We start from the raw sequence: 69,677 nt of genomic DNA on the forward strand, positions 1-69,677 counted from the left end.
AGTGCTTTGATGGGGGAAGTGCTCCAATGGAGGCAGTGCTGTGTTGGTGCTCTGTTGGGGGCAGTGATCTGATGCGGACAGTGCTCTGATGGGGGCAGTGCTGTGTTGGTTCTCTGTTGGGGGCAGTGCTGTGTTGGTGCTCTGATGGGAGCAGTGCTCTGATGGAAACAGTGGTCTGGTGGAAGCAGTGCTCTGATGGGAGCAGTGCTCTGATGGGAGCAGTGCTCTGGTGGGGACAGTGCTCTGATGGCAACAGTGCTCTGGTGGAAGCAGTGCTCTGATGGGGGCAGTGCGCTGATGGGGGCAGTGCTCTGATGGGAGCAGTGCTCTGGTGGAAGCAGTGATCTGGTGCAAGCAGTGCTCTGGTGGAGGCAGTGCCAAGATGGGTCAGTGCTCTGATGGAGGCATTGCTCTGATGGGGGCAGTGCTCTGATGGGGGCAGTGCTACGATGGGGCAGTGCTACAATGGGGCAATGCTTTGATGGAGGCAGTGCTCTGATGGGAGCAGTGATCTGGTGGAGTCAGTGCTCTGGTGGAAGCAGTGCTCTGATGGGAGCAGTGCTACAATGGGACAGTGCTCTGATGGGGGCAGTGCTCTGGTGGAAGCAGTGCTCTGATGGGAGCAGTGCTTCGATGGGGACAGGGCTCAGATGGGGGCAGTGCTCTAGTGGGGGCAATGCTCTGATGGGGACAGTGCTCTGGTGGAAGCAGTGCTCTGGTGGAAGCAGTGCTCTAATGGGGGCAGTGCTCTGGTGGGGTCAGTGCTCTGATGGGGATAGTGCTCTGATGGGGGCAGTGCTCTTATGGGGACAATGCTCTGATGGGAGCAGTGCTCTGGTGGAAGCAGTGCTCTGATGGGCGCAGTGCTCTGGTGGAAGCAGTGTTCTGTTGGGGGCAGTGCTCTGAGAGTGCTCTGATAGTGCTCTGTTGGGGGCCGTGCTCTGATGGGAGCAGTGCTGTGTTGGTGCTCTGAAGGTTGCAGTGCTACGTTGGGGCAGTGCTCTGGTGGAAGCAGTGCTCTGATGGGGGCAGTGCTCTGATGGGGACAGTGCTCTGATGGGAGTAGTGTTCTGATGGGAGCAGTGCTTCGATGGGGCAGTGCTCTGATGGGGATAGTGCTCTGATGGGAGCAGTGCTGTGAAGTGGACAGTGCTCTGATGGGAGCAGTGCTCTGGTGGGGACAGTGCTCAGATGGGAGGCGTGCTGTGAAGGGGACAGTGCTCTGATGGGTCAATGCTCTGATGGGGGCAGAGCTCTAATGGGGACAATGCTCTGATGGGAGCAGTGCTACGATGGGGCAGTGATCTGATGGGGACAGTGCTCTGATGGTGCTCTGATGGAGGCAGTGTTCTGATGGAGACAGTGCTCTGATGGAGGCAGTGCTCTGATGGGGTCAGTGCTCTGATGGGGGCAGTGCTCTGATGGGGGCAGTGCTACGATGGGGCAGTGCTACAATGGGGCAATGCTTTGATGGAGGCAGTGCTCTGATGGGAGCAGTGCTCTGGTGGAAGCAGTGCTCTGATGGGAGCAGTGCTACAATGGGACAGTGCTCTGATGGGGGCAGTGCTCTGGTGGGGTCAGTGCTCTGATGGGAGCAGTGCTGCGATGGGGACAGTGCTCTGATGGGAGCAGTGCTCTGGTGGAAGCAGTGCTCTGCTGGGAGAAGTGCTAAAATGGGGCAGTGCTCTGATGGGGGCAGTGCTCTGGTGGGGACAGTGCTCTGATGGGGACAGTGCTCTGATGGGGGCAGTGCTCTGATGGGAGCAGTGCTCTGGTGGGGACAGTGCTCTGATGGGAGCAGTGCTCTGATGGAAACAGTGCTCTGGTGGAAGCAGTGCTCTGATGGGGACAGTGCGCTGATAGGGGCAGTGCTCTGATGGGAGCAGTGCTCTGGTGGAAGCAGTGCTCTGATGGGGGCAGTGCTCTGATGGGGGCAGTGCTACGATGGGGCAGTGCTACAATGGGGCAATGCTTTGATGGAGGCAGTGCTCTGATGGGAGCAGTGCTCTGGAGGAGTCAGTGCTCTGGTGGAAGCAGTGCTCTGATGGGAGCAGTGCTACAATGGGACAGTGCTCTGATGGGGGCAGTGCTCTGGTGGAAGGAGTGCTCTGATGGGAGCAGTGCTTCGATGGGGACAGGGCTCAGATGGGGGCAGTGCTCTAGTGAGGGCAATGCTCTGATGGGGACAGTGCTCTGGTGGAAGCAGTGCTCTGGTGAAAGCAGTGCTCTGATGGGCGCAGTGCTCTGGTGGAAGCAGTGTTCTGTTGGGGGCAGTGCTCTGAGAGTGCTCTGATAGTGCTCTGTTGGGGGCCGTGCTCTGATGGGAGCAGTGCTGTGTTGGTGCTCTGAAGGTTGCAGTGCTACTTTGGGGCAGTGCTCTGGTGGAAGCAGTGCTCTGATGGGGGCAGTGCTCTGATGGGGACAGTGCTCTGATGGGAGTAGTGTTCTGATGGGAGTAGTGCTTCGATGGGGCAGTGCTCTGATGGGGACAGTGCTCTGATGGGAGCAGTGCTGTGAAGTGGACAGTGCACTGATGGGAGCAGTGCTCTGGTGGGGACAGTTCTCTGATGGGTCAATGCTCTGATGGGGGCAGAGCTCTAATGGGGACAATGCTCTGATGGGAGCAGTGCTACGATGGGGCAGTGATCTGATGGTTACAGTGCTCTGATGGGGGCAGTGCTCTGACGGAGGCAGTGCTCTGATGGGGACAGTGCTCTGATGGGGACAGTGCTCTGATGGTGCTCTGATGGAGGCAGTGTTCTGATGGAGACAGTGCTCTGATGGAGACAGTGCTCTGATGGGGACAGTGCTTTGATGGAGGCAGTGCTCTGATGGGGGCAGTGCGCTGATGGGTCAGTGCTCTGATGGGGGCAGTGCTTTGATGGGGGCAGTGCTCTGATGCGGGCAGTGCTCTGATGGGGACAATGCTCTGATGGGAGCAGTGCTCTGGTGAAAGCTGTGCTCTGATGGGCGCAGTGCTCTGGTGGAAGCAGTGTTCTGTTGGGGGAAGTGCTCTGAGAGTGCTCTGATAGTGCTCTGTTGGGGGCCGTGCTCTGATGGGAGCAGTGCTGTGTTGGTGCTCTGAAGGTTGCAGTGCTACGTTGGGGCAGTGCTCTGGTGGAAGTAGTGCTCTGATGGGGGCAGTGCTCTGATGGGGACAGTGCTCTGATGGGAGTAGTGTTCTGATGGGAGTAGTGCTTCGATGGGGCAGTGCTCTGATGGGGACAGTGCTCTGATGGGAGCAGTGCTGTGAAGTGGACAGTGCACTGATGGGAGCAGTGCTTCGATGGGGCAGTGCTTTGATGGGGGCAGTGCTCTGATAGGGGCAGTGCTACGATGGGGCAGTGCTACAATGGGGCAATGCTTTGATGGAGGCAGTGCTCTGATGGAAGCAGTGCTTTGGTGGAAGCAGTGCTCTGATGGGAGCAGTGCTACAATGGGACAGTGCTCTGATGGGGGCAGTGCTCTGGTGGGGTCAGTGCTCTGATGGGAGCAGTGCTACGATGGGGCAATGCTCTGATGGGGACAGTGTTCTGATGCGGGCAGTGCTCTGATGGAGGCTGTGCTCTGATGGGAGCTGTGCTCTGAAGGGTGAAATGCTACGATGGGGCAGTGCTCTGATGGGGCAGTGCTCTGATGGGGGCAGTGCTACATTGGGGTAGTGCTCTGATGCGGGCAGTGCTCTGGTGGGGACAGTGTTCTGATGGGGGCAGTGCTCTGACGGGGGCAGTGCTCTGATGGGAGCAGTGCTCTGAAGGAAACAGTGCTTTGTTGAAAGCAGTGCTCTGATGGAGGAAGTGAGCTGATGGGTGCAGTGCTCTGGTGGAAGCAGTGCTCTGGTGGGGTCAGTACTCTGATGGCAGCAGTGCTGTGATGGGGACAGTGCTCTGATGCGGACAGTGATCTGATGGGGGCAGTGCTCTAATGGGGACAGTGCTCGGATGGGAGCAGTGCAACGATGAGGCAGTGCTCTGATGGGCTCAATGTTCTGATGGGGGCAGTGCTCTGATGGAGGCAATGCTACGATGGGGCAGTGCTTTGGTGGAAGCAGTGCTCTGATGGGAGCAGTGCTTCGATGGGGCAGTGCTACAATGTGGCAATGCTCTGATGGAGGCAGTGCTCTGATGGGAGCAGTGCTCTGATGGTGACAGTGCTCTGATTGGGACAGTGTTCTGATGCGGGCAGTGCTCTGATGGGAGCTGTGCTCTGAAGGGAGCAATGCTACGATGGGGCAGTTCTCTGATGGGGCAGTGCTCTGATGGGGGCAGTGCTACATTGGGGCAGTGATCTGATGCGGGCAGTGCTCGGGTGGGAACAGTGTTGTGATGGGGGCGGTGCTCTAATGGAGACAGTGCTCTGGTGGAAGCAGTGCTCTGGTGGGAGCAGTGCTGAGATGGGAACAGTGCTCTGGTGGAATCAGTGCTACAATGGGGCATTGCTCTGGTGGAATCAGTGCTCTGATGGGGACAGAGCTCTGATGGGAGTAGTGTTCTGATGGGAGCTGTGCTTCGATGGGGCAGTGCTCTGATGGGGACAGTGCTCTGATGGAGGCAGTGCTCTGATGGGGACAGTGCTCTGATGGGAGTCGTGTTCTGATGGGAGCAGTGCTCTGATGGGGACAGTGCTGTAATGGGGACAGTGCTCTGATGGGAGCTGTGCTCTGGTGGAAGCAGTGCTCTGATGGGAGCAGTGCTTCGATGGGGACAGGGCTCTGATGGGGACAGGGCTCTGATGGGGACAGTGCTCTGATGGGAGCACTGCTGTGATGGGGACAGTGCTCTGATGGGAGCAGTGCTGTGATGGGGATAGTGCTCTGATGGGAGCAGTGCCCTGGTGGAAGCAGTGCTCTGATGGGAACAGTGCTCTGATGGGGGCAGTGCTCTGGTGGGGAAGTGCTCTGATGGGGACAGTGCACTGATGGGGGCATTGCTCTAATGGGGACAATGCTCTGATGGGAGCAGTGCTACGATGGGGACAGTGCTCAGATGGGGACAGTGTTTTGATGGGGGCAGTGCTCTGACGGGGGCAGTGCTGTGATGGTGCTCTGGTGGAGGCAGTGCTCCAATGGAGGCAGTGCTCTGATGGAGGCAGTGCTCTGATGGAGGCAATGCCATGATGGGGCAGTTCTCTGATGGAGGTATTGCTGTGTTGGTGCTCTGTTGGGGGCAGTGCTCTGATGGGGACAGTGCTCTGATGGGGGCAGTGCTGTGTTGGTTCGCTGTTGGGGGCAGTGCTGTGTTGGTGCTCTGATGGGAGCAGTGCTCTGATGGAAACAGTGCTCTGATGGGAGCAGTGCTCTGGTGGGGACAGTGCTCTGATGGGAGCAGTGCTCTGATGGAAACAGTGCTCTGGTGGAAGCAGTGCACTGATGGGGGCAGTGCTCTGATGGAAACAGTGCTCTGGTGGAAGCAGTGCTCTGATGGGGGCAGTGCACTGATGGAGGCAGTGCTCTGATGGAAACAGTGCTCTGGTGGAAGCAGTGCTCTGATGGGGGTTGTGCTCTGTTGGAGGCAGTGCTCTGATGGGGCACTGCTCTGATGGGGCAGTGCTCTGATGGGGACAGTGCTCTGATGGGGGCAGTGTTCTGAAGGAGGCAGTTCTCTTATGGTGCTCTGATGGAGGCATTGCTCTGTTGGGAGCAGTGCTTTGGTGGAAGCAGTGCACTGATGGGGGCATTGCTCTGGTGGAAGCAGTGCTCTGTTGGTGGAAGTGAGCTGATGGGGCCAGTGCTCTGGTGGAAGCTGTGCTCTGGAGGAAGCAGTGCTCTGATGGGAGCAGTGCTTCGATGGGGTCAGGGCTCTGATGGGGGCAGTGCTCTGGTGGGAGCAGTGCTCTGGTGGGGTCAGTGCTCTGATGGCAGCAGTGCTGTGATGGGGACAGTGCTCTGATGGGGACAGTGCTCGGATGGGAGCAGTGCTACGATGGGGGCAGTGCTCTAATGGGGACAGTGCTCAGATGGGAGCACTGATACGATGAGGCAGTGCTCTGATGGGGTCAATGTTCTGATGGGGTCAATGTTCTGATGGGGGCAGTGCTCTGATGGAGGCAGTGCTACGATGGGGCAGTGCTCTGATGGGCGCAGTGCTTCGATGGGGCAGTGCTACAATGCGGCAATGCTCTGATGGAGGCAGAGATCTGATGGGAGCAGTGCTCTGATGGGGCCATTGCTCTGATGGGGCCATTGCTCTGATGGGAGCATTGCTCTGATGGGGACAGTGCTCTGATGGGGACAGTGTTCTGATGCGGGCAGTGCTCTGAAGGGAGCTGTGCTCTGAAGGGAGCAATGCTCTGATGGGGCAGTGCTCTGATGGGGGCAGTGCTACATTGGGGCAGTGATCTGATGCGGGCAGTGCTATGGTGGGGACAGTGTTGTGATGGGGGCGGTGCTCTAATGGAGACAGTGCTCTGGTGGAAGCAGTGCTATGGTGGGAGCAGTGCTGAGATGGGAACAGTGCTCTGGTGGAATCAGTGCTACAATGGGGCATTGCTCTGGTGGAATCAGTGCTCTGATGGGGACAGAGCTCTGATGGGAGTAGTGTTCTGATGGGAGCAGTGCTTCGATGGGGCAGTGCTCTGATGGGGACAGTGCTCTGATGGAGGCAGTGCTCTGATGGGGACAGTGCTCTGATGGGAGTAGTGTTCTGATGGGAGCAGTGCTCTGATGGGGACAGTGCTCTGATGGAGGTAGTGCTCTGACGGAGGCAGTGCTCTGGTGGAAGCAGTGCTCTGGTGGGAGCAGTGCTCAGATGGGAACAGTGCTCTGTTGGAAGCTGTGCTACGATGGGGCATTGCTCTGGTGGAAGCAGTGCTCTGTTGAGGGCAGTGCTCTGACAGTGCTCTGATAGTGCTCTGATGGGGACAGTGCTCTGATCTGATGAAGGCAGTGCTCTCATACTGCTCTGTTGGGGTCAGTGCTCTGATGGGGGCAGTGCTGTGTTGGTGCTCTTTTGGAGGCAGTGCTCTGATGGGGGCAGTGCTGTGTTGGTGCTCTGATGGGAGCCGTGCTCTGATGGGAGCAGCGCTTCGAAGGGGCAGTGCTACAATGCGGCAATGCTCTGATGGAGGCCGTGCTCTGATGGGAGCAGTGCTCTGGTGGGGACAGTGCTCTGATGGGAGCAGTGCTCTGGTGGGGACAGTGCTCTGATGGGAGCAGTGCTCTGATGGAAACAGTGCTCTGTTGAAAACAGTGCTCTGAAGGGGGCAGTGCTCTGGTGGAAGCAGTGCCAAGATGGGGCAGTGCTCTGATGGAGGCATTGCTCTGATGGGGGCAGTGCTCTGATGGGGGCCGTGCTCTGATGGGGGCAGTGCTACGATGGGGCAGTGCTGTGATGGGGACAGTGCTCTGATGGGAGCAGTGCTCTGGTGGAAGCAGCGCTCTGATGGGAGCAGTGCTACAATGGGGCAGTGCTCTGATGGGGGCAGTGCTCTGGTGGAGCCAGTGCTCTGATGGGAGCAGTGCTGTGATGGGGACAGTGCTCTGATGGGAGCATTGCTACAATGGGGTAGTTCTCTGATGGGCGCAGTGCTCTAATGGGGACAGTGCTCTGATGGGAGCAGTGCTGTGATGTGGATAGTGCTCTGATGGGTGCAGTGCTCTGGTGGAAGCAGTGCTCTGATGGGAGCAGCACTACAATGGGGCAGTGCTCTGATGGGGGCAGTGCTCTGGTGGGGACAGTCCTCTGATGGAGACAATGCTCTGATGGGAGCAGTGCTACGATGGGGCAGTGCTCTGATGGGGACAGTGTTCTGATGTGGTCAGTGCTCTAATGGAGGCAGGGCTACAATGGGGCAATGCTTTGGTGGAAGCAGTGCTCTGATGGGACCAGTGCTCTGATGGGAGCAGTGCTCTGGTTAGGACAGTGCTCTGATGGGAGCAGTGCTACATTGGGGCAGTGCTCTGATGGGGGCAGTGCTCTTCTGGGGACAGTGCTGTGATGGGAGCAGTGCTCTGATAGGAGCAGTGCGCTGATGGAGGCAGTGCTCTGATGGGGCAGTGCTCTGATGGGGACAGAGCTCTGATGGGGGCAGTGCTCTGATGGGAGCAGTGCTTCGATGGGGAGAGTGCTCTGATGGTGGCAGTGTTCTGATGGGAGCAGTGCTCTGATGGGGGCAGTGCTCTGATGGGGACAGTGCTCTGATGGGGACAGTGCTCTGATGGGAGCAGTGCTGTGATGGGGACAGTGCTCTGATGGGAGCAGTGCTCTGGTGGAAGCAGTGCTCTGATGGGAGCAGTGCTTCGATGGGGACAGGGCTCTGATGGGGACAGGGCTCTGATGGGGAGAGTGCTCTGATGGGAGCACTGCTGTGATGGGGACAGTGCTCTGATGGGAGCAGTGCTGTGATGGGGACAGTGCTCTGATGGGAGCAGTGCCCTGGTGGAAGCAGTGCTCTGATGGGAGCAGTGCTCTGATGGGGGCAGTGCTCTGATGGGGACAGTGCTCTGATGGGGACAGTGCACTGATGGGGGCATTGCTCTAATGGGGACAATGCTCTGATGGGAGCAGTGCTACGATGGGGCCATGCTCTGATGGGGACAGTGTTTTGATGGGGGCAGTGCTCTGACGGGGGCAGTGCTCTGATGGTGCTCTGGTGGGGGCAGTGCTGTGTTGGTGCTCTGATGGTAGCAGTGCTCTGATGGAAACAGTGCTCTGATGGGTGCAGTGCTCTGGTGAGGGCAGTGCTCTGATGGGAGCAGTGCTCTGATGGAAACAGTGCTCTGGTGGAAGCAGTGCACTGATGGGGGCAGTGCACTGATGGAGGCAGTGCTCTGATGGAAACAGTGCTCTGGTGGAAGCAGTGCTCTGATGGGGGCAGTGGTCTGATTAGAGCAGTGCTCTGGTGGGGACAGTGATCTGATGGGGACAGTGCTCTGATGGGGACAGTGTTCTGATGCGGGCAGTGCACTGATGGGAGCTGTGCTCTGAAGGGAGCAATGCTACGATGGGGCAATGCTCTGATGGGGACAGTGCTCTGATGGGGGCAGTGCTGTGTTGGTTCTCTGTTGGACGCAGTGCTGTGTTGGTGCTCTGATGGGAGCAGTGCTCTGATGGGAACAGTGCTCTGATGTGAGCAGTGCTCTGGTGGGGACAGTGCTCTGATGGGAGCAGTGCTCTGATGGGAGCAGTGCTGTGATGGGGGCATTGCTCTGGTGGAAGCAGTGCTACAATGGGGCAGTGCTCTGATGGGGGCAGTGCTCTGGTGGAGACAGTGCTCTGATGGGAGCAGTGCTGTGATGGGGACAGTGCTCTGATGGGAGCAGTGCTACAATGGGGTAGTGCTCTGATGGGCGCAGTGCTCTAATGGGGACAGTGCTCTGATGGGAGCAGTGCTGTGATGGGGACAGTGCTCTGATGGGAGCAGTGCTCTGGTGGAATCAGTGCTCTGATGGGAGCAGCACTACAATGGGGCAGTGCTCTGATGGTGGCAGTGCTCTGGTGGGGACAGTCCTCTGATGGAGACAATGCTCTGATGGGAGCAGTGATACGATGGGGCAGTGCTCTGATGGGGACAGTGTTCTGATGTGGTCAGTGTTCTGATGGAGGCAGGGCTACAATGGGGCAATGCTTTGGTGGAGGCAGTGCTCTGATGGGACCAGTGCTTCGATGGGGCAGTGCTACAATGCGGCAATGCTCTGATGGTGGCAGTGCTCTGATGGGGACAGTGTTCTGTTGGGGCAGTGCTCTGATGGGAGCAGTGCTCTGGTTAGGACAGTGCTCTGATGGGATCAGTGCTACATTGGGGCAGTGCTCTGATGGGGGCAGTGCTCTTCTGGGGACAGTGCTGTGATGGGAGCAGTGCTCTGATAGGAGCAGTGCTCTGATGGAGGCAGTGCTCTGATGGGGCAGTGCTCTGATGGGGACAGAGCTCTGATGGGGGCAGTGCTCTGGTGGGAGCAGTGCTTTGATGGGGAGAGGGCTCTGATGGTGGCAGTGTTCTGATGGGAGCAGTGCTCTGATGGGGGCAGTGCTCTGATGGGGACAGTGCTCTGATGGGGACAGTGCTCTGATGGGAGCAGTGCTGTGATGGGGACAGTGCTCTGATGGGAGCAGTGCTCTGGTGGAAGCAGTGCTCTGATGGGAGCAGTGCTTCGATGGGGACAGGGCTCTGATGGGGACAGGGCTCTGATGGGGACAGTGCTCTGATGGAGGTAGTGCTCTGACGGAGGCAGTGCTCTGGTGGAAGCAGTGCTCTGGTGGGAGCAGTGCTCAGATGGGAACAGTGCTCTGTTGGAAGCTGTGCTACGCTGGGGCATTGCTCTGGTGGAAGCAGTGCTCTGTTGAGGGCAGTGCTCTGACAGTGCTCTGATAGTGCTCTGATGGGGACAGTGCTCTGATCTGATGAAGGCAGTGCTCTCATAGTGCTCTGTTGGGGTCAGTGCTCTGATGGAGGCAGTGCTGTGTTGGTGCTCTTTTGGAGGCAGTGCTCTGATGGGGGCAGTGCTGTGTTGGTGCTCTGATGGGAGCCGTGCTCTGATGGGAGCAGCGCTTCGAAGGGGCAGTGCTACAATGCGGCAATGCTCTGATGGAGGCAGTGCTCTGATGGGAGCAGTGCTCTGGTGTGGACAGTGCTCTGATGGGAGCAGTGCTCTGGTGGGGACAGTGCTCTGATGGGAGCAGTGCTCTGATAGAAACAGTGCTCTGTTGAAAACAGTGCTCTGATGGGGGCCGTGCTCTGATGGGGGCAGTGCTACGATGGGGCAGTGCTACAATGGGGCAATGCTTTGATGGAGGCAGTGCTCTGGTGGAAGCAGTGCTTCGATGTGGACAGGGGTCTGATGGGGGCAGTGCTCTGGTGGGGGCAGTGCTGTGATGGGGACAGTGCTCTGATGGGAGCAGTGCTCTGGTGGAAGCAGCGCTCTGATGGGAGCAGTGCTACAATGGGGCAGTGCTCTGATGGGGGCAGTGCTCTGGTGGAGACAGTGCTCTGATGGGAGCAGTGCTGTGATGGGGACAGTGCTCTGATGGGAGCAGTGCTCTGATGGGGGCAGTGCTCTGGTGGAAGCAGTGCTCTGATGGGAGCAGCACTACAATGAGGCAGTGCTCTGATGGGGGCAGTGCTCTGGTGGGGACAGTCCTCTGATGGAGACAATGCTCTGATGGGAGCAGTGCTACGATGGGGCAGTGCTCTGATGGGGACAGTGTTCTGATGTGGTCAGTGCTCTAATGGAGGCAGGGCTACAATGGGGCAATGCTTTGGTGGAAGCAGTGCTCTGATGGGACCAGTGCTTCGATGGGGCAGTGCTACAATGCGGCAATGCTCTGATGGAGGCAGTGCTCTGATGGGGACAGTGTTCTGTTGGGGCAGTGCTCTGATGGGAGCAGTGCTCTGATGGGAGCAGTGCACTGGTTAGGACAGTGCTCTGATGGGAGCAGTGCTACATTGGGGCAGTGCTCTGATGGGGGCAGTGCTCTTCTGGGGACAGTGCTGTGATGGGAGCAGTGCTCTGATAGGAGCAGTGCGCTGATGGAGGCAGTGCTCTGATGGGGCAGTGCTCTGATGGGGACAGAGCTCTGATGGGGGCAGTGCTCTGATGGGAGCAGTGCTTCGATGGGGAGAGTGCTCTGATGGTGGCAGTGTTCTGATGGGAGCAGTGCTCTGATGGGGGCAGTGCTCTGATGGGGACAGTGCTCTGATGGGGACAGTGCTCTGATGGGAGCAGTGCTTCGATGGGGACAGGGCTCTGATGGGGACAGTGCTCTGATGGGGACAGTGCTTTGATGGGAGCAGTGCTGTGATGGGGACAGTGCTCTGATGGGAGCAGTGCTACGATGGGGCCATGCTCTGATGGGGACAGTGTTTTGATGGGGGCAGTGCTCTGACGGGGGCAGTGCTCTGATGGTGCTCTGGTGGGGGCAGTGCTGTGTTGGTGCTCTGATGGGAGCAGTGCTCTGATGGAAACAGTGCTCTGATGGGTGCAGTGCTCTGGTGAGGGCAGTGCTCTGATGGGAGCAGTGCTCTGATGGAAACAGTGCTCTGGTGGAAGCAGTGCACTGATGGGGGCAGTGCACTGATGGAGGCAGTGCTCTGATGGAAACAGTGCTCTGGTGGAAGCAGTGCTCTGATGGGGGCAGTGGTCTGATTAGAGCAGTGCTCTGGTGGGGACAGTGATCTGATGGGGACAGTGCTCTGATGGGGACAGTGTTCTGATGCGGGCAGTGCACTGATGGGAGCTGTGCTCTGAAGGGAGCAATGCTACGATGGGGCAATGCTCTGATGGGGACAGTGCTCTGATGGGGGCAGTGCTCTGGTGGAAGCAGTGCTCTGATGGGAGCAGCACTACAATGGGGCAGTGCTCTGATGGGGGCAGTGCTCTGGTGGGGACAGCCCTCTGATGGAGACAATGCTCTGATGGGAGCAGTGCTACGATGGGGCAGTGCTCTGATGGGGACAGTGTTCTGATGTGGTCAGTGCTCTGATGGAGGCAGGGCTACAATGGGGCAATGCTTTGGTGGAAGCAGTGCTCTGATGGGACCAGTGCTTCGATGGGGCAGTGCTACAATGCGGCAATGCTCTGATGGAGGCAGTGCTCTGATGGGGACAGTGTTCTGTTGGGGCAGTGCTCTGATGGGAGCAGTGCTCTGATGAGGAGAGTGCTCTGATGGGAGCAGTGCTACATTGGGGCAGTGCTCTGATGGGGGCAGTGCTCTTCTGGGGACAGTGCTTCTGATGGGGCAGTGCTCTGATGGGGACAGATCTCTGATGGGGGCAGTGCTCTGATGGGAGCAGTGCTTCGATGAGGAGAGGGCTCTGATGGGGGCAGTGCTCTGATGGGAGCAGTGCTTCGATGGGGAGAGTGCTCTGATGGTGGCAGTGTTCTGATGGGAGCAGTGCTCTGATGGGGGCAGTGCTCTGATGGGGACAGTGCTCTGATGGGGACAGTGCTCTGATGGGAGCAGTGCTTCGATGGGGACAGGGCTCTGATGGGGACAGGGCTCTGATGGGGACAGTGCTTTGATGGGAGCAGTGCTGTGATGGGGACAGTGCTCTGATGGGAGCAGTGCTACGATGGGGCCATGCTCTGATGGGGACAGTGTTTTGATGGGGGCAGTGCTCTGACGGGGGCAGTGCTCTGATGGTGCTCTGATGGGGGCAGTGCTGTGTTGGTGCTCTGATGGGAGCAGTGCTCTGATGGAAACAGTGCTCTGATGGGTGCAGTGCTCTGGTGAGGGCAGTGCTCTGATGGGAGCAGTGCTCTGATGGAAACAGTGCTCTGGTGGAAGCAGTGCACTGATGGGGGCAGTGCACTGATGGAGGCAGTGCTCTGATGGAAACAGTGCTCTGGTGGAAGCAGTGCTCTGATGGGGGCAGTGGTCTGATTAGAGCAGTGCTCTGGTAGGGACAGTGATCTGATGGGGACAGTGCTCTGATGGGGACAGTGTTCTGATGCGGGCAGTGCACTGATGGGAGCTGTGCTCTGAAGGGAGCAATGCTACGATGGGGCAATGCTCTGATGGGGACAGTGCTCTGATGGGGGCAGTGCTCTGGTGGAAGCAGTGCTCTGATGGGAGCAGCACTACAATGGGGCAGTGCTCTGATGGGGGCAGTGCTCTGGTGGGGACAGCCCTCTGATGGAGACAATGCTCTGATGGGAGCAGTGCTACGATGGGGCAGTGCTCTGATGGGGACAGTGTTCTGATGTGGTCAGTGCTCTGATGGAGGCAGGGCTACAATGGGGCAATGCTTTGGTGGAAGCAGTGCTCTGATGGGACCAGTGCTTCGATGGGGCAGTGCTACAATGCGGCAATGCTCTGATGGAGGCAGTGCTCTGATGGGGACAGTGTTCTGTTGGGGCAGTGCTCTGATGGGAGCAGTGCTCTGATGAGGAGAGTGCTCTGATGGGAGCAGTGCTACATTGGGGCAGTGCTCTGATGGGGGCAGTGCTCTTTTGGGGACAGTGCTGTGATGGGAGCAGTGCTCTGATAGGAGTAGTGCTCTGATGGAGGCAGTGCTCTGATGGGGCAGTGCTCTGATGGGGACAGAAATCTGATGGGGGCAGTGCTCTGGTGGGAGCTCTGCTTCGATGGGGAGAGGGCTCTGATGGTGGCAGTGCTCTGGTGGAAGCAGTGCTCTGATGGGTGCAGTGCTTCGATGGGGACAGGGCTCCGATGGGGACAGGGCTCTGATGGGGACAGTGCTCTGATGGGTGCACTGCTGTGATGGGGACAGTGCTCTGATGGGAGCAGTGCTGTGATGGGGACAGTGCTCTGATGGGAGCAGTGCTCTGGTGGAAGCAGTGCTCTGATGGGTGCAGTGCTTCGATGGGGACAGGGCTCCGATGGGGACAGGGCTCTGATGGGGACAGTGCTCTGATGGGAGCACTGCTGTGATGGGGACAGTGCTCTGATGGGAGCAGTGCCCTGGTGGAAGCAGTGCTCTGATGGGAGCAGTGCTCTGATGGGGGCAGTGCTCTGATGGGGACAGGGCTCTGATGGGGACAGTGCTCTGATGGGAGCACTGCTGTGATGGGGACAGTGCTCTGATGGGAGCAGTGCCTTGGTGGAAGCAGTGCTCTGATGGGAGCAGTGCTCTGATGGGGGCAGTGCTCTGATGGGAACAGTGCTCTGATGGGGACAGTGCACTGATGGGGGCATTGCTCTAATGGGGACAATGCTCTGATGGGAGCAGTGCTACGATGGGGCCATGCTTTGATGGGGACAGTGTTTTGATGGGGGCAGTGCTCTGACGGGGGCAGTGCTCTGATGGTGCTCTGGTGGGGGCAGTGCTGTGTTGGTGCTCTGATGGGAGCAGTGCTCTGATGGAAACAGTGCTCTGATGGGTGCAGTGCTCTGGTGAGGACAGTGCTCTGATGGGAGCAGTGCTCTGATGGAAACAGTGCTCTGGTGGAAGCAGTGCACTGATGGGGGCAGTGCACTGATGGAGGCAGTGCTCTGATGGAAACAGTGCTCTGGTGGAAGCAGTGCTCTGATGGGGGCAGTGCTCTGATTAGAGCAGTGCACTGGTGGGGACAGTGCTCTGATGGGGACAGTGCTCTGATGGGGACAGTGTTCTGCTGCGGGCAGTGCTCTGATGGGAGCTGTGCTCTGAAGGGAGCAATGCTACGATGGGGCAATGCTCTGATCGGGACAGTGCTCTGATGGGGGCAGTGCTGTGTTGGTTCTCTGTTGGAAGCAGTGCTGTGTTGGTGCTCTGATGGGAGCAGTGCTCTGATGGGAACAGTGCTCTGATGTGAGCAGTGCTCTGGTGGGGACAGTGCTCTGATGGGAGCAGTGCTCTGATGGGAGCCGTGCTGTGATGGGGGCATTGCTCTGGTGGAAGCAGTGCTCTGTTGGGGGCAGTGCTCTGATGGGAGCAGTGCTGTGTTGGTGCTCTGAAGGTTGCAGTGCTACGATGGGGCAGTGCTCTGGTGGAAGCAGTGCTCTGATGGGGGCAGTGCTCTGATGGGGACAGTGCTCTTATGGGAGCAGTGCTCTGGTGGAGGCAGTGCTCTGATGGGGGCAGTGCTCTGATGGAGCAGTTCTCTGATGGGGACAGTGCTCTGATGGGGGCAGTGCTCTGATGGAGGCAGTTCTCTTATGGTGCTCTGAAGGAGGCAGTGCTCTGATGGGAGCAGTGCTCTGATGGAGGCAGTTCTCTTATGGTGCTCTGATGGAGGCAGTGCTCTGATGGGGGCAGTGCTACGATGGGGCAGTGCTCTGATGGGAGCAGTGCTTCGATGGGGCAGTGCTACAATGCGGCAATGCTCTGATGGAGGCAGTGCTCTGATGGGAGCAGTGCTCTGATGGGGCCATTGCTCTGATGGGGCCATTGCTCTGATGGGAGCATTGCTCTGATGGGGACAGTGCTCTGATGGGGACAGTGTTCTGATGCGGGCAGTGCTCTGATGGGAGCTGTGCTCTGAAGGGAGCAATGCTACGATGGGGCAATGCTCTGATCGGGACAGTGCTCTGATGGGGGCAGTGCTGTGTTGGTTCTCTGTTGGAAGCAGTGCTGTGTTGGTGCTCTGATGGGAGCAGTGCTCTGATGGGAACAGTGCTCTGATGTGAGCAGTGCTCTGGTGGGGACAGTGCTCTGATGGGAGCAGTGCTCTGATGGGAGCCGTGCTGTGATGGGGGCATTGCTCTGGTGGAAGCAGTGCTCTGTTGGGGGCAGTGCTCTGATGGGATCAGTGCTGTGTTGGTGCTCTGAAGGTTGCAGTGCTACGATGGGGCAGTGCTCTGGTGGAAGCAGTGCTCTGATGGGGGCAGTGCTCTGATGGGGACAGTGCTCTTATGGGAGCAGTGCTCTGGTGGAGGCAGTGCTCTGATGGGGGCAGTGCTCTGATGGAGCAGTTCTCTGATGGGGACAGTGCTCTGATGGGGGCAGTGCTCTGATGGGAGCAGTGCTCTGGTGGGGACAGTGCTCTGATGGGAGCAGTGCTCTGATGGGAGCAGTGCTCTGGTGGAAGCAGTGCTCTGATGGGGGCAGTGCTCTGATTAGAGCAGTGCTCTGGTGGAAGCATTGCTCTGTTGGGGACAGTGCTCTGACAGTGCTCTGATAGTGCTCTGTTGGGGTAGTGCTCTGATGGGGGCAGTGCTGTGTTGGTGCTCTGAAGGTTGGAGTGCTACGATGGGGCAGTGCTCTGGTGGAAGCAGTGCTCTGATGGGAGCAGTGCTTCGATGGGGCAGTTCTACAATGCGGCACTGCTCTGAAGGAGGCAGTGCTCTGATGGGAGCAGTGCTCTGATAGGGACAGTGCTCCGATGGGAGCAGTGCTCTGGTGGGGACAGTGCTCTGTTGAAAGCAGTGCTCTGATGGGGGAAGTGAGCTGATGGGGCCAGTGCTCTGGTGGAAGCAGTGCTCTGGTGGAAGCAGTGCTCTGATGGGAGCAGTGCTTCGATGGGGTCAGGGCTCTGATGGGGGCAGTGGTCTGGTGGGGGCAGTGCTCTGGTGGGGTCAGTGCTCTGATGGCAGCAGTGCTGTGATGGGGACAGTGCTCTGATGGGGACAGTGCTCGGATGGGAGCAGTGCTACGATGAGGCAGTGATCTGATGGGGTCAATGTTCTGATAGGGTCAATGTTCAGATGGGGGCAGTGCTCTGATGGAGGCAGTACTACGATGGGGCAGTGCTCTGATGGGAGCAGTGCTTCGATGGGGCAGTGCTACAATGCGGCAATGCTCTGATGGATGCAGTGCTCTGATGGGAGCAGTGCTCTGATGGGGACAGTGCTCTGATTGGGGCAGTGCTCTGGTGGAAGCAGTGCTCTGTTGGAAGCAGTGCCAAGATGGGGCAGTGCTCTGATGGAGGCATTGCTCTGATGGGGGCAGTGCTCTGATGGGGCAGTGCTCTGATGGGGACAGTGTTCTGATGTGGGCAGTGCTCTGATGGAGGCAGGGCTACAATGGGGCAATGCTTTGGTGGAAGCAGTGCTCTGATTGGACCAGTGTTTCGATGGGGCAGTGCTACAATGCGGCAATGCTCTGATGGAGGCAGTGCTCTGATGGGAGCAGTGCTCTGATGGGTCCATTGCTCTGATGGGGCCATTGCTCTGATGGGAGCATTGCTCTGATGGGGACAGTGCTCTGATGGGGACAGTGTTCTGATGCGGGCAGTGCTCTGAAGGGGCCATTGCTCTGATGGGGCCATTGCTCTGATGGGAGCATTGCTCTGATGGGGACAGTGCTCTGATGGGGACAGTGTTCTGATGCGGGCAGTGCTCTGAAGGGAGCTGTGCTCTGAAGGGAGAAATGCTCTGATGGGGCAGTGCTCTGATGGGGGCAGTGCTACATTGGGGCAGTGATCTGATGCGGACAGTGCTCTGGTGGGGACAGTGTTGTGATGGGGGCGGTGCTCTAATGGAGACAGTGCTCTGGTGGAAGCAGTGCTCTGGTGGGAGCAGTGCTGAGATGGGAACAGTGCTCTGGTGGAATCAGTGCTACAATGGGGCATTGCTCTGGTGGAATCAGTGCTCTGATGGGGACAGAGCTCTGATGGGAGTAGTGTTCTGATGGGAGCAGTGCTTCGATGGGGCAGTGCTCTGATGGGCACAGTGCTCTGATGGAGGCAGTGCTCTGATGGGGACAGTGCTCTGATGGGAGTAGTGTTCTGATGGGAGCAGTGCTCTGATGGGGACAGTGCTCTGATGGGAGCTGTGCTCTGAAGGGAGCAATGCTACGATGGGGCAATGCTCTGATCGGGACAGTGCTCTGATGGGGGCAGTGCTGTGTTGTTTCTCTGTTGGAAGCAGTGCTGTGTTGGTGCTCTGATGGGAGCAGTGCTCTGATGGGAACAGTGCTCTGATGTGAGCAGTGCTCTGGTGGGGACAGTGCTCTGATGGGAGCAGTGCTCTGATGGGAGCCGTGCTGTGATGGGGGCATTGCTCTGGTGGAAGCAGTGCTCTGTTGGGGGCAGTGCTCTGATGGGAGCAGTGCTGTGTTGGTGCTCTGAAGGTTGCAGTGCTACGATGGGGCAGTGCTCTGGTGGAAGCAGTGCTCTGTTGGAAGCAGTGCCAAGATGGGGCAGTGCTCTGATGGAGGCATTGCTCTGATGGGGGCAGTGCTCTGATGTGGCAGTGCTCTGATGGGGACAGTGTTCTGATGGGGGCATTGCTCTAATGGGGACAATGCTCTGATGGGAGCAGTGCTACGATGGGGACAGTGCTCTGATGGGGACAGTGTTTTGATGGGGGCAGTGCTCTGACGGGGGCAGTGCTCCGATGGTGCTCTGGTGGAGGCAGTGCTCCAATGGAGGCAGTGATCTGATGGAGGCAGTGCTCTGATGGAGGCAATACCACGATGGGGCAGTGCTCTGATGGAGGTATTGCTGTGTTGGTGCTCTGTTGGGGGCAGTGCTCTGATGGCCACAGTGCTCTGATGGGGGCAGTGCTGTGTTGGTTCTCTGTTGGGGGCAATGCTGTGTTGGTGATCTGATGGGAGCAGTCCTCTGATGGGAACAGTGCTCTGATGTGAGCAGTGCTCTGGTGGGGCAGTGCTCTGATGGGTGCAGTGCTCTGATGGGAGCAGTGTTGTGATGGGGGCATTGCTCTGGTGGAAGCAGTGCTCTGTTGGGGGCAGTGCTCTGATGGGAGCAGTGCTGTGTTGGTGCTCTGAAGGTTGCAGTGCTACGATGGGGCAGTGCTCTGGTGGAAGCAGTGCTCTGATGGGGGCAGTGCTCTGATGGAGCAGTTCTCTGATGGGGACAGTGCTCTGATGGGGGCAGTGCTCTGATGGAGGCAGTTCTCTTATGGTGCTCTGATGGAGGCAGTGCTCTGATGGGAGCAGTGCTCTGATGGAGGCAGTTCTCTTATGGTGCTCTGATGGAGGCAGTGCTCTGATGGGGGCAGTGCTCTGATGGAGGCAGTTCTCTTATGGTGCTCTGATGGAGGCAGTGCTCTGATTAGAGCAGTGCTCTGGTGGAAGCATTGCTCTGTTGGGGACAGTGCTCTGACAGTGCTCTGATAGTGCTCTGTTGGGGGCAGTGCTCTGATGGGGGCAGTGCTGTGTTGGTGCTCTGAAGGTTGCAGTGCTACGATGGGGCAGTGCTCTGGTGGAAGCAGTGCTCTGATGGGAGCAGTGCTTCGATGGGGCAGTTCTACAATGCGGCAATGCTCTGATGGAGGCAGTGCTCTGATGGGAGCAGTGCTCTGATGGGGACAGTGCTCCGATGGGAGCAGTGCTCTGGTGGGGACAGTGCTCTGTTGAAAGCAGTGCTCTGATGGGGGAAGTGAGCTGATGGGGCCAGTGCTTTGGTGGAAGCAGTGCTCTGGTGGAAGCAGTGCTCTGATGGGAGCAGAGCTTCGATGGGGTCAAGTCTCTGATGGGGGCAGTGCTCTGGTGGGGGCAGTGCTCTGGTGGGGTCAGTGCTCTGATGGCAGCAGTGCTGTGATGGGGACAGTGCTCTGATGGGGACAGTGCTCGGATGGGAGCAGTGCTACGATGAGACAGTGCTCTGATGGGGTCAATGTTCTGATAGGGTCAATGTTCTGATGGGGGCTGTGCTCTGATGGAGGTAGTGCTACGATGTGGCAGTGCTCTGATGGGAGCAGTGCTTCGATGGGGCAGTGCTACAATGCGGCAATGCTCTGATGAAGGCAGTGCTCTGATGGGAGCAGTGCTCTGATGGGGCCATTGCTCTGATGGGGCCATTGCTCTGATGGGAGCATTGCTCTGATGGGGACAGTGCTCTGATGGGGACAGTGTTCTGATGCGGGCAGTGCTCTGAAGGGAGCTGTGCTCTGAAGGGAGAAATGCTCTGATGGGGCAGTGCTCTGATGGGGGCAGTGCTACATTGGGGCAGTGATCTGATGCGGGCAGTGCTCTGGTGGGGACAGTGTTGTGATGGGGGCGGTGCTCTAATGGAGACAGTGCTCTGGTGGAAGCAGTGCTCTGGTGGGAGCAGTGCTGAGATGGGACAGTGCTCTGGTGGAATCAGTGCTACAATGGGGCATTGCTCTGGTGGAATCAGTGCTCTGATGGGGACAGAGCTCTGATGGGAGTAGTGTTCTGATGGGAGCAGTGCTTCGATGGGGCAGTGCTCTGATGGGGACAGTGCTCTGATGGAGGCAGTGCTCTGATGGGGACAGTGCTCTGATGGGAGTAGTGTTCTGATGGGAGCAGTGCTCTGATGGGGACAGTGCTCTGATGGAGGCAGTGCTCTGACGGAGGCAGTGCTCTATTGGAAGTAGTGCTCTGGTGGGAGCAGTGCTCAGATGGGAACAGTGCTCTGTTGGAAGCTGTGCTACGATGGGGCATTGCTCTGGTGGAAGCAGTGCTCTGTTGAGGGCAGTGCTCTGACAGTGCTCTGATAGTGCTCTGATGGGGACAGTGCTCTGATCTGATGAAGGCAGTGCTCTCATACTGCTCTGTTGGGGTCAGTGCTCTGATGGGGGCAGTGCTGTGTTGGTGCTCTTTTGGAGCCAGTGCTCCGATGGGGGCAGTGCTGTGTTGGTGCTCTGATGGGAGCCGTGCTCTGATGGGAGCAGCGCTTCGATGGGGCAATGCTACAATGCGGCAATGCTCTGATGGAGGCAGTGCTCTGATGGGAGCAGTGCTCTGAAGGGGACAGTGCTCTGATGGGAGCAGTGCTCTGGTGGGGACATTGCTCTGTTGAAAGCAGTGCTCTGATGGGGGCAGTGCTCTGGTGGAAGCAGTGCCAAGATGGGGCAGTGCTCTGATGGAGGCATTGCTCTGATGGAGGCAGTGCTCTGATGGGGGCAGTGCTCTGATGGGAGCAGTGCTCTGATGGGGGCAGTGCTCTTCTGGGGACAGTGCTGTGATGGGAGCAGTGCTCTGTTAGGAATAGTGCTCTGATGGAGGCAGTGCTCTGATGGGGCAGTGCTCTGATGGGGACAGAGCTCTGATGGGGGCAGTGCTCTGATGGGAGCAGTGCTCTGATGGGGCAGTGCTCTTCTGGGGACAGTGCTGTGATGGGATCAGTGCTCTGATAGGAGCAGTGCTCTGATGGAGGCAGTGCTCTGATGGGGCAGTGCTCTGATGGGGACAGAACTCTGATGGGGGCAGTGCTCTGATGGGAGCAGTGCTTCGATGGGGAGAGGGCTCTGATGGTGGCAGTGTTCTGATGGGACCATTGCTCTGATGGGGGCTGTGCTCTAATGGGGACAGTGCTCTGATGGGGACAGTGCTCTGATGGGAGCAGTGCTGTGATGGGGACAGTGCTCTGATGGGAGCAGTGCTCTGGTGGAAGCAGTGCTCTGATGGGAGCAGTGCTTCGATGGGGACAGGGCTCTGATGGGGACAGGGCTCTGATGGGGACAGTGCTCTGATGGGAGCAGTGCTCTGATGGGGGCAGTGCTCTTCTGGGGACAGTGCTGTGATGGGAGCAGTGCTCTGATGGAGGCAGTGCTCTGATGGAGGCAGTGCTCTGATGGGAGCAGTGCTCTGATGGGGGCAGTGCTCTTCTGGGGACAATGCTCTGATGGGAGCAGTGCTCTGATGGGGACAGAGCTCTGATGGGGGCAGTGCTCTGATGGGGACAGAGCTCTGATGGGGGCAATGCTCTGATGGGAGCAGTGCTTCGATGGGGAGAGGGCTCTGATGGTGGCAGTGTTCTGATGGGAGCATTGCTCTGATGGGGGCAGTGCTCTGATGGGGAAAGTGCTCTGATGGGGACAGTGCTCTGATGGGAGCAGTGCTGTGATGGGGACAGTGCTCTGATGGGAGCACTGCTGTGATGGGGACAGTGCGCTGATGGGAGCAGTGCTGTGATGGGGACAGTGCTCTGATGGAAGCAGTGCCCTGGTGGAAGCAGTGCTCTGATGGGAGCAGTGCTCTGATGGGGGCAGTGCTACGATGGGGCAGTGCTACAATGGGGCAATGCTTTGATGGAGGCAGTGCTCTGATGGTAGCAGTGCACTGATCTGATGAAGGCAGTGCTCTCATAGTGCTCTGTTGGGGTCATTGCTCTGATTGGGGCAGTGCTGTTTTGGTGCTCTGATGGGAGCCGAGCTCTTATGGAGGCAGTGCTACGATGGGGCAGTGCTCTGGTGGGGACAGTGCTCTGATGGGAGCAGTGCTCAGATGGAAACCGGGGTCTGTTGAAAGCAGTGCTCTGATGGGGGCAGTGCTCTGATTGGGGCAGTGCTCTAGTGGAAGCAGTGCTCTGTTGGAAGCAGTGCCAAGATGGGACCAGTGTTTCGATGGGGCAGTGCTACAATGCGGCAATGCTCTGATGGAGGCAGTGCTCTGATGGGGGCAGTGCTCTTCTGGGGACAGTGCTCTGGTGGGGACAGTGCTCTGATGGGGACAGTGCACTGATGGGGGCATTGCTCTAATGGGGACAATGCTCTGATGGGAGCAGTGCTACGATGGGGACAGTGCTCTGATGGGGACAGTGTTTTGATGGGGGCAGTGCTCTGACGGGGGCAGTGCTCTGATGGTGCTCTGGCGGAGGCAGTGCTCCAATGGAGGCAGTGCTCTGATGGAGGCAGTGCTCTGATGGAGGCAATGCCATGATGGGGCAGTGCTCTGATGGAGGTATTGCTGTGTTGGTGCTCTGTTGGGGGCAGTGCTCTGATGGGGACAGTGCTCTGATGGGGGCTGTGCTGTGTTGGTCTCTGTTGGGGGCAGTGCTGTGTTGGTGCTTTGATGGGAGCAGTGCTCTGATGGAAACAGTGCTCTGATGGGAGTAGTGCTCTGGTGGGGACAGTGCTCTGATGGGAGCAGTGCTCTGATGGAAAAAGTGCTCTGGTGGAAGCAGTGCACTGATGGGGGCAGTGCACTGATGGAGGCAGTGCTCTGATGGAAAGTGTGCTCTGGTGGAAGCATTGCTCTGATGGGGGCAGTGCTCTGATGAGAGCAGTGCTCTGTTGGGGACAGTGCTCTGATGGGGGCAGTGCTCTGACGGGAGCAGTGCTCCAATGGAGGCAGTGCTCTGATGGGCCACTGCTCTGATGGGGCAGTGCTCTGATGGGGACAGTGCTCTGATGGGGGCAGTGCTCTAACGGAGGCAGTTCTCTTATGGTGCTCTGATGGGGGCATTGCTCTGATGGGAGCAGTGCTCTGGTGGAAGCAGTGCTCTGTTGGGGGCAGTGCTCTGACAGTGCTCTGATAGTGTTCTGTTGGGGGCAGTGCTCTGATGGGAGCAGTGCTGTGTTGGTGCTCTGAAGGTTGCAGTGCTCTGATGGGGGCAGTGCTCTGGTGGGGACAGTGCTCTGATGGGGGCAGTGCTCTGATGGAGGCAGTTCTCTTATGGTGCTCTGATGGAGGCAGTGCTCTGATGGGAGCAGTGCTCTGGTGGATGCATTGCTCTGTTGGGGACAGTGCTCTGACAGTGCTCTGAAAGTGCTGGCAATGCTCTGATGGGGGCAGTGCTGTGTTGGTGCTCTGAAGGTTGCAGTACTACGTTGGGGCAGTGCTCTGGTGGAAGCAGTGCTCTGATGGGGGCAGTGCTCTGATGAGGACAGTGCTCTGATGCGAGTAGTTTTCTGATAGGAGCAGTGCTTCGATGGGGCAGTGCTCTGATGGGGACAGTGCTCTAATGGGAGCAGTGCTGTGATCGGGACAGTGCTCTGATGGGAGCAGTGCCCTGGTGGAAGCATTGCTCTGATGGGAGCAGTGCTACAATGGGGCAGTGCTCTGATGGGAGCAGTGCTGTGAAGGGGACAGTGCTCTGATGGGAGCAGTGCTCTGGTGGAAGCAGTGCTCTGCTGGGAGCAGTGCTACAATGGGGCAGTGCTCTGATGGGGGCAGTGCTCTGGTGGGGATAGTGCTCTGATGGGGACAATGCTCTGATGGGGGCAGAGCTCTAATGGGGAAAATGCTCTGATGGGAGCAGTGCTACGATGGGGCAATGCTCTGATGGGGACAGTGTTCTGATGGGGTCAGTGCTCTGACGGGGGCAGTGCTCTGATGGGGACAGTGCTCTGATGGGGTCAGTGCTCTGATGGTGCTCTGATGGAGGCAGTGTTCTGATGGAGACCGTGCTCTGACGGAGACATTGCTCTGATGGGGACAGTGCTTTGATGGAGGCAGTGCCACGATGTGGCAGTGCTCTGATGGAGGCAGTGCTGTGTTGGTTCTCTGTTGGGGTCAGTGCTGTGTGGGTGCTCTGAAGGGAGCAGTGCTCTGATGGAAACAGTGCTCTGGTGGAAGCAGTGCTCTGATGGAAACAGTGCTCTGGTGGAAGCAGTGCTCTGGTGGAGGCAGTGCCACGATGAAGCAGAGCTACGATGGGGCAGTGATCTGATGGGGACAGAGCTCTGATGGGGACAGTGCTCTGATGGGAGCAGTGATGTGATGGGGACAGTGCTCTGATGGGGACAGTGCTCTGATGGGAGCAGTGCTGTGATGGGGACAGTGCTCTGATGGGAGACAGTGCTCTGGTGGAAGCAGTGCTCTGATGGGAGCAGTGCTTCGATGGCCACAGGGCTCTGATGGGGACAGGGCTCTGATGGGGACAGTGCTCTGATGGGAGCACTGCTGTGATGGGGACAGTGCACTGATGGGAGCAGTGCTGTGATGGGGACAGTGCTCTGATGGGAGCAGTGCCCTGGTGGAAGCAGTGCTCTGATGGGAGCAGTGCTCTGATGGGGGCAGTGCTCTGGTGGGGGCAGTGCTACGATGGGGCAGTGCTACAATGGGGCAATGCTTTGATGGAGGCAGTGCTCTGATGGGAGCAGTGCTCTGATCTGATGAAGGCAGTGCTCTCATAGTGCTCTGTTGGGGTCAGTGCTCTGATTGGGGCAGTGCTGTTTTGGTGCTCTGATGGGAGCCGTGCTCTGATGGAGGCAGTGCTACGATGGGGCAGTGCTCTGGTGGGGACAGTGCTCTGATGGGAGCAGTGCTTCGATGGGACAGTGCTACAATGCGTCAATGCTCTCATGGAGGCAGTGCTCTGATGGGAGCAGTGCTCAGATGGAAACAGTGCTCTGTTGAAAGCAGTGCTCTGATGGGGGCAGTGCTCTGATTGGGGCAGTGCTCTGGTGGAAGCAGTGCTCTGTTGGAAGCAGTGCCAAGATGGGGCAGTGCTCTGATGGAGGCATTGCTCTGATGGGGGCAGTGCTCTGATGGGGCAGTGCTCTGATGGGGACAGTGTTCTGATGTGGGCAGTGCTCTGATGGAGGCAGGGCTACAATGGGGCAATGCTTTGGTGGAAGCAGTGCTCTGATGGGACCAGTGTTTCGATGGGGCAGTGCTACAATGCGGCAATGCTCTGATGGAGGCAGTGCTCTGATGGGAGCAGTGCTCTGATGAGGACAGTGCTCTGATGGGAGCAGTTATACATTGGGGCAGTGCTCTGATGGGGGCAGTGCTCTTCTGGGGACAGTGCTCTTGTGGGGACAGTGCTCTGATGGGGACAGTGCACTGATGGGGGCATTGCTCTAATGGGGACAATGCTCTGATGGGAGCAGTGCTACGATGGGGACAGTGCTCTGATGGGGACAGTGTTTCGATGGGGGTAGTGCTCTGACGGGGGCAGTGCGCTGATGGTGCTCTGGTGGAGGCAGTGCTCCAATGGAGGCAGTGCTCTGATGGAGGCAGTGCTCTGATGGAGGCAATGCCATGATGGGGCAGTTCTCTGATGGAGGTATTGCTGTGTTGGTGCTGTGTTGGGGGCAGTGCACTGATGGGGACAGTGCTCTGATGGGGGCTGTGCTGTGTTGGTTCTCTGTTGGGGGTAGTGCTGTCTTGGTGCTCTGATGGGAGCAGTGCTCTGATGGAAATAGTGCTCTGATGGGAGCAGTGCTCTGGTGGGGACAGTGCTCTGATGGGAGCAGTGCTCTGATGGAAACAGTGCTCTGGTGGAAGCAGTGCACTGATGGGGGCAGTGCTCTGATGGAAACAGTGCTCTGGTGGAAGCAGTTCTCTGATGGGGGCAGTGCACTGATTGAGGCAGTGCTCTGATGGAAACAGTGCTCTGATGAGAGCAGTGCTCTGTTGGGGACAGTTCTCTGATGGGGGCAGTGCTCTGATGGGAGCAGTGCTCTGTTGGAGGCAGTGCTCTGATGGGGCACTGCTCTGATGGGGCAGTGCTCTGATGGGGACAGTGCTCTGATGGGGGCAGTGCTCTGAAGGAGGCAGTTCTCTTATGGTGCTCTGATGGAGGCATTGCTCTGATGGGAGCAGTGCTCTGGTGGAAGCAGTGCACTGATGGGGGCATTGCTGTGTTGGTGCTCTGAAGGTTGCAGTGCTACGATGGGGCAGTGCTCTGGTGGAAGCAGTGCTCTGATGGGGGCAGTGCTCTGATGGAGGCAGTACTCTTATGGTGCTCTGATGGAGGCAGTGCTCTGATGGGAGCAGTGCTCTGGTGGAAGCATTGCTCTGTTGGGGACAGTGCTCTGACAGTGCTCTGATAGTGCTCTGTTGGGGGCAGTGCTCTGATGGGGGCAGTGCTGTGTTGGTGCTCGGAAGGTTGCAGTGCTACGATGGGGCAGTGCTCTGATGGGGACAGTGCTCTGATGGAGGCGATGCTCTGATGGGGACAGTGCTCTGATGGGGACCGTGCTCTGATGGAGGCAGTGCTCTGATGGAGCCAGTGCTGTGGTGGAAGCAGTGCTCTGGTGGAAGCAGTGCTCAGATGGGAACAGTGCTCTGTTGGAAGCTGTGCTACGATGGGGCATTGCTCTGGTGGAAGCAGTGCTCTGTTGAGGGCAGTGCTCTGACAGTGCTCTGATGGGGACAGTGCTCTGATCTGATGAAGGCAGTGCTCTCATAGTGCTCTGTTGGGGTCAGTGCTCTGATGGGGGCAGTGCAGTGTTGGTGCTCTGTTGGGAGCCGTGCTCTGATGGGAGCAGCGCTTCGATGGGGCAGTGCTACAATGCGGCAATGCTCTGATGGAGGCAGTGCTCTGATGGGAGCAGTGCTCTGATGGGGACAGTGCTCTAATGGGAGCAGTGCTGTGATCGGGACAGTGCTCTGATGGGAGCAGTGCTCTGATGGAAACAGTGCTCTGTTGAAAGCAGTGCTCTGATGGGGGAAGTGAGCTGATGGGGCCAGTGCTCTGGTGGAAGCAGTGCTCTGATGGGGTCAGTGCTCTGATGGCAGCAGTGCTGTAATGGGGACAGTGCTCTGATGGGGACAGTGCTCTGATGGGGGCAGTGCTCTAATGGGGACAGTGCTCAGAAGGGAGCAGTGCTACGATGAGGCAGTGCTCTGATGGGGTTAATGTTCTGATGGGGTCAATGTTCTGATGGGGGCAGTGCTCTGATGGAGGCAGTGCTACGATGGGGCAGTGCTCTGATGGGAGCATTGCTCTGATGGGGACAGTGCTCTGATGGGGGCAGTGTTCTGATGCAGGCAGTGCTCTGAAGGGAGCTGTGCTCTGAAGGGAGCAATGCTCTGATGGGGCAGTGCTCTGATGGGGGCAGTGCTACATTGGGGCAGTAATCTGATGCGGGCAGTGCTCTGGTGGGGACAGTGTTGTGATGGGGGCGGTGCTCTAATGGAGACAGTGCTCTAGTGGAAGCAGTGCTCTGGTGGGAGCAGTGCTGAGATGGGCACAGTGCTCTGGTGGAATCAGTGCTACAATGGGGTATTGCTCTGGTGGAATCAGTGCTCTGATGGGGACAGAGCTCTGATGGGAATAGTGTTCTGATGGGAGCAGTGCTTCGATGGGGCAGTGCTCTGATGGGCACAGTGCTCTGATGGAGGCAGTGCTCTGATGGGGACAGTGCTCTGATGGGAGTAGTGTTCTGATGGGAGCAGTGCTCTGATGGGGACAGTGCTCTGATGGAGGCAGTGCTCTGACGGAGGCAGTGCTCTGGTGGAAGCAGTGCTCTGGTGGGAGCAGTGCTCAGATGGGAACAGTGCTCTGTTGGAAGCTGTGCTACGATGGGGCATTGCTCTGGTGGAAGCAGTGCTCTGTTGAGGGCAGTGCTCTGACAGTGCTCTGATAGTGCTCTGATGGGGACAGTGCTCTGATCTGATGAAGGCAGTGCTCTCATGTTGCTCTGTTGGGGTCAGTGCTCTGATGGGGGCAGTGCTGTATTGGTGCTCTTTTGGAGGCAGTGCTCTGATGGGGGCAGTGCTGTGTTGTTGCTCTGATGGGAGCCGTGCTCTGATGGGAGCAGCGCTTCTAAGGGGCAGTGCTACAATGCGGCAATGCTCTGATGGAGGCAGTGCTCTGATTTGAATAGTGCTCTGATGGGGACAGTGCTCTGATGGGGGCAGTGCTACGATGGGGACAGTGCTCTGATGGGAGCAGTGCTCTGATGGAAACAGTGCTCTGTTGAAAACAGTGCTCTGATGGGGGCAGTGCTCTGGTGGAAGCAGTGCCAAGATGGGGCAGTGCTCTGATGGAGGCATTGCTCTGATGGGGGAAGTGCTCTGATGGGGGCAGTGCTCTGATGGGGGCAGTGCTACGATGGGGCAGTGCTACAATGGGGCAATGCTTTGATGGAGGCAGTGCTCTGGTGGAAGCAGTGCTTCGATGGGGACAGGGCTCTGATGGGAGCAGTGCTCTGGTGGGGGCAGTGCTGTGATGGGGACAGTGCTCTGATGGGAGCAGTGCTCTGGTGGAAGCAGCGCTCTGATGGGAGCAGTGCTACAATGGGGCAGTGCTCTGATGGGCGCAGTGCTCTAATGGGGATAGTGCTCTGATGGGAGCAGTGCTGTGATGGGGACAGTGCTCTGATGGGAACAGTGCTCTGATGGAAGCAGTGCTCTGATGGGAGCAGCACTACAATGGGGCAGTGCTCTGATGGGGGCAGTGCTCTGGTGGGGACAGTCCTCTGATGGAGACAATGCTCTGATGGGAGCAGTGCTACGATGGGGCAGTGCTCTGATGGGGACAGTGTTCTGATGTGGTCAGTGTTCTGATGGAGGCAGGGCTACAATTGGACAATGCTTTGGTGGAAGCAGTGCTCTGATGGGACCAGTGCTTCGATGGGGCAGTGCTACAATGCGGCAATGCTCTGATGGAGGCAGTGCTCTGATGGGGACAGTGTTCTGTTGGGGCAGTGCTCTGATGGGAGCAGTGCTCTGATGGGAGCAGTGCTCTGATGAGGACAGTGCTCCGATGGGAGCAGTGCTACATTGGGGCAGTGCTCTGATGGGGGCAGTGCTCTTCTGGGGACAGTGCTGTGTGGGGAGCAGTGCTCTGATAGGAGCAGTGCTCTGATGGAGGCAGTGCTCTGATGGGGCAGTGCTCTGATGGGGACAGAGCTCTGATGGGGGCAGTGCTCTGATGGGAGCAGTGCTTCGATGGGGGCAGTGCTCTGATGGGGACAGTGCTCTGATGGGGACAGTGCTCTGATGGGAGCAGTGCTCTGGTGGAAGCAGTGCTCTGATGGGAGCAGTGCTTCGATGGGGACAGGGCTCTGATGGGGACAGGGCTCTGATGGGGATAGTGCTCTAATGGGTGCACTGCGGTGATGGGGACAGTGCTCTGATGGGAGCAGTGCTGTGATGGGGACAGTGCTCTGATGGGAGCAGTGTCCTGGTGGAAGCAGTGCTCTGATGGGAGCAGTGCTCTGATGGGGGCAGTGCTCTGGTGGGGACAGTGCTCTGATGGGGACAGTGCACTGATGGGGGCATTGCTCTAGTGGGGACAATGCTCTGATGGGAGCAGTGCTACGATGGGGCCATGCTCTGATGGGGACAGTGTTTTGATGGGGGCAGTGCTCTGACGGGGGCATTGCTCTGATGGTGCTCTGGTGGGGGCAGTGCTCTGATGCGGGCAGTGCTCTGATGGGAGCTGTGCTCTGAAGGGAGCAATGCTACGATGGGGCAGTGCTCTGATGGGGCAGTGCTCTGATGGGGGCAGTGCTACATTGTGGCAGTGCTCTGATGCGGGCAGTGCTCTGGTGGGGACAGTGCTCTGATGGGGCACTGCTGTGTTGGTTCTCTGTTGGGGGCAGTGCTGTGTTGGTGCTCTGATGGGAGCAGTGCTCTGATGGGAACAGTGCTCTGATGGGAGCTGTGCTCTGAAGGGAGCAATGCTACGATGGGGCAGTGCTCTGATGGGGCAGTGCTCTGATGGGGGCAGTGCTACTTTGTGGCAGTGCTCTGATGCGGGCAGTGCTCTGGTGGGGACAGTGCTCTGATGGGGCAGTGCTGAGTTGGTTCTCTGTTGGGGGCAGTGCTGTGTTGGTGCTCTGATGGGAGCAGTGCTCTGATGGGAACAGTGCTCTGATCTGATGAAGGCAGTGCTCTCATGTTGCTCTGTTGGGGTCAGTGCTCTGATGGGGGCAGTGCTGTGTTGGTGCTCTTTTGGAGGCAGTGCTCTGATGGGGGCAGTGCTGTGTTGTTGCTCTGATGGGAGCCGTGCTCTGATGGGAGCAGCACTTCTAAGGGGCAGTGCTACAATGCGGCAATGCTCTGGTGGAGGCAGTGCTCTGATTTGAATAGTGCTCTGATGGGGACAGTGCTCTGATGGGGGCAGTGCTACGATGGGGACAGTGCTCTGATGGGAGCAGTGCTCTGATGGAAACAGTGCTCTGTTGAAAACAGTGCTCTGATGGGGGCAGTGCTCTGGTGGAAGCAGTGCCAAGATGGGGGCAGTGCTCTGATGGGGGCAGTGCTACGATGGGGCAGTGCTACAATGGGGCAATGCTTTGATGGAGGCAGTGCTCTGGTGGAAGCAGTGCTTCGATGGGGACAGGGCTCTGATGGGAGCAGTGCTCTGGTGGGGGCAGTGCTGTGATGGGGACAGTGCTCTGATGGGAGCAGTGCTCTGGTGGAAGCAACGCTCTGATGGGAGCAGTGCTACAATGGGGCAGTGCTCTGATGGGCGCAGTGCTCTAATGGGGATAGTGCTCTGATGGGAGCAGTGCTGTGATGGGGACAGTGCTCTGATGGGAACAGTGCTCTGGTGGAAGCAGTGCTCTGATGGGAGCAGCACTACAATGGGGCAGTGCTCTGATGGGGGCAGTGCTCTGGTGGGGACAGTCCTCTGATGGAGACAATGCTCTGATGGGAGCAGTGCTACGATGGGGCAGTGCTCTGATGGGGACAGTGTTCTGATGTGGTCAGTGTTCTGATGGAGGCAGGGCTACAATTGGACAATGCTTTGGTGGAAGCAGTGCTCTGATGGGACCAGTGCTTCGATGGGGCAGTGCTACAATGCGGCAATGCTCTGATGGAGGCAGTGCTCTGATGGGGACAGTGTTCTGTTGGGGCAGTGCTCTGATGGGAGCAGTGCTCTGATGGGAGCAGTGCTCTGATGAGGACAGTGCTCCGATGGGAGCAGTGCTATATTGGGGCAGTGCTCTGATGGGGGCAGTGCTCTTCTGGGGACAGTGCTGTGTGGGGAGCAGTGCTCTGATAGGAGCAGTGCTCTGATGGAGGCAGTGCTCTGATGGGGCAGTGCTCTGATGGGGACAGAGCTCTGATGGGGGCAGTGCTCTGATGGGGGCAGTGCTCTGATGGGGACAGTGCTCTGATGGGGACAGTGCTCTGATGGGAGCAGTGCTCTGGTGGAAGCAGTGCTCTGATGGGAGCAGTGCTTCGATGGGGACAGGGCTCTGATGGGGACAGGGCTCTGATGGGGATAGTGCTCTAATGGGTGCACTGCGGTGATGGGGACAGTGCTCTGATGGGAGCAGTGCTGTGATGGGGACAGTGCTCTGATGGGAGCAGTGTCCTGGTGGAAGCAGTGCTCTGATGGGAGCAGTGCTCTGATGGGGGCAGTGCTCTGGTGGGGACAGTGCTCTGATGGGGACAGTGCACTGATGGGGGCATTGCTCTAGTGGGGACAATGCTCTGATGGGAGCAGTGCTACGATGGGGCCATGCTCTGATGGGGACAGTGTTTTGATGGGGGCAGTGCTCTGACGGGGGCATTGCTCTGATGGTGCTCTGGTGGGGGCAGTGCTCTGATGCGGGCAGTGCTCTGATGGGAGCTGTGCTCTGAAGGGAGCAATGCTACGATGGGGCAGTGCTCTGATGGGGCAGTGCTCTGATGGGGGCAGTGCTACATTGTGGCAGTGCTCTGATGCGGGCAGTGCTCTGGTGGGGACAGTGCTCTGATGGGGCACTGCTGTGTTGGTTCTCTGTTGGGGGCAGTGCTGTGTTGGTGCTCTGATGGGAGCAGTGCTCTGATGGGAACAGTGCTCTGATGTGAGCAGTGCTCTGGTGGGGACAGTGCTCTGATGGGAGCAGTGCTCTGATGGGAGCAGTGCTGTGATTGGGGCATTGCTCTGGTGGAAGCAGTGCTCTGTTGGGGGCAGTGCTCTGATGGAAGCAGTGCTGTGTTGGTGCTCTGAAGGTTGCAGTGCTACGATGGGGCAGTGCTCTGGTGGAAGCAGTGCTCTGATGGGGGCAGTGCTCTGATGGGGACAGTGCTCTTATGGGAGCAGTGCTCTGGTGGAGGCAGTGCTCTGATGGGGGCAGTGCTCTGATGGAGCAGTTCTCTGATGGGGACAGTGCTCTGATGGGGGCAGTGCTCTGATGGAGGCAGTTCTCTTCTGGTGCTCTGATGGAGGCAGTGCTCTGATGGGAGCAGTGCTCTGATGGAAGCAGTTCTCTTATGGTGCTCTGATGGAGGCAGTGCTCTGATGGAGGCAGTTCTCTTATGGTGCTCTGATGGAGGCAGTGCTCTGATTAGAGCAGTGCTCTGGTGAAAGCATTGCTCTGTTGGGGACAGTGCTCTGACAGTGCTCTGATAGTGCTCTGTTGGGGGCAGTGCTCTGATGGGGGCAGTGCTGTTTTGGTGCTCTGAAGGTTGCAGTGCTACGATGGGGCAGTGCTCTGGTGGAAGCAGTGCTCTGATGGGAGCAGTGCTTCGATGGGGCAGTTCTACAATGCGGCAATGCTCTGATGAAGGCAGTGCTCTGATGGGAGCAGTGCTCTGATGGGGACAGTGCTCCGATGGGAGCAGTGCTCTGGTGGAAGCAGTGCTCTGATGGGAGCAGTTCTTCGATGGGGTCAGGGCTCTGATGGGGGCAGTGCTCTGATGGGGGCAGTGCTCTGGTGGGGTCAGTGCTCTGATGGCAGCAGTGCTGTGATGGGGACAGTGCTCTGATGGGGACAGTGCTCGGATGGGAGCAGTGCTACGATGAGACAGTGCTCTGATGGGGTCAATGTTCTGGTAAGGTCAATGTTCTGATGGGGGCAGTGCTCTGATGGAGGCAGTGCTACGATGGGGCAGTGCTCTGATGGGAGCAGTGCTTCGATGGGGCAGTGCTACAATGCGGCAATGCTCTGATGGAGGCAGTGCTCTGATGGGAGCAGTGCTCTGATGGGGCCATTGCTCTGATGGGGCCATTGCTCTGATGGGAGCATTGCTCTGATGGGGACAGTGCTCTGATGGGGACAGTGTTCTGATGCGGGCAGTGCTCTGAAGGGAGCTGTGCTCTGAAGGGAGAAATGCTCTGATGGGGCAGTGCTCTGATGGGGGCAGTGCTACATTGGGGCAGTGATCTGATGCGGGCAGTGCTCTGGTGGGGACAGTGTTGTGATTGGGGCGGTGCTATAATTGAGACAGTGCTCTGGTGGAAGCAGTGCTCTGGTGGGAGCAGTGCTGAGATGGGAACAGTGCTCTGGTGGAATCAGTGCTACAATGGGGCATTGCTCTGGTGGAATCAGTGCTCTGATGGGGACAGAGCTCTGATGGGAGTAGTGTTCTGATGGGAGCAGTGCTTCGATGGGGCAGTGCTCTAATGGGGACAGTGCTCTGATGGGAGTCGTGTTCTGATGGGAGCAGTGCTCTGATGGGGACAGTGCTCTGATGGAGGCAGTGCTCTGACGGAGGCAGTGCTCTGCTGGAAGTAGTGCTCTGGTGGGAGCAGTGCTCAGATGGGAACAGTGCTCTGTTGGAAGCTGTGCTACGATGGGGCATTGCTCTGGTGGAAGCAGTGCTCTGTTGAGGGCAGTGCTCTGACAGTGCTCTGATAGGGCTCTGATGGGGACAGTGCTCTGATCTGATGAAGGCAGTGCTCTCATAGTGCTCTGTTGGGGTCAGTGCTCTGATGGGGACAGTGCTCTGATGGGGGCAGTGCTGTGTTGGTTCTCTGTTGGGGGCAGTGCTGTGTTGGTGCTCTGATGGGAGCAGTGCTCTGATGGAAACAGTGCTCTGATGGGAGCAGTGCTCTGGTGGGGACAGTGCTCTGATGGGAGCAGTGCTCTGATGGAAACAGTGCTCTGGTGGAAGCAATGCACTGATGGGGGCAGTGCACTGATGGAGGCAGTGCTCTGATGGAAACAGTGCTCTGGTGGAAGCAGTGCTCTGATGGGGGCAGTGTTCTGATTAGAGCAGTGCTCTGGTGGGGACAGTGCTCTGATGGGGACAGTGCTCTGATGGGGACAGTGTTCTGATGCGGGCAGTGCTCTGATGGGAGCTGTGCTCTGAAGGGAGCAATGCTACGATGGGGCAGTGCTCTGATGGGGCAGTGCTCTGATGGGGGCAGTGCTACTTTGTGGCAGTGCTCTGATGCGGGCAGTGCTCTGGTGGGGACAGTGCTCTGATGGGGCAGTGCTGAGTTGGTTCTCTGTTGGGGGCAGTGCTGTGTTGGTGCTCTGATGGGAGCAGTGCTCTGATGGGAACAGTGCTCTGATGTGAGCAGTGCTCTGGTGGGGACAGTGCTCTGATGGGAGCAGTGCTCTGATGGGAGCAGTGCTGTGATGGGGGCATTGCTCTGGTGGAAGCAGTGCTCTGTTGGGGGCAGTGCTCTGATGGGAGCAGTGCTGTGTTGGTGCTCTGAAGGTTGCAGTGCTACGATGGGGCAGTGCTCTGGTGGAAGCAGTGCTCTGATGGGGGCAGTGCTCTGATGGGGACAGTGCTCTTATGGGAGCAGTGCTCTGGTGGAGGCAGTGCTCTGATGGGGCAGTGCTCTGATGGAGGCAGTTCTCTTATGGTGCTCTGATGGAGGCAGTGCTTTGATGGGAGCAGTGCTCTGATGGAGGCAGTTCTCTTATGGTGCTCTGATGGAGGCAGTGCTCTGATGGGGGCAGTGCTCTGATGGAGGCAGTTCTCTTATGGTGCTCTGATGGAGGCAGTGCTCTGATTAGAGCAGTGCTCTGGTGGAAGCATTGCTCTGTTGGAGACAGTGCTCTGATAGTGCTCTTTTGGGGGCAGTGCTCTGATGGGTGCAGTGCTGTGTTGGTGCTCTGAAGGTTGCAGTGCTACGATGGGGCAGTGCTCTGGTGGAAGCAGTGCTCTGATGGGAGCAGTGCTTCTTTGGGGCAGTTCTACAATGCGGCAATGCTCTGATGCAGGCAGTGCTCCGATGGGAGCAGTGCTCTGGTGGGGACAGTGCTCTGTTGAAAGCAGTGCTCTGATGGGGGAAGTGAGCTGATGGGGCCAGTGCCCTGGTGGAAGCAGTGCTCTGGTGGAAGCAGTGCTCTGATGGGAGCAGTGCTTCGATGGGGTCAGGGCTCTGATGAGGGCAGTGCTCTGGTAGGGGCATTGCTCTGGTGGGGTCAGTGCTCTGATGGCAGCAGTGCTGTGATGGGGACAGTGCTCTGATGGGGACAGTGCTCGGATGGGAGCAGTGCTACGATGAGGCAGTGCTCTGATGGGGTCAATGTTCTGATGGGGTCAATGTTCTGATGGGGGCAGTGCTCTGATGGAGGCAGTGCTACGATGGGGCAGTGCTCTGATGGGAGCAGTGCTTCGATGGGGCAGTGCTACAATGCGCCAATGCTCTGATGGAGGCAGTGCTCTGATGGAGCAGTGCTCTGATGGGGCCATTGCTCTGATGGGGCCATTGCTCTGATGGGAGCATTGCTCTGATGGGGACAATGCTCTGATGGGGACAGTGTTCTGATGCGGGCAGTGCTCTGAAGGGAGCTGTGCTCTGAAGGGAGAAATGCTCTGATGGGGCAGTGCTCTGATGGGGGCAGTGCTACATTGGGGCAGTGATCTGATGCGGGCAGTGCTCTGGTGGGGACAGTGTTGTGATGAGAATTGCTAAATTACTTTAAAAGAAGAAAGGAAATAAACAGCCAAATAAAGCATTTTTATAATAGGGTGTAAAAAGTAACAATTTACAACCTCTATGTTAAAATTAAATTCCAGTTATATTTCTCTAGCTCTAATGGAGACAGTGCTCTGGTGGAAGCAGTGCTCTGGTGGGAGCAGTGCTGAGATGGGAACAGTGCTCTGGTGGAATCAGTGCTACAATGGGGCATTGCTCTGGTGGAATCAGTGCTCTGATGGGGACAGAGCTCTGATGGGAGTAGTGTTCTGATGGGAGCAGTGCTTCGATGGGGCAGTGCTCTGATGGGCACAGTGCTCTGATGGAGGCAGTGCTCTGATGGGGACAGTGCTCTGATGGGAGTAGTGTTCTGATGGGAGCAGTGCTCTGATGGGGACAGTGCTCTGATGGAGGCAGTGCTCTGACGGAGGCAGTGCTCTGGTGGAAGTAGTGCTCTGGTGGGAGCAGTGCTCAGATGGGAACAGTGCTCTGTTGGAAGCTGTGCTACGCTGGGGCATTGCTCTGGTGGAAGCAGTGCTCTGTTGAGGGCAGTGCTCTGACAGTGCTCTGATAGTGCTCTGATGGGGACAGTGCTCTGATCTGATGAAGGCAGTGCTCTCATAGTGCTCTGTTGGGGTCAGTGCTCTGATGGGGGCAGTGCTGTGTTGGTGCTCTTTTGGAGGCAGTGCTCTGATGGGGGCAGTGCTGTGTTGTTGCTCTGATGGGAGCCGTGCTCTGATGGGAGCAGCGCTTCGATGGGGCAGTGCTACAATGCGGCAATGCTCTGATGGAGGCAGTGCTCTGATGGGAGCAGTGCTCTGGTGGGGACAGTGCTCTGATGGGAGCAGTGCTCTGGTGGGGACAGTGCTCTGATGGGAGCAGTGCTCTGATGGAAACAGTGCTCTGTTGAAAGCAGTTCTCTGATGGGGGCAGTGCTCTGGTGGAAGCAGTGCCAAGATGGGGCAGTGCTCTGATGGAGGCATTGCTCTGATGGAGGCAGTGCTCTGATGGGGGCAGTGCTCTGATGGGAAGAGTGCTCTGATGGGGGCAGTGCTCTTCTGGGGACAGTGCTGTGATGGGAGCAGTGCTCTGATAGGAGCAGTGCTCTGATGGAGGCAGTGCTCTGATGGGGCAGTACTCTGATGGGGACAGAGCTCTGATGGGGGCAGTGCTCTGATGGGACCAGTGCTCTGAAGGGGGCAGTGCTCTTCTGGGGACAGTGCTGTGATGGGAGCAGTGCTCTGATAGGAGCAGTGCTCTGATAGAGGCAGTGCTCTGATGGGGCAGTGCTCTGATGGGAGCAGTGCTTCGATGGGGAGAGGGCTCTGATGGTGGCAGTGTTCTGATGGGGACAGTGCTCTGATGGGGACAGTGCTCTGATGGGAGCAGTGATGTGATGGGGACAGTGCTCTGATGGGAGCAGTGCTCTGGTGGAAGCAGTGCTCTGATGGGAACAGTGCTTCGATGGGGACAGGCCTCTGATGGGGACAGGGCTCTGATGGGGAAGTGCTCTGATGGGAGCACTGCTGTGAAGGGGACAGTGCTCTGATGGGAGCAGTGCTGTGATGGGGACAGTGCTCTGATGGGAGCAGTGCTCTGATGGGAGCAGTGCTCTGGTGGAAGCAGAGCTCTGATGGGAGCAGTGCTTCGATGGCCACAGGGCTCTGATGGGGACAGGGCTCTGATGGGGACAGTGCTCTAATGGGAGCAGTGCTGTGATGGGGACAGTGCGCTGATGGGAGCAGTGCTGTGATGGGGACAGTGCTCTGATGGGAGCAGTGCCCTGGTGGAAGCAGTGCTCTGATGGGAGCAGTGCTCTGATGGGGGCCGTGCTCTGGTGGGGACAGTGCTCTGATGGGGACAGTGCACTGATGGGGGCATTGCTCTAATGGGGACAATGCTCTGATGGGAGCAGTGCTACGACGGGGCCATGCTCTGATGGGGACAGTGTTTTGATGGGGGCAGTGCTCTGACGGGGGCAGTGCTCTGATGGTGCTCTGGTGGGGGCAGTGCTGTGTTATTGCTCTGATGGGAGCAGTGCTCTGATGGAAACACTGCTCTGATGGGTGCAGTGCTCTGGGGGGACAGTGCTCTGATGGGAGCAGTGCTCTGATGGAAACAGTGCTCTGGTGGAAGCAGTGCACTGATGGGGGCAGTGCACTGATGGAGGCAGTGCTCTGATGGAAACAGTGCTCTGGTGGAAGCAGTACTCTGACGGGGGCAGTGCTCTGATGGGGACAGTGTTCTGATGCGGGCAGTGCTCTGATGGGAGCTGTGCTCTGAAGGGAGCAATGCTACGATGGGGCAGTGCTCTGATGGGGCAGTGCTCTGATGGGGGCAGTGCTACATTGTGGCAGTGCTCTGCTGCGGGCAGTGCTCTGGTGGGGACAGTGTTCTGATGGGGGCGGTGCTCTATTGGAGACAGTGCTCTGGTGGAAGCAGTGCTCTGGTGGGAGCAGTGCTCAGGTGGGAGCAGTGCTCTGATGGGGGCAGTGCTCTTGTGGGGACAGTGCTCTGATGGGGACAGTGCACTGATGGGGGCATTGCTCTAATGGGGACAATGCTCTGATGGGAGCAGTGCTACGATGGGGGCAGTGCTCTGATGGGGACAGTGTTTTGATGGGGGCAGTGCTCTGACGGGGGCAGTGCTCTGATGGTGCTCTGGTGGAGGCAGTGCTCCAACGGAGGCACTGCTCTGATGGAGGCAGTGCACTGATGGAGGCAATGCCACGATGAGGTAGTGCTCTGATGGAGGCAGGGCTACAATGGGGCAATGCTTTGGTGGAAGCAGTGTTCTGATGGGACCATTGCTTCGATGGGGCAGTGCTACAATGTGGCAATGCTCTGATGGAGGCAGTGCTCTGATGGGGACAGTGTTCTGATGAGGCAGTGCTCTGATGGGAGCAGTGCTCTGGTGGGGACAGTGCTCTGATGGGGACTGTGCACTGATGGGGGCATTGCTCTAATGGGGACAATGCTCTGATGGGAGCAGTGCTACGATGGGGGCAGTGCTCTGATGGAGGCATTGCTCTGATGGGAGCAGTGCTCTGATGGGGGCAGTGCTCTGATGGGGGCAGTGCTACGATGGGGCAGTGCTACAATGGGGCAATGCTTTGATGGAGGCAGTGCTCTGATGGGAGCAGTGCTCTGATCTGATGAAGGCAGTGCTCTCATAGTGCTCTGTTGGGGTCAGTGCTCTGATTGGGGCAGTGCTGTTTTGGTGCTCTGATGGGAGCCGTGCTCTGATGGAGGCAGTGCTACGATGGGGCAGTGCTCTGGTGGGGACAGTGCTCTGATGGGAGCAGTGCTTCGATGGGACAGTGCTACAATGCATCAATGCTCTGATGGAGGCAGTGCTCTGATGGGAGCAGTGCTCAGATGGAAACAGTGCTCTGTTGAAAGCAGTGCTCTGATGGGGGCAGTGCTCTGATTGGGGCAGTGCTCTGTTGGAAGCAGTGCTCTGATGGAGGCATTGCTCTGATGGGGGCAGTGCTCTGATGGAGGCATTGCTCTGATGGGGGCAGTGCTCTGATGGGGCAGTGCTCTGATGGAGGCAGGGCTACAATGGGGCAATGCTTTGGTGGAAGCAGTGCTCTGATGGGACCAGTGTTTCGATGGGGCAGTGCTACAATGCGGCAATGCTCTGATGGAGGCAGTGCTCTGATGGGAGCAGTGCTCTGATGAGGACAGTGCTCTGATGGGAGCAGTTATACATTGGGGCAGTGCACTGATGGGGGCAGTGCTCTTCTGGGGACAGTGGTCTGGTGGGGACAGTGCTCTGATGGGGACAGTGTACTAATGGGGGCATTGCTCTAATGGGGACAATGCTCTGATGGGAGCAGTGCTACGATGGGGACAGTGCTCTGATGGGGACAGTGTTTTGATGGGGGCAGTGCTCTGACGGGGGCAGTGCGCTGATGGTGCTCTGGTGGAGGCAGTGCTCCAATGGAGGCAGTGCTCTGATGGAGTCAGTGCTCTGATGGAGGCAATGCCATGATGGGGCAGTGCTCTGATGGAGGTATTGCTGTGTTGGTGCTCTGTTGGGGGCAGTGCTCTGATGGGGTCAGTGCTCTGATGGGGGCAGTGTTGTGTTGCTCTCTGTTGGGGGCAGTGCTGTGTTGGTGCTCTGATGGGAGCAGTGCTCTGATGGGAACAGTGTTTTGATGGGGGCAGTGCTCTGACGCGGGCAGTGCTCTGATGGTGCTCTGGTGGAGGCAGTGCTCCAATGGAGGCAGTGCTCTGATGGAGGTAGTGCTCTGATGGAGGCAATGCCACGATGGGGCAGTGCTCTGATCGAGGTATTGCTGTGTTGGTGCTCTGTTGGGGGCAGTGCTCTGATGGGGACAGTGCTCTGATGGGGGCAGTGCTGTGTTGGTTCTCTGTTGGGGGCAGTGCTGTGTTGCTGCTCTGATGAGAGCAGTGCTCTGATGGAAACAGTGCTCTGATGGGAGCAGTGCTCTGGTGGGGACAGTGCTCTGATGGGAGCAGTGCTCTGATGGAAACAGTGCTCTGGTGGAAGCAGTGCACTGATGAGGGTAGTGCTCTGATGGAAACAGTGCTCTGGTGGAAGCATTGCTCTGATGGGGGCAGTGCTCTGATGAGAGCAGTGCTCTGTTGGGGACAGTGCTCTGATGGGGGCAGTGCTCTGATGGGAGCAGTGCTCTGTTGGAGGCAGTGCTCTGATGGGGCACTGCTCTGATGGGGCAGTGCTCTGATGGGGACAGTGCTCTGATGGGGGCAGTGCTACATTGTGGCAGTGCTCTGATGCGTGCAGTGCTCTGGTGTGGACAGTGTTCTGATTGGGGCGGTGCTCTAATGGAGACAGTGCTCTGGTGGGAGCAGTGCTCTGATGGGGACAGTGCACTGATGGGGGTATTGCTCTAATGGGGACAATGCTCTGATGGGAGCAGTGCTACCATGGGGACAGTGCTCTGATGGGGACAGTGTTTTGATGGGGGCAGTGCTCTGACGCGGGCAGTGCTCTGATGGTGCTCTGGTGGAGGCAGTGCTCCAATGGAGGCAGTGCTCTGATGGAGGTAGTGCTCTGATGGAGGCAATGCCACGATGGGGCAGTGCTCTGATGGAAGTATTGCTGTGTTGGTGCTCTGTTGGAGGCTGTGCTCTGATGGGGGCAGTGCTCTGTTGGTTCTCTGTTGGGGGCAATGCTGTGTTGGTGTTCTGATGGGAGCAGTGCTCTGATGGGAACAGTGCTCTGATGGGAGCAGCACTACAATGGTGCAGTGCTCTGATGTGGGCAGTGCTCTGCTGGGGACAGTCCTCCGATGGAGACAATGCTCTGATGGGAGCAGTGCTACGATGGGGCAGTGCTCTGATGGGGACAGTGCTCTGATGGGAGCAGTGCTCTGGTGGAAGCAGTGCTCTGATGGGAGCAGCACTACAATGTGGCAGTGCTCTGATGGGGGCAGTGCTCTGGTGGGGACAGTCCTCTGATGGAGACAATGCTCTGATGGGAGCAGTGCTACGATGGGGCGGTGCTCTGATGGGGACAGTGTTCTGATGTGGGCAGTGCTCTGATGGAGGCAGGGCTACAATGGGGCAATGTTTTGGTGGAAGCAGTGCTCTGATGGGACCAGTGCTTCGATGGGGCAGTGCTACAATGCGGCAATGCTCTGATGGAGGCAGTGCTCTGATGGGGCCAGTGTTCTGATGGGGCAGTGCTCTGATGGGAGCAGTGCTCTGATGGGAGCAGTGCTCTGATGAGGACAGTGCTCTGATGGGAGCAGTGCTACATTGGGGCAGTGCTCTGATGGGGGCAGTGCTCTTCTGGGGACAGTGCTGTGATGGGAGCAGTGCTCTGATAGGAGCAGTGCTCTGATGGAGGCAGTGCTCTGATGGGGGCAGTGCTCTGATGGGAGCAGTGCTTTGATGGGGAGAGGGCTCTGATGGGGGCAGTGTTCTGATGAGAGCAGTGCTCTGAGGGGGACAGTGCTCTGATGGGAGCAGTGCTGTGATGGGGACAGTGCTCTGATGGGAGCAGTGCTCTGGTGGAAGCAGTGCTCTGATGGGAGCAGTGATTCGATGGGGACAGTGCTCTGATGGGGACAGTGCTCTGATGGGAGCCATGCTGTGATGGGGACAGTGCTCTGATGGGAGCAGTGCTGTGATGGGGACAGTGCTCTGATGGGAGCAGTGCCCTGGTGGAAGCAGTGCTCTGATGGGAGCAGTGCTCTGATGGGGGCAGTGCTCTGGTGGGGACAGTGCTCTGATGGGGACAGTGCACTGATGGGGGCATTGCTCTAATGGGGACAATGCTCTGATGGGAGCAGTGCTATGATGGGGACAGTGCTCTGATGGGGACAGTGTTTTGACGGGGGCAGTGCTCTGATGGGGGCAGTGCTCTGATGGAGGTAGTGCTCTGACGGAGGCAGTGCTCTGGTGGAAGCAGTGCTCTGGTGGAAGCAGTGCTCAGATGGGAACAGTGCTCTGTTGGAAGCTGTGCTACGATGGGGCATTGCTCTGGTGGAAACAGTGCTCTGTTGAGGGCAGTGCTCTGACAGTGCTCTGATAGTGCTCTGATGGGGACAGTGCTCTGATCTGATGAAGGCAGTGCTCTCATAGTGCTCTGTTGGGGTCAGTGCTCTGATGGGGGCAGTGCAGTGTTGCTGCTCTGTTGGGAGCCGTGCTCTGATGGGAGCAGCGCTTCGATGGGGCAGTGCTACAATGCGGCAATGCTCTGATGGAGGCAGTGCTCTGATGGGAGCAGTGCTCTGATGGGGACAGTGCTCTGATGGGAGCAGTGCTCTGGTGGGGACAGTGCTCTGATGGGAGCAGTGCTCTGATGGAAACAGTGCTCTGTTGAAAGCACTGCTCTGATGGAGGCAGTGCTCTGATGGAGGCAATGCCACGATGGGGCAGTGCTCTGATGGAGGTATTGCTGTGTTGGTGCTCTGTTGGGGGCAATGCTCTGATGGGGACAGTGCTCTGATGGGGGCAGTGCTGTGTTGGTCTCTGTTGGGGGCAGTGCTGTGTTGGTGCTCTGATGGGAGCAGTGCTCTGGTGGAAGCAGTGCTCTGGTGGGGACAGTGCTCTGATGGGAGCAGTGCTCTGATGGAAACAGTGCTCTGGTGGAAGCAGTGCTCTGATGGAAGCAGTGCTCTGGTGGGGACAGTGCTCTGATGGGGACAGTGCTCTGATGGAAACATGGCTCTGGTGGAAGCTGTGCTCTGATGGGGGCAGTGCTTCGATGTGGACAGTGCTCTGATGGAGGCTGTGCTCTGATGAGAGCAGTGCTCTGATGGGGACAGTGCTCTGATGGGGACAGTGCTCTGATGGGGACAGTGTTCTGATGGAGGCATTGCTCTGATGGGAGCAGTGCTGCGATCGGGCAATGCTCTGATGGGGACAGTGTTCTGATGTGGGCAGTGCTCTGATGGAGGCAGGGCTACAATGGGGCAGTGCTTTGGTGGAAGCCGTGCTCTGATGGGACCAGTGCTTCGATGGGGCAGTGCTACAATGCGGCAATGCTCTGATGGAGGCAGTGCTCTGATGGGGACAGTGTTCTGATGGGGCAGTGCTCTGATGGGAGCAGTGCTCTGGTGGGGACAGTGCTCTGATGGGGACTGTGCACTGATGGGGGCATTGCTCTAATGGGGACAATGCTCTGATGGGAGCAGTGCTACGATGGGGGCAGTGCTCTGAAGGAGGCATTGCTCTGATGGGGGCAGTGCTCTGATGGGGGCAGTGCTCTGATGGGGGCATTACTACGATGGGGCAGTGCTACAATGGGGCAATGCTTTGATGGAGGCAGTGCTATGATGGGGGCAGTGCTCTGATGGGACCAGTGCTTCGATGGGGCAGTGCTACAATGCGGCAATGCTTTGAAGGAGGCAGTGCTCTGATGGGAGCAGTGCTCTGATGAGGACAGTGCTCTGATGGGAGCAGTTATACATTGGGGCAGTGCTCTGGTGGGGACAGTGTTTTGATGGGGGCAGTGCTCTGACAGGGGCAGTGCTCTGATGGTGCTCTGGTGGAGGCAGTGCTCCCATGGAGGCAGTGCTCTGATGGAGGCAGTGCTCTGATGGAGGCAATGCCATGATGGGGCAGTGCTCTGATGGAGCTATTGCTGTGTTGGTGCTCTGTTGGGGGCAGTGCTGTGTTGGTGCTCTAATGGGACCAGTGCTCTGATGGAAACAGTGCTCTGATGGGAGCAGTGCTCTGGTGGGGACAGTGCTCTGAAGGGAGCAGTGCTCTGATGGAAACAGTGCTCTGGTGGAAGCAGTGCACTGATGGGGGCAGTGCACTGATGGAGGCAGTGCTCTGATTGAAACAGTGCTCTGGTGGAAGCATTGCTCTGATGGGGGCAGTGCTCTGATGATAGCAGTGCTCTGTTGGGGACAGTGCTCTGATGGGGGCAGTGCTCTGACAGGAGCAGTGCTCCAATGGAGGCAGTGCTCTGATGGGGCACTGCTCCGATGAGGCAGTGCTCTGATGGGGACAGTGCTCTGATGGGGGCAGTGCTCTGACGGAGGCAGTTCTCTTATGGTGCTCTGATGGAGGCATTGCTCTGACAGTGCTCTGATAGTGCACTGTTGGGGGCAGTGCTCTGATGGGAGCAGTGCTGTGTTGGTGCTCTGGTGGAAGCAGTGCTCTGATGTGGGCATTGCTCTGGTGGAAGCAGTGCTCTGTTGGGGGCAGTGCTCTGACAGTGCTCTGATAGTGCACTGTTGGGGGCAGTGCTCTGATGGGAGCAGTGCTTTGTTGGTGCTCTGAAGGTTGCTGTGCTACGATGGGGCAGTGCTCTGGTGGAAGCAGAGCTCTGATGGGGGCAGTGCTCTGATGGGGACAGTGCTCTTATGGGAGCAGTGCTCTGGTGGAGGCAGTGCTCTGATGGGGGCAGTGCTCTGATGGAGCAGTGCTCTGATGGGGACAGTGCTCTGATGGGGGCAGTGCTCTGATGGAGGCAGTTCTCTTATGGTGCTCTAATGGAGGCAGTGCTCTGATGGGAGCAGTGCTCTGGTGGAAGCAGTGCTCTGATGCGGACAGGGCTCTGATGGGGACAGGGCGCTGATGGTGACAGTGGTCTGATGTGAGCAGTGCTGTGATGGGGACAGTGCTCTGGTGGGAGCAGTGCTGTGATATGGACAGTGCTCTGATGGGAGCAGTGCCCTGTTGGAAGCTGTGCTCTGATGGGAGCAGTGTTCTTATGGGGGCAGTGCTCTGGTGGGGACAGTGTTCTGATGGGGACAGTGCACTGATGGGGGCATTGCTCTAATGGGGACAATGCTCTGATGGGAGCAGTGCTACGATGGGGACAGTGCTCTGATGGGGACAGTGTTTTGATGGGGGCAGTGCTCTGACGGGGGCAGTGCTCTGATGGTGCTCTGGTGGAGGCAGTGCTCCAATGGAGGCAGTGCTCTGATGGAGGCAGTGCTCTGATGGAGGCAATGCCACGATGGGGCAGTGCTCTGATGGAGCTATTGCTGTGTTGGTGCTCTGTTGGGTTCAGTGCTCTGATGGGGACCGTGCTCTGATGGGGGCAGTGCTGTGTTGGTTCTCTGTTGGGGGCAGTGCGGTGTTGGTGCTCTGATGGGAGCAGTGCTCTGATGGAAACAGTGCTCTGATGGGAGCAGTGCTCTGGTGGGGACAGTGCTCTGATGGGAGCAGTGCTCTGATGGAAACAGTGCTCTAGTGGAAGCAGTGCACTGATGGGGGCAGTGCTCTGATGGAAACAGTGCTCTGGTGGAAGCATTGCTCTGATGGGGGCAGTGCTCTGATGAGAGCAGTGCTCTGTTGGGGACAGCGCTCTGATGGGGGCAGTGCTCTGATGGGAGCAGTGCTCTGTTGGAGGCAGTGCTCTGATGGGGCACTGCTCTGATGGGGCAGTGCTATGATGGGGACAGTGCTGTGATGGGGGCAGTGCTACATTGTGGCAGTGCTCTGATGCGGGCAGTGCTCTGGTGGGGACAGTGTTCTGATGGGGGCGGTGCTCTAATGGAGACAGTGCTCTGGTGGAAGCAGTGCTCTGGTGGGAGCAGTGCTCAGATGGGAGCAGTGCTCTGATGGGGGCATTGCTCTCGTGGGGACAGTGGTCTGATGGGGACAGTGCACTGATGGGGGCATTGCTCTAATGGGGACAATGCTCTGATGGGAGCAGTGCTACGATGGGGACAGTGCTCTGATGGGGACAGTGTTTTGATGGGGGCAGTGCTCTGACGGGGGCAGTGCTCTGATGGTGCTCTGGTGGAGGCAGTGCTCCAATGGAGGCAGTGCTCTGATGGAGGCAGTGCTCTGATGGAGGCAATGCCACGATGGGGTAGTGCTCTGATGGAGGTATTGCTGTGTTGGTGCTCTGTTGGGGGCTGTGCTCGAATGGGGACAGTGCTCTGATGGGGGCAGTGCTGTGTTGGTTCTCTGTTGGGGGCAGTGCAGTGTTGGTGCTCTGATGGGAGCAGTGCTCTGATGGGAACAGTGCTCTGATGGGAGCAGCACTACAATGGTGCAGTGCTCTGATGGGGGCAGTGCTCTGCTGGGGACAGTCCTCCGATGGAGACAATGCTCTGATGGGAGCAGTGCTCTGATGGGGACAGTGTTCTGATGCGGGCAGTGCTCTGATGGGGCAGTGCTCTGATGGGGGCAGTGCTACATTGTGGCAGTGCTCTGATGCGGGCAGTGCTCTGGTGGGGACAGTGTTCTGATGGGGGCGGTGCTCTAATGGAGACAGTGCTCTGGTGGAAGCAGTGCTCTGGTGGGAGCAGTGCTCAGATGGGAGAAGTGCTCTGATGGGGGCAGTGCTCTTGTGGGGACAGTGCTCTGATGGGGACAGTGCACTGATGGGGGTATTGCTCTAATGGGGACAATGCTTTGATGGGAGCAGTGCTACGATGGGGACAGTGCTCTGATGGGGACAGTGTTTTGATGGGGGCAGTGCTCTGACGGGGGCAATGCTCTGATGGTGCTCTGGTGGAGGCAGTGCTCCAATGGAGGCAGTGCTCTGATGGAGGCAGTGCTCTGATGGAGGCAATGCCACGATGGGGCATTGCTCTGATGGAGGTTTTGCTGTGTTGGTGCTCTGTTGGGGGCAATGCTCTGATGGGGACAGTGCTCTGATGGGGCAGTGCTGTGTTGGTTCTCTGTTTGGGTCAGTGCTGTGTTGGTGCTCTGATGGGAGCAGTGCTCTGATGGAAACAGAGCTCTGATGGGAGCAGTGCTCTGATGGAAACAGTGCTCTGGTGGAAGCTGTGCACTGATGGGGGCAGTGCACTGATGGAGGCAGTGCTCTGATGGAAACAGTGCTCTGGTGGAAGCAGTGGTCTGATGGGGGCAGTGCTCTGATGAGAGCAGTGCTCTGGTGGGGACAGTGCTCTGATGGGGACAGTGTTCTGATGCGGGCAGTGCTCTGATGGGAGCTGTGCTCTGAAGGGAGCAATGCGACGATGGGGCAGTGCTCTGATGGGGCAGTGCTCTGATGGGAGCAGTGCTACATTGTGGCAGTGCTCTGATGCGGGCTGTGCTCTGGTGGGGACAGTGTTCTGATGGGGGCGGTGCTCTAATGGAGACAGTGCTCTGGTGGAAGCAGTGCTCTGGTGGGAGCAGTGCTCAGATGGGAACAGTGCTCTGGTAGAAGCAGTGCTACAATGGGGCATTGCTCTAGTGGAATCAGTGCTCTGATGGGGACAGAGCTCTGATGGGAGTAGTGTCCTGATGGGAGCAGTGCTTCGATGGGGCAGTGCTCTGATGGGGACAGTGCTCTGATGGAGGCAGTGCTCTGATGGGGACAGTGCTCTGATGGGGACCGTGCTCTGATGGAGGCAGTGCTCTGATGGAGGCAGTGCTCTGGTGGAAGCAGTGCTCTGGTGGAAGCAGTGCTCAGATGGGAACAGTGCTCTTTTGGAAGCTGTGCTACGATGGGGCATTGCTCTGGTGGAAGCAGTGCTCTGTTGAGGGCAGTGCTCTGACAGTGCTCTGATAATGCTCTGATGGGGACAGTGCTCTGATCTGATGAAGGCAGTGCTCTCATAGTGTTCTCTTTGGGTCAGTGCTCTGATGGGGGCAGTGCTGTGTTGGTGCTCTGATGGGAGCCGTGCTCTGATGGGAGCAGCGCTTCGATGGGGCAATGCTACAATGCGGCAATGCTCTGATGGAGGCAGTGCTCTGATGGGAGCAGTGCTCTGATGGGATCAGTGCTCTGATGGGAGCAGTGCTCTGGTGGGGACAGTGCTCTGATGGAGGCAGTGCACTGATGGAGGCAATGCCACGATGGGGCAGTGCTCTGATGGAGCTATTGCTGTGTTGGTGCTCTGTTGGGGGCAGTGCTCTGATGGGGGCAGTGCTCTGATGGGGGCAGTGCTGTGTTGGTTCTCTGTTGGGGGCAGTGCTGTGTTGGTGCTCTGATGGGAGCAGAGCTCTGATGGGAGCAGTGCTGTGATGGGAGCAGTGCTCTGATAGGAGCAGTGCTCTGATGGGGACAGTGCTCTGATGGGGCAGTGCTCTGATGGAAACAGTGCTCTGGTGGAAGCAGTGCTCTGATGGGGGCAGTGCTCTGATGGGGACAGTGCTCTGATGGGGACAGTGTTCTGATGCGGGCAGTGCTCTGATGGGAGCTGTGCTCTGAAGGGAGCAATGCTACGATGGGGCAGTGCTCCGATGGGGCAGTGCTCTGATGGGGTCAGTGCTACATTGGGGCAGTTCTCTGATGCGGGCAGTGCTCTGGTGGGGACAGTGTTCTGCTGGGGGCGGTGCTCTAATGGAGACAGTGCTCTGGTGGAAGCAGTGCTCTGGTGGGAGCAGTGCTCAGATGGGAACAGTGCTCTGGTGGAAGCAGTGCTACGATGGGGCATTGCTCTGGTGGAATCAGTGCTCTGATGGGGACAGAGCTCTGATGGGAGTAGTGTTCTGATGGGAGCAGTGTTTCGATGGGGCAGTGCTCTGATGGGGACAGTGCTCTGATGGAGGCAGTGCTCTGATGGGGACAGTGTTCTGATGCGGGCAGTGCTCTGATGGGGCAGTGCTCTGATGGGGGCAGTGCTACATTGTGGCAGTGCTCTGATGCGGGCAGTGCTCTGGTGGGGACAGTGTTCTGATGGGGGCGGTGCTCTAATGGAGACAGTGCTCTGGTGGAAGCAGTGCTCTGGTGGGAGCAGTGCTCAGATGGGAGAAGTGCTCTGATGGGGGCAGTGCTCTTGTGGGGACAGTGCTCTGATGGGGACAGTGCACTGATGGGGGTATTGCTCTAATGGGGACAATGCTTTGATGGGAGCAGTGCTACGATGGGGACAGTGCTCTGATGGGGACAGTGTTTTGATGGGGGCAGTGCTCTGACGGGGGCAATGCTCTGATGGTGCTCTGGTGGAGGCAGTGCTCCAATGGAGGCAGTGCTCTGATGGAGGCAGTGCTCTGATGGAGGCAATGCCACGATGGGGCATTGCTCTGATGGAGGTTTTGCTGTGTTGGTGCTCTGTTGGGGGCAATGCTCTGATGGGGACAGTGCTCTGATGGGGCAGTGCTGTGTTGGTTCTCTGTTTGGGTCAGTGCTGTGTTGGTGCTCTGATGGGAGCAGTGCTCTGATGGAAACAGAGCTCTGATGGGAGCAGTGCTCTGATGGAAACAGTGCTCTGGTGGAAGCTGTGCACTGATGGGGGCAGTGCACTGATGGAGGCAGTGCTCTGATGGAAACAGTGCTCTGGTGGAAGCAGTGCTCTGATGGGGGCAGTGCTCTGATGAGAGCAGTGCTCTGGTGGGGACAGTGCTCTGATGGGGACAGTGTTCTGATGCGGGCAGTGCTCTGATGGGAGCTGTGCTCTGAAGGGAGCAATGCGACGATGGGGCAGTGCTCTGATGGGGCAGTGCTCTGATGGGAGCAGTGCTACATTGTGGCAGTGCTCTGATGCGGGCTGTGCTCTGGTGGGGACAGTGTTCTGATGGGGGCGGTGCTCTAATGGAGACAGTGCTCTGGTGGAAGCAGTGCTCTGGTGGGAGCAGTGCTCAGATGGGAACAGTGCTCTGGTAGAAGCAGTGCTACAATGGGGCATTGCTCTAGTGGAATCAGTGCTCTGATGGGGACAGAGCTCTGATGGGAGTAGTGTCCTGATGGGAGCAGTGCTTCGATGGGGCAGTGCTCTGATGGGGACAGTGCTCTGATGGAGGCAGTGCTCTGATGGGGACAGTGCTCTGATGGGGACCGTGCTCTGATGGAGGCAGTGCTCTGATGGAGGCAGTGCTCTGGTGGAAGCAGTGCTCTGGTGGAAGCAGTGCTCAGATGGGAACAGTGCTCTTTTGGAAGCTGTGCTACGATGGGGCATTGCTCTGGTGGAAGCAGTGCTCTGTTGAGGGCAGTGCTCTGACAGTGCTCTGATAATGCTCTGATGGGGACAGTGCTCTGATCTGATGAAGGCAGTGCTCTCATAGTGTTCTCTTTGGGTCAGTGCTCTGATGGGGGCAGTGCTGTGTTGGTGCTCTGATGGGAGCCGTGCTCTGATGGGAGCAGCGCTTCGATGGGGCAATGCTACAATGCGGCAATGCTCTGATGGAGGCAGTGCTCTGATGGGAGCAGTGCTCTGATGGGATCAGTGCTCTGATGGGAGCAGTGCTCTGGTGGGGACAGTGCTCTGATGGAGGCAGTGCACTGATGGAGGCAATGCCACGATGGGGCAGTGCTCTGATGGAGCTATTGCTGTGTTGGTGCTCTGTTGGGGGCAGTGCTCTGATGGGGGCAGTGCTCTGATGGGGGCAGTGCTGTGTTGGTTCTCTGTTGGGGGCAGTGCTGTGTTGGTGCTCTGATGGGAGCAGAGCTCTGATGGGAGCAGTGCTCTGATGGAAACAGTGCTCTGATGGAAGCAGTGCTCTGGTGGGGACAGTGCTCTGATGGGAGCAGTGCTCTGATGGAAACAGTGCTCTGGTGGAAGCAGTGCTCTGACGGGGACAGTGCTCTGATGGGGACAGTGCTCTGATGGGGACAGTGTTCTGATGCGGGCAGTGCTCTGATGGGAGCTGTGCTCTGAAGGGAGCAATGCTACGATGGGGCAGTGCTCCGATGGGGCAGTGCTCTGATGGGGTCAGTGCTACATTGGGGCAGTTCTCTGATGCGGGCAGTGCTCTGGTGGGGACAGTGTTCTGCTGGGGGCGGTGCTCTAATGGAGACAGTGCTCTGGTGGAAGCAGTGCTCTGGTGGGAGCAGTGCTCAGATGGGAACAGTGCTCTGGTGGAAGCAGTGCTACAATGGGGCATTGCTCTGGTGGAATCAGTGCTCTGATGGGGACAGAGCTCTGATGGGAGTAGTGTTCTGATGGGAGCAGTGTTTCGATGGGGCAGTGCTCTGATGGGGACAGTGCTCTGATGGAGGCAGTGCTCTGATGGGGACAGTGCTCTGATGGGGACAGTGCTCTGCTGGAGGCAGTGCTCTGATGGAGGCAGTGCTCTGGTGGAACCAGTGCTCTGGTGGGAGCAGTGCTCAGATGGGAACAGTGCTCTATTGGAAGCTGTGCTACGATGGGGCATTGCTCTGGTGGAGGCAGTGCTCTGTTGAGGGCAGTGCTCTGACAGTGCTCTGATAGTGCTCTGATGGGGACAGTGCTCTGATCTGATGAAGGCAGTGCTGTGTTGGTGCTCTGATGGGAGCCGTGCTCTGATGGGAGTAGCGCTTCGATGGGGCAGTGCTACAATGTGGCAATGCTCTGGTGGAGGCAGTGCTCTGATGGGAGCAGTGCTGTGATGGGGATAGTGCTCTGATGGGAGCAGTGCTCTGCTGGGGACAGTGCTCTGATGGGAGCAGCACTACAATGGGGCAGTGCTCTGATGGGGGCAGTGCTCTGATGGGAGCAGTGCTCTGATGGATACAGTGGTCTGTTGAAAGCAGTGCTCTGATGGGGGCAGTGCTCTGATGGGAGCAGTGCTCTGATGGATACAGTGCTCTGTTGAAAGCAGTGCTCTGATGGAGGCATTGCTCTGAAGGGGGCAGTGCTCTGATGGGGGCAGTGCTCTGATGGGGGCAGTGCTACGATGGGGCAGTGCTACAATCGGGCAATGCTTTGATGGAGGCAGTGCTCTGATGGGAGCAGTGCTCTGATCTGATGAAGGCAGTGCTCTCATAGTGCTGTGTTGGGGTCAGTGCTCTGATGGGAGCAGTGCTGTGATGGGGACAGTGCTCTGATGTGAGCAGTGCTCTGGTGGAAGCAGTGCTCTGACGGGAGCAGCACTACAATGGGGCAGTGCTCTGATGGGGGCAGTGCTCTGGTGGGGACAGTCCTCTGATGGAGACAATGCTCTGATGGGAGCAGTGCTACGATGGGGCAGTGCTCTGATGGGGACAGTGTTCTGATGTGGGCAGTGCTCTGATGGAGGCAGGGCTACAAAGGGGCAATGCTTTGGTGGAAGCAGTGCTCTGATGGGACCAGTGCTTCGACGGGGCAGTGCTACAATGCGGCAATGCTCTGATGGAGGCAGTGCTCTGATGGGGACAGTGTTCTGATGGGGCAGTGCTCTGATGGGAGCAGTGCTCTGATGGGAGCAGTGCTCTGGTGGGGACAGTGCTCTGATGGGGACTGTGCACTGATGGGGGCATTGCTCTAATGGGGACAATGCTCTGATGGGAGCAGTGCTACGATGGGGGCAGTGCTCTGATGGAGGCATTGCTCTGATGGGGGCAGTGCACTGATGGGGGCAGTGCTCTGATGGGGGCAGTACTACGATGGGGCAGTGCTACAATGGGGCAATGCTTTGATGGAGGCAGTGCTCTGATGGGAGCAGTGCTCTGATCTGATGAAGGCAGTGCTCTCATAGTGCTCTGTTGGGGTCAGTGCTCTGATTGGGGCAGTGCTGTGTTGGTGCTCTGATGGGAGCCGTGCTCTGATGGAGGCAGTGCTACGATGGGGCAGTGCTCTGGTGGGGACAGTGCTCTGATGGGAGCAGTGCTTCGATGGGGCAGTGCTACAATGCGTCAATTCTCTGATGGAGGCAGTGCTCTGATGGGAGCAGTGCTCAGATGGAAACAGTGCTCTGTTGAAAGCAGTGCTCTGATGGGGGCAGTGCTCTGATTGGGGCAGTGCTCTGGTGGAAGCAGTGCTCTGTTGGAAGCAGTGCCAAGATGGGGCAGTGCTCTGATGGAGGCATTGCTCTGATGGGGGCAGTGCTCTGATGGGGGCAGTGCTCTGACGGGGGCAGTGCTCTGATGGTGCTCTGGTGGAGGCAGTGCTCCAATGGAGGCAGTGCTCTGATGGAGGCAGTGCTCTGATGGAGGCAATGCCATGATGGGGCAGTGCTCTGATGGAGGTATTGCTGTGTTGGTGCTCTGTTGGGGGCAATGCTCTGATGGGGACAGTGCTCTGATGGGGGCAGTGCTGTGTTGGTCTCTGTTGGGGGCAGTGCTGTGTTGGTGCTCTGATGGGAGCAGTGCTCTGATGGAAACAGTGCTGTGATGTTAGCAGTGCTCTTGTGGGGACAGTGCTCTGAAGGGGGCAGTGGTCTGATGGAAAGAGTGCTCTGGTGGAAGCAGTGCACTGATGGGGGCAGTGCACTGATGGAGGCAGTGCTCTGATGGAAACAGTGCTCTGGTGGAAGCATTGCTCTGATGGGGGCAGTGCTCTGATGAGAGCAGTGCTCTGTTGGGGACAGTGCTCTGATGGGGGCAGTGCTCTGACGGGAGCAGTGCTCCAATGGAGGCAGTGCTCTGATGGGGCACTGCTCTGATGAGGCAGTGCTCTGATGGAGGCATTGCTCTGATGGGAGCAGTGCTCTGGTGGAAGCAGTGCTCTGATGGGGGCATTGCTCTGGTGGAAGCAATGCTCTGTTGGGGGCAGTGCTCTGACAGTGCTCTGATAGTGCACTGTTGGGGGCAGTGCTCTGATGGGAGCAGTGCTGTGTTGGTGCTCTGAAGGTTGCAGTGCTACGATGGGGCAGTGCTCTGGTGGGAGCAGAGCTCTGATGGGAGCAGTGCTCTGGTGGGGACAGTGCTCTGAAGGGGGCAGTGCTCTGATGGAAAGAGTGCTCTGGTGGAAGCAGTGCACTGATGGGGGCAGTGCACTGATGGAGGCAGTGCTCTGATGGAAACAGTGCTCTGGTGGAAGCATTGCTCTGATGGGGGCAGTGCACTGATGAGAGCAGTGCTCTGTTGGGGGCAGTGCTCTGACGGGAGCAGTGCTCCAATGGAGGCAGTGCTCTGATGGGGCACTGCTCTGATGAGGCAGTGCTCTGATGGTGACAGTGCTCTGATGGGGGCAGTGCTCTGACGGAGGCAGTTCTCTTATGGTGCTCTGATGGAGGCATTGCTCTGATGGGAGCAGTGCTCTGGTGGAAGCAGTGCTCTGATGGGGGCATTGCTCTGCTGGAAGCAGTGCTCTGTTGGGGGCAGTGCTCTGACAGTGCTCTGATAGTGCACTGTTGGGGGCAGTGCTCTGCTGGGAGCAGTGCTGTGTTGGTGCTCTGAAGGTTGCAGTGCTACGATGGGGCAGTGCTCTGGTGGAAGCAGAGCTCTGATGGGGGCAGTGCTCTGATGGGGACAGTGCTCTTATGGGAGCAGTGCTCTGGTGGAGGCAGTGCTCTGATGGGGGCAGTGCTCTGATGGAGCAGTGCTCTGATGGGGACAGTGCTCTGATGGGGGCTGTGCTCTGATGGAGGCAGTTCTCTTATGGTGCTCTAATGGAGGCAGTGCTCTGATGGGAGCAGTGCTCTGGTGGAAGCAGTGCTCTGATGGGGGCAGTGCTCTGATGGGGACAGTGCTCTTATGGGAGCAGTGCTCTGGTGGAGGCAGTGCTCTGATGGGGGCAGTGCTCTGATGGAGCAGTGCTCTGATGGGGACAGTGCTCTGATGGGGGCAGTGCACTGATGGAGGCAGTGCTCTGATGGAAACAGTGCTCTGGTGGAAGCATTGCTCTGATGGGAGCAGTGCACTGATGAGAGCAGTGCTCTGTTGGGGGCAGTGCTCTGACGGGAGCAGTGCTCCAATGGAGGCAGTGCTCTGATGGGGCACTGCTCTGATGAGGCAGTGCTCTGATGGTGACAGTGCTCTGATGGGGGCAGTGCTCTGACGGAGGCAGTTCTCTTATGGTGCTCTGATGGAGGCATTGCTCTGATGGGAGCAGTGCTCTGGTGGAAGCAGTGCTCTGATGGGGGCATTGCTCTGCTGGAAGCAGTGCTCTGTTGGGGGCAGTGCTCTGACAGTGCTCTGATAGTGCACTCTTGGGGGCAGTGCTCTGATGGGAGCAGTGCTGTGTTGGTGCTCTGAAGGTTGCAGTGCTACGATGGGGCAGTGCTCTGGTGGAAGCAGAGCTCTGATGGGGGCAGTGCTCTGATGGGGACAGTGCTCTTATGGGAGCAGTGCTCTGGTGGAGGCAGTGCTCTGATGGGGGCAGTGCTCTGATGGAGCAGTGCTCTGATGGGGACAGTGCTCTGATGGGGGCAGTGCTCTGATGGAGGCAGTTCTCTTATGGTGCTCTAATGGAGGCAGTGCTCTGATGGGAACAGTGCTCTGGTGGAAGCAGTGCTCTGATGGGGGCAGTGCTCTGATGGGGACAGTGCTCTTATGGGAGCAGTGCTCTGGTGGAGGCAGTGCTCTGATGGGGGCAGTGCTCTGATGGAGCAGTGCTCTGATGGGGACAGTGCTCTGATGGGGGCAGTGCTCTGATGGAGGCAGTTCTCTTATGGTGCTCTGATGGAGGCAGTGCTCTGATGGGAGCAGAGCTCTGGTGGAAGCATTGCTCTGTTGGGGACAGTGCTCTGACTGTGCTCTGAAAGTGCTGGCAATGCTCTGATGGGGGCAGTGCTGTGTTGGTGCTCTGAAGGTTGCAGTGCTACGTTGGGGCAGTGCTCTGGTGGAAGCAATGCTCTGATGGGGGCAGTGCTTTGATGAGGACAGTGCACTGATGGGAGTAGTGCTCTGGTGGAAGCAGTGCTCTGATGGGGGCATTGCTCTGGTGGAAGCAGTGCTCTGTTGGGGGCAGTGCTCTGACAGTGCTCTGATAGTGCTCTGTTGGGGGCAGTGCTCTGATGGGAGCAGTGCTTTGTTGGTGCTCTGAAGGTTGCAGTGCTACGATGGGGCAGTGCTCTGGTGGAAGCAGTGCTCTGATGGGGGCAGTGCTCTGATGGGGACAGTGCTCTTATGGGAGCAGTGCTCTGGTGGAGGCAGTGCTCTGATGGGGGCAGTGCTCTGATGGAGCAGTGCTCTGATGGGGACAGTGCTCTGATGGGGGCAGTGCTCTGATGGGAGCAGTGCTTCGATGGGGAGAGGGCTCTGATGGGGGCAGTGTTCTGATGGTAACAGTGCTCTGTTGGGGGCAGTGCTCTGATGGGGACAGTGCTCTGAAGGGGACAGTGCTCTGATGGGAGCAGTGCTGTGATGGGGACAGTGCTCTGATGGGAGCATTGCTCTGTTGGAAGCAGTGCTCTGATGGGAGCAGTGCTTCGATGGGGACAGGGCTCTGATGGGGACAAGGCTCTGATGGGGACACTGCTCTGATGGGAGCAGTGCTGTGATGGGGACAGTGCTCTGATGGGAGCAGTACTGTGATGGGGACCGTGCTCTGATGGGAGCAGTGCCCTGTTGGAAGCAGTGCTCTGATGGGAGCAGTGCTCTGATGGGGGCAGTGCTCTGGTGGGGACAGTGCTCTGATGGGTCAGTGCACTGATGGGGGCATTGCTCTAATGGGGACAATGCTCTGATGGGAGCAGTGCTACGATGGGGACAGTGCTCTGATGGGGACAATGTTTTGATGGGGGCAGTGCTCTGACGGGGGCAGTGCTCTGATGGGGGCAGTGCTCTGGTGGGGACAGTGCTCTGATGGGTCAGTGCACTGATGGGGGCATTGCTCTAATGGGGACAATGCTCTGATGGGAGCAGTGCTACGATGGGGACAGTGCTCTGATGGGGACAGTGTTTTGATGGAGGCAGTGCTCTGACGGGGGCAGTTCTCTGATGGTGCACTGGAGGAGGCAGTGCTCCAATGGAGGCAGTGCTATGATGGACGCAGTGCGCTGATGGAGGCAATGCCATGATGGGGCAGAGCTCTGATGGAGGTATTGCTGTGTTGGTGCTCTGTTGGGGGCAGTGCTCTGATGGGGACAGTGCTCTGATGGGGGCAGTGCTGTGTTGGTTCTCTGTTGGGGGCAGTGCTGTGTTGGTGCTCTGATGGGAGCAGTGCTCTGATGGAAACAGTACTCTGATGGGAGCAGTGCTCTGGTGGGGACAGTGCTCTGATGGGAGCAGTGCTCTGATGGAAACAGTGCTCTGGTGGAAGCAGTGCACTGATGGGGGCAGTGCTCTGATGGAAACAGTGCTCTGGTGGAAGCATTGCTCTGATGGGGGCAGTGCGCTGATGAGAGCAGTGCTCTGTTGGGGACAGTGCTCTGATGGGGGCAGTGCTCTGATGGGAGCAGTGCTCTGTTGGAGGCAGTGCTCTGATGGGGCACTGCTCTGATGGGGCAGTTCTCTGATGGGGACAGTGCACTGATGGGGGCAGTGCTACATTGTGGCAGTGCTCTGATGCGGGCAGTGCTCTGGAGGGGACAGTGTTCTGATGGGGACGGTGCTCTAATGGAGACAGTGCTCTGGTGGAAGCAGTGCTCTGGTGGGAGCAGTGCTCAGATGGGAGCAGTGCTCTGATGTGGGCAGTGCTCTGGTGGGGACAATGCTCTGATGGGAGCAGCGCTACAATGGGGACAGTGCTCTGATGGGGACAGTGTTTTGATGGGGGCAGTGCTCTGACGCGGGCAGTGCTCTGATGGTGCTCTGATGGAGGCAATGCCACGATGGGGCATTGCTCTGATGGAGGTATTGCTGTGTTGGTGCTCTGTTGGGGGCAGTGCTCTGATGGGGACAGTGCTCCGATGGGGGCAGTGCTGTGTTGGTCCTCTGTTAGGGGCAGTGCTGTGTTGGTGCTCTAATGGGAGCAGTGCTCTGCTGGGAACAGTGCTCTGATGGGAGCAGCACTACAATGGGGAAGTGCTCTGATGGGGGCAGTGCTCTGGTGGGGACAGTCCTTTTGATGGAGACAATGCTCTGATGGGAGCAGTGCTACGATGGGGCAGTGCTCTGATGGGGACAGTGTTCTGATGTGGGCAGTGCTCTGATGGAGGCAGGGCTACAATGGGGCAATGCTTTGGTGGAAGCAGTGCTCTGATGGGACCAGTGCTTCGATGGGGCAGTGCTACAATGCGGCAATGCTCTGATGGAGGCAGTGCTCTGATGGGGACAGTGTTCTGATGGGGCAGTGATCTGATGGGAGCAGTGCTCTGAGGGGCACAGAGCTCTGATGGGAGCAGTGCTTCGATGGGGAGAGGGCTCTGATTGTGGCAGTGCTCTGATGGGAGCAGTGCTTCGATGGGGACAGGGCTCTGATGGGGACAGGGCTCTGATGGGGACAGTGCTCTGATGGGAGCGCTGCTGTGATGGGGACAGAGCTCTGATGGGAGCAGTGCTGTGATGGGGACAGTGCTCTGATGGGAGCAGTGCCCTGGTGGAAGCAGTGCTCTGATGGGAGCAGTGCTCTGATGGGGGCAGTGCTCTGGTGGGGACAGTGCTCTGATGGGGACAATGCACTGATGGGGGCATTGCTCTAATGGGGACAATGCTCTGATGGGAGCAGTGCTACGATGGGTACAGTGCTCTGATGGGGACAGTGTTTTGATGGGGGCAGTGCTCTGATGGGGGCAGTGCTCTGATGGTGCTCTGGTGGAGGCAGTGCTCTGAGGGGGACAGTGCTCTGATGGGGCCAGTGCTATGTTGGTTCTCTTTTGGGGGCAGTGCTGTGTTGGTGCTCTGATGGGAGCAGTGCTCAGATGGAAACAGTGCTCTGATGGGTGCAGTGCTCTGGTGGGGACAGTGCTCTGATGCGAGCAGTGCTCTGATGGAAACAGTGCTCTGGTGGAAGCAGTGCTCTGATGGGGGCAGTGCACTGATGGAGGCAGTGCTCTGATGGAAACAGTGCTCTGGTGGAAGCAGTGCTCTGATGGGGACAGTGCTCTGATGGGGACAGTGCACTGATGGGGGCATTGCTCTAATGTGGACAATGCTCTGATGGGAGCAGTGCTACAATGGGGCCATGCTCTGATGGGGACAGTGTTTTGATGAGGGCAGTGCTCTGACGGGGGCAGTGCTCTGCTGGTGCTCTGGTGGGGGCAGTGCTGTGTTGGTGCTCTGATGGAGAAGTGCTCTGATGGAAACAGTGCTCTGATGGGCAGTGCTCTGGTGGGGACAGTGCTCTGGTGGAAGCAGTGCACTGATGGGGGCAGTGCACTGATGGAGGCAGTGCTCTGATGGAAACAGTGCTCTGGTGGAAGCAGTGCTCTGATGGGGGCAGTGCTCTGATTAGAGCAGTGCTCTGATGGGGACAGTGTTCTGATGCGGGCAGTGCTCTGATGGGAGCAATGCTATGATGGGGCAGTGCTCTGATGGGGCAGTGCTCTGATGGGGGCAGTGCTACGTTGTGGCAGTGCTCTGATGCGGGCAGTGCTCTGGTGGGGACAGTGTTCTGATGGGGGCAGTGCTCTAATGGAGACAGTGCTCTGGTGGAAGCAGTGCTCTGGTGGGAGTAGTGCTCAGATGGGAGCAGTGCTCTGATGGGGGCAGTGCTCTGGTGGGGACAGTGCTCTGATGGGGACAGTGCACTGATGGTGGCATTGCCCTAATGGGGACAATGCTCTGATGGGAGCAGTGCTACGATGGGGACAGTGCTCTGATGGGGACAGTGTTTTGATGGGGGCAGTGCTCTGACGGGGGCAGTGCTCTGATGGTGCTCTGGTGGAGTCAGTGCTCCAATGGAGGCAGTGCTCTGATGGAGGCAGTGCTCTGATGGGGACAGTGTTCTGATGGGGCAGTGCTCTGATGGGAGCAGTGCTCTGAGGGGGACAGTGCTCTGATGGGAGCAGTGCTTCGATGGGGAGAGGGCTCTGATGGTGGCAGTGTTCTGATGGGAGCAGTGCTCTGATGGGGGCAGTGCTCTGAGGGGGGACAGTGCTCTGATGGGAGCAGTGCTTTGATGGGGACAGTGCTCTGATGGGAGCAGTGCTTTGATGGGGACAGTGCTCTGATGGGAGCACTGCCCTGGTGGAAGCAGTGCTCTGATGGGAGCAGTGCTCTGATGGGGGCAGTGCTCTGGTGGGGACAGTGCTCTGATGGGGACAATGCACTGATGGGGGCATTGCTCTAATGGGGACAATGCTCTGATGGGAGCAGTGCTACGATGGGGACAGTGCTCTGATGGGGACAGTGTTTTGATGGGGGCAGTGCTCTGATGGGGGCAGTGCTCTGATGGTGCTCCTGTGGAGGCAGTGCTCCAATGGAGGCAGTGCTCTGCTGGAGGCAGTGCTCTGATGGAGGCAATGCCACGATGGGGCAGTGCTCTGATGGAGGTATTGCTGTGTTGGTGCTCTGTTGGGGGCAGTGCTCTGATGGGGACAGTGCTCTGATGGGGGCAGTGCTGTGTTGGTTCTCTGTTGGGTGCAGTGCTGTGTTGGTGCTCTGATGGGAGCAGTGCTCTGATGGAAACAGTGCTGTGATGGGAGCAGTGCTCTGGTGGGGACAGTGCTCTGGTGGAAGCAGTGCTCTGATGGGGGCAGTGCTCTGATGAGAGCAGTGCTCTGATGGGGACAGTGCTCTGATGGGGACAGTGCTCTGATGGGGACAGTGTTCTGATGCGGGGAGTGCTCTGATGGGAGCTGTGCTCTGAAGGGAGCAATGCTACGATGGGGCAGTGCTCTGATGGGGCAGTGCTCTGATGCGGGCAGTGCTCTGGTGGGGACAGTGTTCTGATGGGGGTGGTGCTCTAATGGAGACAGTGCTCTGGTGGAAGCAGTGCTCTGGTGGGAGCAGTGCTCAGATGGGAACAGTGCTCTGGTAGAAGCAGTGCCACAATGGGGCAGTGCTCTGGTGGAATCAGTGCTCTGATGGGGACAGAGCTCTGATGGGAGTAGTGTTCTGATGGGAGCAGTGCTTCGATGGGGCAGTGCTCTGATGGGGACAGTGCTCTGATGGAGGCAGTGCTCTGATGGGGACAGTGCTCTGATGGGGACAGTGCTCTGCTGGAGGCACTGCTACAATGGGGCAATGCTTTGGTGGAAGCAGTGCTCTGATGGGACCAGTGCTTCGATGGGGCAGTGCTACAATGCGGCAATGCTCTGATGGAGGCAGTGCTCTGATGGGGACAGTGTTCTGATGGGGCATTGCTCTGATGGGAGCAGTGCTTCGATGGGGACTGTGCTCTGGTGGGGACAGTGCTCTGATGGGGACTGTGCACTGATGGGGGCATTGCTCTAATGGGGACAATGCTCTGATGGGAGCAGTGCTACGATGGGGGCAGTGCTCTGATGGAGGCATTGCTCTGATGGGGGCAGTGCTCTGATGGGGGCAGTGCTCTGATGGGGGCAGTGCTGCGATGGGGCAGTGCTACAATGGGGCAATGCTTTGGTGGAAGCAGTGCTCTGATGGGACCAGTGCTTCGATGGGGCAATGCTACAATGCGGCAATGCTCCGATGGAGGCAGTGCTCTGATGGGGACAGTGTTCTGATGGGGCAGTGCTCTGATGGGAGCAGTGCTCTGATGGGAGCAGTGCTCTGATGAGGACAGTGCTCTGATGGGAGCAGTGCTACATTGGGGCAGTGCTCTGATGGGGGCAGTGCTCTTCTGGGGACAGTGCTGTGATGGGAGCAGTGCTCTGATAGGAGCAGTGCTCTGATGGAGGCAGTGCTTCTGATGGGGCAGTGCTCTAATGGGGACAGAGCTCTGATGAGTTAATGCTCTGATGGGAGCAGTGCTTCGATGAGGAGAGGGCTCTGATTGTGGCGGTGTTCTGATTGGAGCAGTGCTCTGATGGGGGCTTTGCTCTGATGGGTCAGTGCTCTGATCGGGACAGTGCTCTGATGGGAGCAGTGCTGTGATGAGGACAGTGCTCTGATGGGAGCAGTGCTCTGGTGGAAGCAGTGCTCTGATGGGAGCAGTGCTTCGATGGGGACAGGGCTCTGATGGGGACAGGGCTCTGATGGGGACAATGCTCTGATGGGAGCAGTGCTGTGATGGGGACAGTGCTCTGATGGGAGCAGTGTTGTGATGGGGACAGTGCTCTGATGGGAGCAGTGCCCTGTTGGAAGCAGTGCTCTGATGGGAGCAGTGGTATGATGGGGGCAGTGCTCTGGTGGGGACAGTGCTCTGATGGGGACAGTGCACTGATGGGGGCATTGCTCTAATTGGACAATGCTCTGATGGGAGCAGTGCTACGATGGGGCCATGCTCTGATGGGGACAGTGTTTTGATGGGGGCAGTGCTCTGACGGGGGCAGTGCTCTGATGGTGCTCTGGTGGGGGCAGTGCTGTGTTGGTGCTCTGATGGGAGCAGTGCTCTGATGGAAACAATGCTCTGGTGGGTGCAGTGCTCTGGTGGGGACAGTGCTCTGATGGGAGCAGTGCTCTGATGGAAAAAGTGCTCTGGTGGAAGCAGTGCACTGATGGGGGCAGTGCACTGATGGAGGCAGTGCTCTGATGGAAACAGTGCTCTGGTGGAAGCAGTGCTCTGATGGGGGCAGTGCTCTGATTAGAGCTGTGCTCTGATGGGGACAGTGTTCTGATGCGGGCAGTGCTCTGATGGGGACAGTGCTCTGATGGGGACAGTGTTCTGATGGGGACAGTGCTCTGATGGGGACAGTGTTCTGATGCGGGCAGTGCTCTGATGGGAGCTGTGCTCTGAAGGGAGCAATGCTACGATGGGGCAGTGCTCTGATGGGGCAGTGCTCTGATGGGGCCAGTGCTACTTTGTGGCAGCGCTCTGATGCGGGCAGTGCTCTGGTGGGGACAGTGTTCTGATGGGGGCGGTGCTCTAATGGAGTCAAGGCTCTGGTGGAAGCAGTGCTCTGGTGGGAGCAGTGCTCAGATGGGAGCAGTGCTCTGATGGGCGCAGTGCTCTGGTGGGGACAGTGCTCTGATGGGGACTGTGCACTGATGGGGGCATTGCTCTAATGGGGACAATGCTCTGATGGGAGCAGTGCTACGATGGGGCAGTGCTACAATGGGGCAATGATTTGGTGGAAGCAGTGCTCTGATGGGACCAGTGTTTCGATGAGGAGAGGGCTCTGATTGTGGCAGTGTTCTGATTGGAGCAGTGCTCTGATGGGGGCTTTGCTCTGATGGGGACAGTGCTCTGATCGGGACAGTGCTCTGATGGGAGCAGTGCTGTGATGAGGACAGTGCTCTGATGGGAGCAGTGCTCTGGTGGAAGCAGTGCTGTGATGGGAGCAGTGCTTCGATGGGGACAGGGCTCTGATGGGGACAGGGCTGTGATGGGGACAGTGCTCTGATGGGAGCAGTGCTGTGATGGGGACAGTGCTCTGATGGGAGCAGTGCTGTGATGGGGACAGTGCTCTGATGGGAGCAGTGCCCTGGTGGAAGCAGTGCTCTGATGGGAGCAGTGGTATGATGGGGGCAGTGCTCTGGTGGGGACAGTGCTCTGATGGGGACAGTGCACTGATGGGGGAATTGCTCTAATTGGACAATGCTCTGATGGGAGCAGTGCTACGATGGGGCCATGCTCTGATGGGGACAGTGTTTTGATGGGGGCAGTGCTCTGACGGGGGCAGTGCTCTGATGGTGCTCTGGTGGGGGCAGTGCTGTGTTGGTGCTCTGATGGGAGCAGTGCTCTGATGGAAACAGTGCTCTGATGGGTGCAGTGCTCTGGTGGTGCTCTGGTGGAGGCAGTGCTCTGAGGGGGACAGTGCTCTGATGGGGCCAGTGCTATGTTGGTTCTCTTTTGGGGGCAGTGCTGTGTTGGTGCTCTGATGGGAGCAGTGCTCAGATGGAAACAGTGCTCTGATGGGTGCAGTGCTCTGGTGGGGACAGTGCTCTGATGCGAGCAGTGCTCTGATGGAAACAGTGCTCTGGTGGAAGCAGTGCTCTGATGGGGGCAGTGCACTGATGGAGGCAGTGCTCTGATGGAAACAGTGCTCTGGTGGAAGCAGTGCTCTGATGGGGACAGTGCTCTGATGGGGACAGTGCACTGATGGGGGCATTGCTCTAATGTGGACAATGCTCTGATGGGAGCAGTGCTACAATGGGGCCATGCTCTGATGGGGACAGTGTTTTGATGAGGGCAGTGCTCTGACGGGGGCAGTGCTCTGCTGGTGCTCTGGTGGGGGCAGTGCTGTGTTGGTGCTCTGATGGGAGAAGTGCTCTGATGGAAACAGTGCTCTGATGGGTGCAGTGCTCTGGTGGGGACAGTGCTCTGGTGGAAGCAGTGCACTGATGGGGGCAGTGCACTGATGGAGGCAGTGCTCTGATGGAAACAGTGCTCTGGTGGAAGCAGTGCTCTGATGGGGGCAGTGCTCTGATTAGAGCAGTGCTCTGATGGGGACAGTGTTCTGATGCGGGCAGTGCTCTGATGGGAGCAATGCTATGATGGGGCAGTGCTCTGATGGGGCAGTGCTCTGATGGGGGCAGTGCTACGTTGTGGCAGTGCTCTGATGCGGGCAGTGCTCTGGTGGGGACAGTGTTCTGATGGGGGCAGTGCTCTAATGGAGACAGTGCTCTGGTGGAAGCAGTGCTCTGGTGGGAGTAGTGCTCAGATGGGAGCAGTGCTCTGATGGGGGCAGTGCTCTGGTGGGGACAGTGCTCTGATGGGGACAGTGCACTGATGGTGGCATTGCCCTAATGGGGACAATGCTCTGATGGGAGCAGTGCTACGATGGGGACAGTGCTCTGATGGGGACAGTGTTTTGATGGGGGCAGTGCTCTGACGGGGGCAGTGCTCTGATGGTGCTCTGGTGGAGCCAGTGCTCCAATGGAGGCAGTGCTCTGATGGAGGCAGTGCTCTGATGGGGACAGTGTTCTGATGGGGCAGTGCTCTGATGGGAGCAGTGCTCTGAGGGGGACAGTGCTCTGATGGGAGCAGTGCTTCGATGGGGAGAGGGCTCTGATGGTGGCAGTGTTCTGATGGGAGCAGTGCTCTGATGGGGGCAGTGCTCTGAGGGGGGACAGTGCTCTGATGGGAGCAGTGCTTCGATGGGGACAGGGCTCTGATGGGGACAGTGCTCTGATGGGAGCACTGCTGTGATGGGGACAGTGCTCTGATGGGAGCAGTGCTTTGATGGGGACAGTGCTCTGATGGGAGCACTGCCCTGGTGGAAGCAGTGCTCTGATGGGAGCAGTGCTCTGATGGGGGCAGTGCTCTGGTGGGGACAGTGCTCTGATGGGGACAATGCACTGATGGGAGCATTGCTCTAATGGGGACAATGCTCTGATGGGAGCAGTGCTACGATGGGGACAGTGCTCTGATGGGGACAGTGTTTTGATGGGGGCAGTGCTCTGATGGGGGCAGTGCTCCAATGGAGGCAGTGCTCTGCTGGAGGCAGTGCTCTGATGGAGGTATTGCTGTGTTGGTGCTCTGTTGGGGGCAGTGCTCTGATGGGGACAGTGCTCTGATGGGGGCAGTGCTGTGTTGGTTCTCTGTTGGGTGCAGTGCTGTGTTGGTGCTCTGATGGGAGCAGTGCTCTGATGGAAACAGTGCTGTGATGGGAGCAGTGCTCTGGTGGGGACAGTGCTCTGGTGGAAGCAGTGCTCTGATGGGGGCAGTGCTCTGATGAGAGCAGTGCTCTGATGGGGACAGTGCTCTGATGGGGACAGTGCTCTGATGGGGACAGTGTTCTGATGCGGGGAGTGCTCTGATGGGAGCTGTGCTCTGAAGGGAGCAATGCTACGATGGGGCAGTGCTCTGATGGGGCAGTGCTCTGATGCGGGCAGTGCTCTGGTGGGGACAGTGTTCTGATGGGGGTGGTGCTCTAATGGAGACAGTGCTCTGGTGGAAGCAGTGCTCTGGTGGGAGCAGTGCTCAGATGGGAACAGTGCTCTGGTAGAAGCAGTGCTACAATGGGGCAGTGCTCTGGTGGAATCAGTGCTCTGATGGGGACAGAGCTCTGATGGGAGTAGTGTTCTGATGGGAGCAGTGCTTCGATGGGGCAGTGCTCTGATGGGGACAGTGCTCTGATGGAGGCAGTGCTCTGATGGGGACAGTGCTCTGATGGGGACAGTGCTCTGCTGGAGGCACTGCTACAATGGGGCAATGCTTTGGTGGAAGCAGTGCTCTGATGGGACCAGTGCTTCGATGGGGCAGTGCTACAATGCGGCAATGCTCTGATGGAGGCAGTGCTCTGATGGGGACAGTGTTCTGATGGGGCATTGCTCTGATGGGAGCAGTGCTTCGATGGGGACTGTGCTCTGGTGGGGACAGTGCTCTGATGGGGACTGTGCACTGATGGGGGCATTGCTCTAATGGGGACAATGCACTGATGGGAGCAGTGCTACGATGGGGGCAGTGCTCTGATGGAGGCATTGCTCTGATGGGGGCAGTGCTCTGATGGGGGCAGTGCTCTGATGGGGGCAGTGCTGCGATGGGGCAGTGCTACAATGGGGCAATGCTTTGGTGGAAGCAGTGCTCTGATGGGACCAGTGCTTCGATGGGGCAATGCTACAATGCGGCAATGCTCCGATGGAGGCAGTGCTCTGATGGGGACAGTGTTCTGATGGGGCAGTGCTCTGATGGGAGCAGTGCTCTGATGGGAGCAGTGCTCTGATGAGGACAGTGCTCTGATGGGAGCAGTGCTACATTGGGGCAGTGCTCTGATGGGGGCAGTGCTCTTCTGGGGACAGTGCTGTGATGGGAGCAGTGCTCTGATAGGAGCAGTGCTCTGATGGAGGCAGTGCTTCTGATGGGGCAGTGCTCTAATGGGGACAGAGCTCTGATGGGGTCAGTGCTCTGATGGGAGCAGTGCTTCGATGAGGAGAGGGCTCTGATTGTGGCGGTGTTCTGATTGGAGCAGTGCTCTGATGGGGGCTTTGCTCTGATGGGTCAGTGCTCTGATCGGGACAGTGCTCTGATGGGAGCAGTGCTGTGATGAGGACAGTGCTCTGATGGGAGCAGTGCTCTGGTGGAAGCAGTGCTCTGATGGGAGCAGTGCTTCGATGGGGACAGGGCTCTGATGGGGACAGGGCTCTGATGGGGACAATGCTCTGATGGGAGCAGTGCTGTGATGGGGACAGTGCTCTGATGGGAGCAGTGTTGTGATGGGGACAGTGCTCTGATGGGAGCAGTGCCCTGTTGGAAGCAGTGCTCTGATGGGAGCAGTGGTATGATGGGGGCAGTGCTCTGGTGGGGACAGTGCTCTGATGGGGACAGTGCACTGATGGGGGCATTGCTCTAATTGGACAATGCTCTGATGGGAGCAGTGCTACGATGGGGCCATGCTCTGATGGGGACAGTGTTTTGATGGGGGCAGTGCTCTGACGGGGGCAGTGCTCTGATGGTGCTCTGGTGGGGGCAGTGCTGTGTTGGTCCTCTGATGGGAGCAGTGCTCTGATGGAAACAATGCTCTGGTGGGTGCAGTGCTCTGGTGGGGACAGTGCTCTGATGGGAGCAGTGCTCTGTTGGAAAAAGTGATCTGGTGGAAGCAGTGCACTGATGGGGGCAGTGCACTGATGGAGGCAGTGCTCTGATGGAAACAGTGCTCTGGTGGAAGCAGTGCTCTGATGGGGGCAGTGCTCTGATTAGAGCTGTGCTCTGATGGGGACAGTGTTCTGATGCGGGCAGTGCTCTGATGGGGACAGTGCTCTGATGGGGACAGTGTTCTGATGGGGACAGTGCTCTGATGGGGACAGTGTTCTGATGCGGGCAGTGCTCTGATGGGAGCTGTGCTCTGAAGGGAGCAATGCTACGATGGGGCAGTGCTCTGATGGGGCAGTGCTCTGATGGGGCCAGTGCTACTTTGTGGCAGTGCTCTGATGCAGGCAGTGCTCTGATGGGGACAGTGTTCTGATGCGGGCAGTGCTCTGATGGGGACAGTGCTCTGATGGGGACAGTGTTCTGATGCGGGCAGTGCTCTGATGGGAGCTGTGCTCTGAAGGGAGCAATGCTACGATGGGACAGTGCTCTGATGGGGCAGTGCTCTGATGGGGGCAGTGCTACATTGTGGCAGTGCTCTGATGCGGGCAGTGCTCTGGTGGGGACAGTGTTCTGATGGGGGCGGTGCTCTAATGGAGTCAAGGCTCTGGTGGAAGCAGTGCTCTGGTGGGAGCAGTGCTCAGATGGGAGCAGTGCTCTAATGGGCGCAGTGCTCTGGTGGGGACAGTGCTCTGATGGGGACTGTGCACTGATGGGGGAATTGCTCTAATGGGGACAATGCTCTGATGGGGGCAGTGCTACGATGGGGCAGTGCTACAATGGGGCAATGATTTGGTGGAAGCAGTGCTCTGATGGGACCAGTGCTTCGATGGGGCAGTGCTACAATGCGGCAATGCTCTGATGGAGGCAGTGCTCTGATGGGGAAAGTGTTCTGATGGGGCAGTGCTCTGATGGGAGCTGTGCTCTGATGGGAGCAGTGCTCTGATGAGGACAGTGCTCTGATGGGAGCAGTGCTACATTGGGGCAGTGCTCTGATGGGGGCAGTGCTCTTCTGGGGACAGTGCTTCTGATGGGGCAGTGCTCTGATGGGGACAGATCTCTGATGGGGGCAGTGCTCTGATGGGAGCAGTGCTTCGATGAGGAGAGGGCTCTGATGGTGGCCGTGTTCTGATTGGTGCAGTGCTCTGATGGGGGCTTTGCTCTGATGGAGACAGTGCTCTGATCGGGACAGTGCTCTGATGGGAGCAGTGCTGTGATGAGCACAGTGCTCTGATGGGAGCAGTGCTCTGGTGGAAGCAGTGCTCTGATGGGAGCAGTGCTTCGATGGGGACAGGGCTCTGATGGGGACAGGGCTCTGATGGGGACAGTGCTCTGATGGGAGCAGTGCTGTGATGGGGACAGTGCTCTGATGGGAGCAGTGCCCTGGTGGAAGCAGTGCTCTGATGGGAGCAGTGATCTGATGGGGGCAGTGCTCTGATGGGGACAGTGCTCTGATGGGGACAGTGCACTGATGGGGGCATTGCTCTACTGGGGACAATGCTCTGATGGGAGCAGTGCTCTGATGGAAAAAGTGCTCTGGTGGAAGCAGTGCACTGATGGGGGCAGTGCACTGATGGAGGCAGTGCTCTGATGGAAACAGTGCTCTGGTGGAAGCAGTGCTCTGATGGGGGCAGTGCTCTGATTAGAGCTGTGCTCTGATGGGGACAGTGTTCTGATGCGGGCAGTGCTCTGATGGGGACAGTGCTCTGATGGGGACAGTGTTCTGATGGGGACAGTGCTCTGATGGGGACAGTGTTCTAATGCGGGCAGTGCACTGATGGGGCAGTGCTCTGATGGGGCCAGTGCTACTTTGTGGCAGTGCTCTGATGCGGGCAGTGCTCTGGTGGGGACAGTGTTCTGATGGGGGCGGTGCTCTAATGGAGTCAAGGCTCTGGTGGAAGCAGTGCTCTGGTGGGAGCAGTGCTCAGATGGGAGCAGTGCTCTGATGGGCGCAGTGCTCTGGTGGGGACAGTGCTCTGATGGGGACTGTGCACTGATGGGGGCATTGCTCTAATGGGGACAATGCTCTGATGGGAGCAGTGCTACGATGGGGCAGTGCTACAATGGGGCAATGA

The sequence above is a fragment of the Carcharodon carcharias genome, chromosome 20 (genome assembly GCF_017639515.1).
Source record: "Carcharodon carcharias isolate sCarCar2 chromosome 20, sCarCar2.pri, whole genome shotgun sequence".
NCBI classification, from domain to species: domain Eukaryota; kingdom Metazoa; phylum Chordata; class Chondrichthyes; order Lamniformes; family Lamnidae; genus Carcharodon; species Carcharodon carcharias.